This window comes from Brienomyrus brachyistius, chromosome 5, assembly GCF_023856365.1.
Source record: "Brienomyrus brachyistius isolate T26 chromosome 5, BBRACH_0.4, whole genome shotgun sequence".
Classification (NCBI taxonomy): domain Eukaryota; kingdom Metazoa; phylum Chordata; class Actinopteri; order Osteoglossiformes; family Mormyridae; genus Brienomyrus; species Brienomyrus brachyistius.
In genome coordinates this window covers 732,777-792,085 of record NC_064537.1, presented here as the reverse complement: position 1 = coordinate 792,085, position 59,309 = coordinate 732,777, and the positions used below count along the sequence as shown (strand labels likewise).

Genomic DNA, 59,309 nt, shown 5'->3' with positions numbered 1-59,309 from the left:
ACCCCCCAGGCTGACACGTGGTCCAGTCCCACGCTCCAGAAATGGCCTTGCATCTGCTGCAGCCAGGCGTTACGTGGGTGTCTCCTCGGCCTGGTCCAGCCACTCGGGACCTCAGCAATGAGGATCCTGTGAGCCAGATCACCCTTATGGAAACGCGCCATATTACCATAGTCCCATAACTGACGCTCCCTCATAATGCAGGTAATGTACCTCATTTCGACTCCTCACAGTCAAACCAGTGTTACCCAAGGATTCTCCAAAGAGACGCAGTATTGAAGAAGTGCAGCCTTAATCTTAGCTCACTGGATAGTGTCCAAGTCTCACAGCCATACAGCAAGACAGGGAGCACCAGGACTCTAAAGACTTGGAACTTCATCCTCTTGCAAAGATATCAGGAGTGCCACAGACCTCTTTCCAGCGACCTCATGACCCCCTATGCTCTTCCAATCCATCAGCTGACTTCATAGGAAGAGTCACCAGAGACATGAATGTTGTTGTCGAGGTAAGTAAATCTCTTGATCATGTTGACATTCTCCCCGTAGACAGAACCACTACTGATGGCCGTGCCTAAGAAGTCATTAAATTTCTGCATCTTGGTCTTTAGCCAGGACACCTGCAATCCCAGACACTCAGACTCCTCGCTCAGTCTCTCAAGAGCATCAATCAAAGTCTCCATTGACTCTGCTAACATCACAGCATCGTCGGCAAGGTCAAGATCAGTACTGTAAATATTTCTTCACTAACAGATACCCCGCAACTGCTGGGCCCCACGACCTTGCCCAAAACCCAGTTCATACAAGTGTTGAGCAAAGTAGGAGCAAGAACACACTCCTGGCGAACCCTAGAATCAACTGGGACTAATGCAAAGGTTCTCTCCTCATTCTGCACAACACTCACAGTAACAGTGTACAGACTGGCTATGATGTCCAGCAATTTCGGGGGATCCCATGAAGTTTCAGGACGTCCCAAAGGGCAGCTCAATAAACCGAGTCAAATACTTTATGAGAATCAACAAAGGCTGCAAAGAACCTCTGCCGATATTCGCAAGTGATCACGGTTACTGTAAAGGATGACCCTAGCAAGTATCTTACCCAGTACTGAGAGCAATGTTATCCCCCTAATTGCCACAATCTAGGCGATCACCCTTCCCTTCCCTTACTGAAAGAGACTACAAGACTCATTTTCCAGTCAGTTAGGATGATGCCTGACTCCCAAATATAAGCAAAGATTGCCTGCAATTCCAGGAGGACAGCTGATAGAATATTGTGTGCAGGTTTGGTCACCATGAGGAATACCACAAATACCACAGATCCCTGCAGCCTTCCCTACCCCCAGCTGATTCACCACCCATGCAATCTCAGCGAGACTGGGTGGTTCACAGCTTACACAGCTTGAGGGGGATCAGCCTCAAGAAATATGGACCCAGAGATGTCCAAAGTCCTAGCTGGAGGGTCAGCTTTAAGCAACTGTTCAAATTAGCCAGGCCAGCTACATGACATTCCACATGCCTACCCAGATGGGTCGTCCCAAACTGGGACCCAAGTTCTGCCATGCAGCAGGCAATGCCTCAGCACCACATCAGCCCTGATCCCCAACAGGCCAGACCATATTAACTCTCCCACCGTTTTGACTCGTAGGTTTTCCCTAAGCCCCTTCACAATGTGTGCAACCTACCTGTGGGTAGCTGCAGTAGATCTCTTCCCCTGGAGAGCAGAAGGGTGTTGTGCCCGTTTATACCGAGCGGTTGGGAGTTATTTACGGAGGCTGGAGTGCCAATCCCGAAGCACCACTTGCAGGGCCAGATGCTACAGTCATTGAGTTGTTAACCAGAGTCATTAGCCATGGCTGTTGTGAATACCCACCATCACCTTAAATATAAGGAAAACATATTAGTGAACTGTAGCATATTGACAAAACAGCACATGTAGTGATTATTGTAAATACTTGGAACACTAGTTGAAATGGAGCTGGTGAACAAAAATGTGTTAATAATATAATAATAATATAATGTGGCTTGTCATCTTCCCTGCTTTCCAGTTATTTCCCAAATCTTATGATTGGGACAATGTGACTTGACTCTTATTTGACTATCCCTGCCAGCCCCTGGAGGATGGGCTCCCCCTTTGAGTCTGGTCCCTCCCAAGGTTTCTTCCTTCTTGGGAGTATTTCCTTGCCACTGTCGCCTTTGACTTGCTCACTGGGGGCTTTGGGTGCAGATGCTGTAAAGCGCTTTGAGACAATGTAATGTTGTGATAATGCGCTATACAAAAATAAATTTGTTTGTTTGTTTGTTTGTAATAATTTGTTGTGAAATAAATCAAATCAATGCTTACTAAGTAAACATGCATCTCCAAAAGAGCTGTGGCTTAATCTGTGGTACATAGTACTTGTTGGGACCGTGGGCGGGTCGAGCGAGCGGGGAGTGGGGAAATCAGGATTGGGCAGATAGAAATCCAAAACGCAGGGTTTATTCAGGACCAGAAACAGGAAGGACAAACAACACAGGCACAGGGACAAGAAACAGGATAACCGCTGACAGACCATAGGGAATGCAGACAGACAGAGGGACACCAGAAAAGGAGACAGGGGGAACACCAAAAGGTGGAATGAAAGGGCCAGGGGGGAACACAGGAGACAGAGGGTCGAGGAGCAGACACAGGAGAGATGAAGCAAGGGGACTGAAAGGGACAGGATGGGGGGCCATGGGGAGCCCGAAGGGAACCCCAGCGGGCGAAAGTCAGCAGCTGCAGGGCAGCAGGCGACCGCAAGACCGAAATAGAAGGGGACAGGCAGAGGAGGCGAGGAGGAAGTCAGAGGGAGCACCAGGGGAAGCAAGGAGGGAGCTGAAGGGGACCTTGGGGCAGGCGAGGAGGTAGGCAAATTCGCGGCAGGTGATGGTGCAGTCACAGCCAGCGAAGGCGCAACCGACCAATGAGACGAAGAAGGGGGACCTGCAGGCTGTCGTCGAAGCAGGGATTGCCGTAGGTGACTGACGAGGCAACGGAGGCGTGGCCGAAGACAGCCAACGAGCCATCGGAGGAAGACCCGCAGGTGACAGCCGAGCTAGAGCTGGAGGACCCACGGGCGACCCAGGGGGCAGGGCGGGCGGGACACAACCCCTGCATAGGTGTCCTCTCCCCTTCCTGCACACTGACAGGTGGGGACCTGGCCGGGATCCACCACGCTGGGGCGAAGGTGGAGGGATCAGTCCCCTAGAGGGGTCCAGTGAGGCCGTCAGGGAGATGCCCTTGAGGTCCCATTCCAGGTCCTCCTCTCCCTCCAGCAAAGAAGGCAGAGCCTTGAGGGGGGGCAGAGCTGGACCGGGCGGAGCAGCAGGCGGTTCTGTAGCAGGAGCCTCAGGGACAGGCAGAGCAGGAGGTGGCGGCGCAGCTGGAGCCTCCGGGACGGGCAGAGCAGGAGGCAGCCCCGTAGCCGGGACCTCGGGTGGAGCAGGAGGCGGAGGTGGTGCCGGGACCTCCAGTGGAGCAGGAGATGGAGGTGGTGCCAGAGCAGGAATGGGCGGAGCCGGGACGGGCGGATCAGGCACCTCAGGAACGGGCGGAGCCAGGACAGGAGGAGCAGGCGCCTCAGGAACGGGCAGAGCAGCAGGCGGAACTGGCAGGCCCAGCAGCACAGGAACGGGCAGGTCAGGTACGGACAGAACAGGCAGATCAGGCAACATAGGAACAGGCAGTTTATGAACTGAGGGGGGCGGAGCCTCGACCGCCGGTGCAGGAACCACGGGTGGTGGAGCAGGGATCATCAATTCAGCCGGCCTTTCTCTCAGCCGCTGGAGGTTTTCACGCACTTCGTGTGCTTGCTGCGAATCATCGGGCAGAGACAACTCTTCCAGAATGGGCATGGGCAGCTGGATCCTCCTGGATCTCGGGCTGGCATAGCCAGTAGAGCACTTCATTGGTGAGGTCGAAATCAGGATCAGGCAGATGGAAATCCAAAACGCAGAGTTTATTCAGGCAAAAACACAGATATACGGTAAACTACATCAATGACCGGACTGTGGAAACAGATTTGAACGCAGACAAAATACACAGGACTGAAGACAGGAAACTTAGAACAGCTGGTGAACATAGGGATTCCACATGAGGTTAATAAGGGGGCATGGCGCACAAACGAGGATCATACGAGCAGGTCCTGACAGTACTATTACAGAAGAATAAGCTGCACTGAAAGAAAAAAAAACAAAGCTGTTGTTCATTCAAGGGTGAAGGTTTGGTTTCAACATTAGTAGTAACCACATCAGTTCATAAACGCTCCGCTCCCCTAAACATGCATGGTACTCCTACAATATTATTAAGGACATGTACCTACTGTCCTCTCCCAAATCTATTGTTTATATTGTATATATGTATCTTCCAGGCCACAGTTGTAAATAAGAAACATGTTCTTAATCTGTCTTGCCTGGTTAAATAAAGGTAAATGAAAAAAAAAAAAAAAACATCCCTGTGTTCCTACAGTGTGTTTCTTCTCCTTCTTTTCATAGTTGAATATTATTAGTGTGTTCTTATGTTTATTGCTAAACCCATTTTTTCAGGTTAAACGAATAAATAATCTACACTGAAGCAACTTCAAATATTCTGCGATATCGGCCACTTGAAAGATTTTTGCCTGGTTCAGCATTTCCAACATTTTATTGTTTTTAATGTACATCCAACGTAAATGACTGGGCACAGCCGGCGCCAGCAGCAAACCAGTGACGGAGTGTTTTCTTTACACTCTCCCATCTAATTATACATCTACCCCTGAGTATCCTTCCTTTGACCATATTGGGCTGGATATGTGACTGACTTCCTGTATTTGACTAGATTCCCGGAAGGGCCTTTTATCTTATCTCTTTCTTTCTTCTGTGTAAATAATACATATCAGAAGTGATTTAGTCCATTTATACAAATACATTCCTGCAACTCAAAGTTGCTTACATTTAGTTACTTAGATTAACCTTTTGTGTAAAGCAAGTATCAGCTCAGTGTTACTAAATAAGAGCCTTGTCCAGGCGCCCAATGCTCACATCTCTCTGCCGACCACAGGTTTTAAATTGCCGACCTTCTGATGTCAGGCACAGAGTTGTAACCCACTGTAATTCAAAAATAAAGATGGGCTTCACTCCCAGTCTTTTTCAACTTTCAGAATGTTGGACCAAATTTAAGACATTAAAATAAAAAACAAGAATTGGCTGCACTTTACATGATTGGGTTTATGTTTATTACATTCAATATGTCTCCGTGCAGAACCAATTAGGCGTAGTGTCTTCCTCGGTGTGTAATTTACAATGTCTGCATTCAAACCTTAAATATCCACACTTAAAAACCAAAACATATATTTACAAATGTAAAACTATATTTACATTTAGATTCCCTTCAGTTATGGCCTGGTCAGACTTCCAAAATTTAGCGGATTTTTTGGGAGCTAAGCTGTTTTTCAAAATGTTCCCAAATTGTGTATGCTTTCCATTGACATGTTTGAGCTGGCTGGGATAAGTCCTCTGTTTCTCAATACCCAGAATTCAATTCCAGCTGGAAGCCTCCTTTCTGCACACCTTGCGCAAGGCTGGCTTTTACCCACAAAATGCTTGGGTCCAAGATTACTATGGAAATGATTAATCGACGGGATCCCAATGGCAGACCGCAGGAGTTACACAGAGATAAAGCTCAAAAATGGAATGAACCCACAGGTGAAAAAAGCCACCTAAATTAAGTAGAACCTCAAACTTAGCGACCGGTTCACACTCGACATAGTTTAACACTGTAGCTGTGATTTCTGGGATTCTAGCTCTTCCTCACAGTCGTTTCACCAGGCATTTATGAAGCAATTAACTAAGCTGTCTGTTACTAGGGTAGATGTACTGGTGTCTGGTAATGTCATAATTGTGTTTTGTGTTCTGGTTGACGGTTGGGGAGGGACACTATATTTTTGAGGTTGGTTGACCCGTTTGATTCATTACATTTAGTGTTCTGCCAATTTTACATCATCTGCACTGAATCACACACTTAATCAGTGTTCGTGCATGGAATTCTGTTCAGTCATGGCCTCGCCATTCATGGATGAGCGACCAATTGCAATCAGATCACAAATTATAATAAGGGAATTTCAAATTGAGAGGGTTTTGCAGGATTGGTAAAATCCTTTATTGTTGCTGCATCAGCCGAGAAGGATTATTATATCTTAAATATTTATTAGCTCTGCATTGTAAAAGTCCAACTAGGGGGATTCGGGCTCTCACAGCCACACCGACAATGTGCATTGCCTTGAAATATTTTGCACTTTCTTGTATACTGTATGCGATGCGGAAAATATACCAACGAGCACAGTTTGCCAGAAAAGTCTGTTTGGGATGAAATATTTGTCTGCCATGATGCACTGACCTTCTGCGGGTCCAGAAGACTGGTTTGGGAAGAGAGACCCAAAGGAATAAACATTGCTGAGCATCTCATATGTGATGTTGGCCTCTGAGGCCCTGCTGCAGCTGCGCCACCAAGCCCCTGTCCCAGCAGCCTATCTAAGGTCTCCAGGAAGACTGGATACTTTGAATTGTTGTTTGATGCATAAGCACAGATAATAGTCAGAAGCCCACTCACCACCTACTCAAAGTCCATCCATCCATCCATCATCTACCGCTTAATCCGGGGTCGGGTCGCGGGGGCAGCAGTCTCAGCAGATAGGCCCAGACTTCCCTCTCCCCGGCCACTTCATCCAGCTCCTCTGGGGGGATCCCGAGGCGTTCCCAGGCCAGCCGAGAGACATAATCTCTCCAGTGTGTCCTGGGTCTTTCCTGGGATCTCCTCCCAGTGGGACATGCCCAGAACACCTCACAAGGGAGGAACGTAAATCGGCTGGTAAATCGACTTTGGGGTCAGCTTTCTCTTCACCAAGACAGACCGGTGCAGCGCCCGCATCACTGCTGATGCCGCACCGATCCGCCTGTCGATCTCCCGCTCCATTGTTCCCCCACTTGTGAACAAGACCCTGAGATACTTAAACTCCTCCACTCGGGGGAGGACCCCAACCCGGAGAGAGCATTCTACCCTTTTCCGGCTGAGAACCATAGTCTCGGATTTGGAGGTGCAGATCCTCTTCCCAGCCGCTTCACACTCGGCTGCGAACTGTCCCAGTGAGAGTCGAAGGTCACGATCCGATGAGGCCAACAGAACCACATCATCTGCAAAAAGCAGAGACCTAATCCTGAGGTCACCGAACCGGACACCCTCAACGCCCTGGCTGCGCCTAGAAATTCTGTCCATAAAAACTATGAACAGAATTGATGACAAATGGCAACCCTGACGGAGTCCAACCCTCACCAGAAATGAGTCCGACTTATTGCCGCCCATGCGGACCACGCTCTGGCACCAGTCATACAGGGACCGAACCGGCCTTAAAAGGAAGCCTGGTACCCCATACTCCCGGAGCACCCCCCAGAGGACTCCCTGAGGGACACGGTCGAATGCCTTCTCCAAGTCCACAAAACACATGTAGACTGGTCGGGCAAACTGCCATGAGCTCTCCAAAACCCTGCTGAGAGTATAGAGCTGGTCCACTGTTCCACGGCCAGGGCAAAAACCACACTGCTCCTCCTGAATCCGAGGTTCGACAATTCGGCGGACCCTCCTCTCCAGGACCCCCGAATAGACTTTACTAGGGAAGCTGAGAAGTGTGATCCCCCTATAGTTGGAATACACCCTCCGGTCCCCCTTCTTAAAGAGGTGGACCTCCATCCCGTTCTGCCAGTCCAGAGGCACTGCCCCCGATGTCCACGCGATGCCGCAGATTCATGTCAACCAGGACAACCCCGCAGCATCCAGAGCCTTGAGGAACTCTGGGCGAATCTCATCCACCCCCGGGGCCGGCCACCAAGGAGCTTTTTAACCACCTCAGCGACCTTCGCCCCAGAGATAGGTGAGTCCATCCCCAAGTCCCCACACTCTGCTTCCATATTGGAAGGCGTGTCGGTGGGATTGAGGAGGTCTTCGAAATATTCCCTCCACTGACCCAGAACGTCCCGAGTTGAGGTCAGCAGCGCACCATCCCCACCATAAACAGTGTTGAAGTTACACCCTGAGCCGCCAGATGGTGGACCAGAACCTCCTCGAAGCCGTCCGGAAGTCATTTTCCATGGCCTCGCCAAACTCCTCCCACACCTGAGTTTTTGCCTCAGCAACCGCCATAGCCGCATTCCACTTGACCTGTTGGTAGCCGTCAGCTGCGTCTGGAGTCGCACAGGCTAAAAAGGCCCGGTAGGACTCCTTCTTCAGCTTGACGGCATTCCTCACCACCGGTGTCCACCAGCGGGTTCGGGGATTGCCGTCGCGACAGGCACCGACCACCTTACAGCCACAGCTCCAGTCAGCCGCCTCCACAATGGAGGCGCGGAACATGGCCCATTCGGACTCAATGTCCCCCGCCTCCCCCGGGATATGGGAGAAGTTATGCCGGAGGTAGGAGTTGAAACTCCTCCTGACAGGGGATTCTGCCAGACGTTCCCAGCAGACCCTCACTATATGCTTGGGCCTGCCAGGCCTGTCCAGCTTCCTACCCCACCAGCAGAGCCAACCCACCACCAGGTAGTGATCAGTTGACAGCTCCGCCCTTCTCTTCACCCGAGTGTCCAAGACATGCGGCTGCAAGTCCGACGACACGACTACAAAGTCGATCATCGAACTGCGGCCTAGGGTGTCCTGGTGCTAAGTGCACATATGGACACCCTTATGTTTGAACATGGTGTTCATTATGGACGATCTATGACGAGCACAGAAGTCCAATAACAAAGCACCCCTCTGGTTCAGATCGGGGGGGCCGTTCCTCCCAATCATGCCCCTCCAGGTCTCACTGTTATTGCCCACGTGAGCATTGAAGTCCCCCAGCAGAACAAGAGAGTCCCCAGGAGGAGTGCTTTCCAACACCCCTTCCAAGGACTCCAAAAAGGGTGGGGATTCTGAACTGCCGTTTGGTGCATAAGCGCAAACAACAGTCAGGACCCGTCCCCCTACCCGAAGGCGAAGGGAGGCTACCCTCTCGTCCACTGCGGTAAACCCCAATGTACAGGCACCCAGCCAGGGGACAATAAGTATGCCCACCCCTGCTCGGCGCCTCTCCCCGCGGGCAACTCCAGAGTGGAAAAGGGTCCAACCCCCCTCAAGGAGACTGGTTCCAGAGCCCAAGCCGTGTGTCGAGGTGAGACCGACTATATCTAGCCAGATCTTCACAACCTCGCACACCAGCTCAGGCTCCTTCCCCATCAGAGAGGTGACATTCCATGTTCCTAGAGCTAGCTTCTGCAGCCAAGGATCAGACCGCCAAGGTCCACGCCTTTGGCCGCCGCCCAGCTTGCATCGCACCCGACCCCTATGGCCCCTCCCATGGATGTTGAGCCTATTGGAGGGGGGACCCATGTGCCTTGTTCGGGCTGCGCCCAACCAGGCCCCATGAGTGTAGGCCTGGCCACCAGGCGCTCGCCCTCGATCCCCACCACCTGGCTTGGCTCCAGGGGGGGGGGGGCCCGGTGACCCACATCCGGGCAAGGGAAATCGTTGGTCCAAAATCTTTTTCTTTATTGGAGTCTTCTGAGCCGCACTTCGTCTGGTTCCTCACCCAGGACCTGTTTGCCTTGGGTGACCCTACCAGGGGCATAAAGCCCCAGACAACATAGCTCCTGAGATCACTGAAACCCCCCCACCACGATAAGGTGTCGGTCTACTCAAAGTCAAAGGGAGGTAATCCTTTCTTTTACTGGGGTGAACTCGAATATACGAGCAGCAAAACAGGGGGCTATGAGTAGATTCACACCTGCCCGGGATCTCTCACAAAGGGGAACTCCAGGGTGGAATTGAGTCCAACCCCTCTCCAGGAGTTTGGTTCTAGAGCCCGGTCCGTGGGTTGTACCTCCTGTACCAGATCTGGCTCCTTCCCCACCAGAGAGGTTACATTCCATTTCCCTAAAGTCAAATTTGGCAGCCGACAATTGGTTCGTTGAGGTCCTTGCCTTTGACTGCCACCTAATTTACCTTGCACCCAATCCTAACAGTTCCCCCCTGCAGGTCAGGGGCTCACAGGAGGGTGGGCCTATATAACTCTTTTCGGGCTCCGTAATTTAGGAAACTTACCAATACCGCTCCTTGGTCAGTCTAGTCATACACAGTCACTTTTTCAGTGCAGGATTGCATTGCTCTATCCAAGAAAAAAGTGAATTTCATTCACAAAACCATAAAAAAAATAATTTTGTTAATAGAGATTTTTTATGTATAAAAAGTGCTATCTAAATAATAATTATTATCCATCCATCCATTTTCTAAACCGCTTATATTACTGGGTCACAGGGGGGTCCGGAGCCTATCCGGAAGCAATGGGCACGAGGCAGGGAACAACCCAGGATGGGGGGGCCAACCCATCGCAGGGCACACTCACACACCATTCACTCACACATGCATTCATCTATCCATCCATTTTCCAAACCGCTTATCCTACTGGGTTGCGGGGGGTCTGGAGTCTATCTCGGAAGCAATGGGCACGAGGCAGGGAACAACCCAGGATGGGGGGCCAGCCCATCGCAGGGCACACTCACACACCAGTCACTCACACACGCATTCCTACGGGCAATTTAGCAAGTCCAATTGGCCTCAGCTTGTTTTTGGACTGTGGGGGGAAACCGGAGTACCCGGAGGAAACCCCACGATGACATGGGGAGAACATGCAAACTCCTCAGGAGACTTGAACCTGGGACCCAGAGGCGTGAGGCATAATAATTAATATTATTATTATTGTTGTTGTTGATTAAAATCAGATTATAGAACTTAATCTTTCATGCCAAAAACTATGACACTGACACTTTAACAAATAAAAATAAAATGAGAATGTCAGGAAAAGGAGAATTTGAAACAGATCCAATCAAAAGTAGAGTCTTTAGTTAGTGTTGATTAGGACTGGTATAATTCAAATGGTTTTCATACTGATCCAAGTGCTGAGACCTTAGGCAACTTCGATACCAGTTCCTGAATGAAACTTTTTTCAATACCACTTTCCAAAATTAATTTTAACAAAAAGAAAATTACATTGCATATTACAACACAAATCTTCAGTTTATTTTTCAGTTCCTTGGTTTTTTTTACACACTCAGCACAGTATCATAACATAAAAATATTTAAGTTCTGGGACTTACAAATTGTGAATGCATATGGTGGTCCCTTGGGCTACCAGATTTCCAAATTTTTTAAACTAGATACACTTTTCAATAGTCCAGTGGAACCCACCCTTTCTGTTTCAGGGCCATATAGTTACTTTAAATGGTGACACCAGTGAAAAAAAACAATCAGTACCACAAAAAAAAAGCACACAGCTGAATTGAGCAGAAATACCAAATCTAATGAATGAATGTGTTAATCCGTGTATGAATTTCAGCTCGTTCACCCTCCATAGACAGATGTTAATTCACTAATGCTGATGAGATTTTCTCCATAGGTATCAAAATTTGGTACTGAATGACAAGGAATTTTTTTAAACTTGATAGAATGTAAGTGACTCATTCAGTGCCATAATAGTATTGAAGCCCAAGTGCTGATCGCACCTGTGCACGATCGGATAATGTCACGGACCTGGGTGGTTCTGGCGCAAGAACAAGGCATGGTGCAGGCTGACAGGTGGACGACCCACTGGCAACTCACAGTACAACAACAGTTTATTAACAGAACTGAAAATGCAGAAAAACACTACAAAAAAAAAATCAGACAACAAGGGCCATAAACAAAGACTAATTACAAAGGGGTCAGGATACAAATAACACAATCGCTGGCATACAGAAATTCATACAATGAATCACTGGGGAATGGAATTAAGGAAGGGACTTAAATAGAGAAAAACTAAACCGGGTAATGACACAGCAGGAGTGAAACATGAAACAATTAACCAATCAGGGAATACACATAAGGACTGATGCAAGGAAACAGGCAACAGGTGAAACTAATTATTAAGACTAGGAAACTGGGAGATCACAGAGAAACTAAAACTCACAGAAACAGAATCTAAAACTGCAGAAATAAGAAAGACAGGTAAAACACAAGCAAGGCACAAAGCAAGAATCCAAAACAGAAAACAAACCACAGAATCACAGGAACTAGGAAAACTGATACCAATGGAACAAAATCCAAAAACAGAGGCAGTAGGATTTGAACACACAACAGAGGGGTTAATAGGTAGCCACATGCTCAACTCATTGAGCCATACATCTGATAGGGAGCAGGGGAAAACACAAAGGCTGACAACAGGGAGGACAGGATGGCCAGCGACACCTGCTGGCCAAACGAGGAGGGAACATGAAAGAGTAGGACAAACTGGTGCTGACACCCCTTTGCTCAGTGAGTTTTATCAGCAAGATTTTAAAATACTGGAATATCTTTGCCTTTGAAATTACTATATAAAAAAAAATCGGATACTATAGTATAAGGTCTGGACAGTGTGATGGTATGAAAAATTAGACACTGCCCTTGGCCTAATCAGTACCAGTCAGCTTTAGGCAGGAAAAGAACTTACTGACATATGGATAAACATGAAAGAAAACAAGATTCAGTGAAAACCATGCGGAGCATCAATAGTGGGTGATGACACCGCAACCCTGAAGCGCCATGAAATTAATAGTTGCTTTGTCTTTAAATGAGTTTGAAGACTTCACTGAACTTTTCAGTAAACTAGGTATATAAATAACTACAGTTGGTTTTCACTATTTTGTTACCTCTATGATTTCTGAATATTATTTATTCTCCTACTCTGTGTATTTTATTTCAAACAATATCAGGCCTCGTTAATTTAGGAAACCTTCCCATAATGCTCCTTAAAAAATGCCTATAGGGTCTGTTTCAGGATCTGTTACAGGAAGTTTGTCATGTACCATATCAAAGCAGGTTTTTCACTTATGGTCAAGATTAAATGATTTAACAATCATTCTAATGTGATCAAACATTAAGCATGTAAACAGAAAATTTCATACATTTATTGATTAAACATGAAGCACAAAACTATGCAAGAAAGGGCAGATTATGAGAGTAGTAACTGTATGTATGACCCAATTAGATGGCGGCCGGATGTGAGAGATTTTTACGAACTACCAGACAGTCAGTCAGAACTGTAAAACTTGTTTTCCTGGATAAAAACAAGTTTTTATTATGTGAAGAATGCCTGCTTTACAAAGGATCGGTACCCAGCTGTCTGCTTTTTGTGCTTTGTGCAGAGCTGGATCCAGCAGATCATTTCTGATACATGATTCCCTGCAGAGGAATAGCCAACCAGAGGCCCTTCCCAATGCTTAATGGTTTATCGCTAACAATATACATAACCAATGACACTGGAAAATCTGCAGGAAAATGCCTACTGTCCGGTGACAGTGTCTGGTTGTGGTGTCAGGCCTTGGTTATGGGCTCAGGCCACTGGCACAATGTCAGGCCTCAAACCTCTTCTTCAGCTCTGACACCTTGACCAGAGGCAGGCCTTCGCTCTCCCCCAGAGTCCCTGTCTCATTCCTGGTTGGTGCTTCCATATCATCGGCAGCCTCAAGGGTGGCTGCCATCTCTGGTCTCCCATTGGGAGAAGCATTGCGGGTGTTTCTCCACACATCAACTGGCTTTTTCATGGCCTTTACCTGGAACAGAGCCACTGCTTCCTGTACCTTGGGTATTGGGGACACTGGATCCTCCCCCTGTGGGCTCGAAGGGACTGGCTCCTCTCCCCGTACATTTAAAAGCACTGGCTCCCCCTGTGCCCTTGAAGTGACTGGCTCCTCTTCCCGTGGGCTTGAAGGCACTGGCTCCTCCCCCTGTATATTTGGAGTGATTGGTTCCTCCCCCTGTGCTCTTGAAGAGGCTGGCTCCCTCTGTTGGCTTGGAGGCACTGGCTCCTCCCCCTGTATATTTGGAGTGATTGGTTCCTCCCCCTGTGCTCTTGAAGAGGCTGGCTCCCTCTGTGGGCTTGGAGGGACTGGCTGCTCCAGCGTCCTTGCAGAGATTTTGCTGGCCTCCACCTCCACTCCCTGCACTAAGGGACAGCCTTCCATTCGATGAGTCTCTGGCTTTGAAAGTGAGTCCTGTCCCTCCTCACACCCCCTGCAGGGTTCACACCACTCGGTGCTGGTGCCTGTTTCCCAGGCGACCCCCGTACTCCCCGCAGGAGAATCCTGCCATTCTGTCCCCTCAGAAAGCTCATCTTCCTTCCCCATCTTCCCGGGACTGTTATCCAGCCCCTCCTCTAAGTCCCCATTCTGCCCCTCCTCCAATTCACCTTCCTCCCCCTCCTCTAAGTCCCCGTCCTGCCCCCAGCTCAGCAAACTCTCGCTCCTGCCTGTGGAGGGGCTCAGACTCTCCTGGCTTGGGGTCATCATCTTGCGCTGCAACAAATACGAGCACAGTAAAGTTCAGAAGCGTGACCAACATTAGACTGTACGTTTGCGTGTGAGAGTTTCATCGCAGGCAATGCATTCTGAGCCTCCACGCTTTAGATACTCTACCCGCGCAATGAAGTCAGTTGTGTCGGGGCCAAAGAGGTCTAGGCTGCGGGTGGCATAGATCACGCCTCGATCATGGGAGCTCCTTAGGCTAAGGGTGTCAAAGATCTCCCCCAGGAGGTCCATCTCCTCTGGGTCTGGCACCAGCTCGCTGTCCAGATCGTCTGGCTGGGCGCCATCTGTCACGCTCTGCTGAGCATCTGGTGTTCTGAATGATGCCCAAACACACACACACACACACACACACACACACACACACATGCACTCAGACTCCGCAAGTCCTCACATTAAACGAAGCCTTACAGCCTCAATTTGCCTAACCCTTTCCTTAACCCCTAACCTTCAAATCTTTTCTCCCCCTCCAGCTCCACCTCTTCATCTCCTGCCCCATGTCATCTTCATGAAAATTTTTCTGCACGTTTCTCCTCCTCCTCCAGTCCCTCCCATTATCTTTAGTATTCGCCCACATTTTTGTGCCTTTTGCCAGCTCAGTCACTCCCGTAACCTTCAGTATCTGCCCTCATCTCTATACTTTTCTCATCCCTGAGTCCCTCCGCCTGCCCCAGTCCCATTCTGCCTTCCTGTTCATTCCCCAGCGCACTCACCCATTCTCCAGGGCAGAATTCCAGCTGCAGCCCCAGGTGCCACCTGGCTCCAGCTGGTTTTGCTCCTCCGTAGGGCTCACGTTCCTGCGGTTTGGGCGACGTGGGCGAGACTGGCGTGCCACAGCATCGCACAGCACAGCGTGGCACAGCACAGCATCGCACAGCACAGCGTGGCACAGTGCAGGCCAGACGAGGTGCAAGATGGAGTAACCACATAACACGTAAAAAGCAATGATACACAGGTAACAAGAGGTTGATTAGCAGCGATGAGCACAGCACAGTCAGACAGCGCAGTGACGCAGTACAGTTAGGCAGCACAGTCAAACAACACAGTGATGCAACAGTCAGACAATTATGCAGTAAAGTGATGCAGCACATACAGACAGCATTGTAATGCAGCACAGACAGTAGATTGACATAGATGCACAGGAATTATTTTGGATTCGGTTTACAATGAAAATGGAGCAAGTTATGAGGTGGGCGTGGCCACGATACGATCAGAGGGAGGAGCCTACCTTCCCAAAGTGCTGTGTGATTGGCAGCCGGTTCTGCAGGCAGTCAGACTGGGCCCTGCGGTGCAGCTGTGACCCCAGGGGTTCGGAGCGAAGGGACCCCACCCTGTAGAGCATAGCCGCCTCACTGTCCTCCTGGTGTGCGAGAAGACACACACAGTGACACAATGGAACAAATTCTTCACATAGTAGCGTCCCTCACCAAAAGTAACTGCTTTGCTAACCACAGACCTTTTGCAATTTAGGCAGCTGGGATCCTATAACTCTTCATAACATCATTGCTATTTGTTTACTTATATTTCCAATCTATTTACTTAGCCAAAGAGGCAAACTCCCCTGGGACACACACACACACACACACACACACACACACACACACACACACACACACACACACACACACATGTAGGGTATACCTATCCTTATGCATGCACACACACACACACACACACATACACTCTCTCTCTTACCTTACTGGCAGTGATATTCCTCAGACAGAACTTGGCCTGAGCTGTGGCCTGCAAGGACAGAGTATGGTTCAGGTATAGTGATCACAGGCTTTCTGACAGCTCTCTGGGTATCAGCTCAGTACTCACAGACTTGCACATGTTGGCTTTGGACTTAACAGTGTGGAGGATAGCCCCGCCTCCTATCTAAGGACACAGAAATGACAGTATCGTGGCTGAAATCACTGGCCACCAATCAGCAACCACGTCAGATAACCAGTCAAAATACATAGTGATGTCCTATTCAGAGAAAACGACATGCATTCATGAAAAAAACGTGAAAGAGAGGCCTGTAATATATGAAAGCAATGCTGCATTTTACTCATATAATACTCGCATTAGTTAGATGCACTTGGATGATTAACACAGCGAATGAGTAATAAGTACCTTGAGGTTGCCCACCCATTGCTGGTATGGCCTAGTACCTGCTGGAAGGGGAAGAGAGCCAGCTTCAGTATGAGAGTGACGCTTAGAGGCACACGGGCGACCGTGCGGCCTGTGCCCTCCCAAGGCAGCTCCTACCCGCAGAGGCAGCGCACTGAAGGATCTCATCCTCGAAGAAGTCCGCCGGCTCCCTCCCATGGTTCAGCATGTCCAGGCGCGCATCGATGAACTGAGCGGAACACCAACACGTGACGATAAGAATCGAAAATGTGAGAAGGGCCTATGGTGCCCCCTAGTGCCACCACAAGGGTGTTAGTGCTTTATCAGAAAGTCACTTTGGGCCCCATGGGTGACTATTCATGGCCAATGGGGGGGCGGGCCCACAAATGCGTGGTTTGAATGGTGGTAATGCCGTCGCTGTGTGCCACACGGACGCTGATATCGCCTGCTCTGCCAGCTCTGTCACCAGGGGGCGCTGTGTGCCACACGCACGCTGATATCGTCTGCTCTGCCAGCTCTGTCACCAGGGGGCGCTGTGTGCCACACGGACGCTGATATCGCCTGCTCTGCCAGCTCTGTCACCAGGGGGCGCTGTGTGCCACACGCACGCTGATATCGCCTGCTCTGCCAGCTATGTGACCAGGGGCCGCTGTGTGCCACACGCACGCTGATATCGCCTGCTCTGCCAGCTCTGTCACCAGGGGGCACTGTGTGCCACACGCACGCTGATATCGTCTGCTCTGCCAGCTCTGTCACCAGGGGGCGCTGTGTGCCACACGGACGCTGATATCGCCTGCTCTGCCAGCTCTGTCACCAGGGGGCGCTGTGTGCCACACGCACGCTGATATCGCCTGCTCTGCCAGCTATGTGACCAGGGGCCGCTGTGTGCCACACGGACGCTGATATCGCCAGCTCTGTCACCAGGGGCCGCTGTGTGCCACACGCATGCTGATATCGCCTGCTCTGCCAGCTCTGTCACCAGGGGGCTCTGTGTGCCACACGCACGCTGATATCGCCTGCTCTGCCAGCTCTGTCACCAGGGGGCGCTGTGTGCCACACGCACGCTGATATCGTCTGCTCTGCCAGCTCTGTCACCAGGGGGTGCTGTGTGCCACACGCACGCTGATATCGCCTGCTCTGCCAGCTCTGTCACCAGGGGGCGCTGTGTGCCACACGCACGCTGATATCGTCTGCTCTGCCAGCTCTGTCACCAGGGGGCGCTGTGTGCCACACGGACGCTGATATCGCCTGCTCTGCCAGGTCTGTCACCAGGGGGCGCTGTGTGCCACACGCACGCTGATATCGCCTGCTCTGCCGGCTCTGTCACCAGGGGGCGCTGTGTGCCACACGCACGCTGATATCGCCTGCTCTGCCAACTCTGTCACCAGGGGGCGCTGTGTGCCACACGGACGCTAATATCGCCTGCTCTGCCAGGTCTGTTACCAGGGGGCGCTGTGTGCCTCAGCAGGTTCCATGCCTGTGTATAGGGCTGTCGCAATATCATATTTTCACGAAACGATTATCATGGACAAAAGAATTCATGATAACAATAGAATGACAATATCCAGGGCTTTGGATAATGGGCATACTGGTGTACTTACGCACTATATGATAAGCCGTTTAGGAATACGCCTAAAAGGTTAGTCATCTGTATAAATTCATAAATATATCAGACTTTAAATTGCAAAAAGTAGCACCACACCACCAATACCCTTTTAGCTTGTTTAACCACAATATCTCCTCTCCTAATACATGCTATGGCTGCTGATCGGTTGCTTTCTGCGCTGTGACTTCAGGGCTTTATGATGCACCAAAACAGTAGCATGTGGTGCCCTGCTAACTAAATTCAATAAACATAAGGATGCACCTAATTTATACAGATTACTTACTTTTGGGTGTCATAATAATCATCTCTTTAATATTTTAGGCACACTACTAATCTGCTGACCAAATTGTGGGTGTAAGTAAACGTCGGTACAGCAGTCCTAGATGTTGCAATTATATGAATATTGCCAATTCATTGGGCCATGATAAGCATGTAGTGAAAGTCAGATATCCTAACAGCCCTGCTGGTGATCAGGAGGCACCAGTTTGGACCTTGGTAGAATAGTCACAGCAAGGCCTTAACCCCCCAGAATTCTCCCGGGATGCCAGAGACGTGGCTTGACACTGCACAGACCCCAAACTTCACTCTCACTTTTGTGTTTGTCAAAACAGTGCATGATGGGATATGCGGAAATAAGAATTTCAATGCACCTGTATTTGTACAAATGGCAAATAAAGCATTATATCATTTCATTTTTTAATCCCTCATTCTTGTTAGCGAACTCCACAACCACTAGGAGGCAGTGTCCCAGAGGCAGACCATCCAGCCACTTCCACTAGTCTCTGCTTTGGTACCTGCTTGAAGAACTGCAGGTGGACTGCACTCTCCAGGAAGTGCCTCATGGATTTGGATTTATGGTTCAGAAAAGACTTCGTGCAGAAAGCGATGGGTCCACTCCCCTTTGGGAATGAAAAAAAACGAGATTAAGGGATGCTTCCTCTCACATAACATCACTGAGTGTTTATGTTTTTAAAAGACTGTACACAAACAGAACATTAACATCCCCCCAGAGTCTGGCTCACCGTCGGTCTGGTCAGGGCCTCTCTGTAACCCCCAAAGAGCTCAGCCTGCGCCCTCAGGAAGGCCCTGGCCACGCCCGTCCCCGTGGCTGCAGACTGCTTCTTCAAACTCACCTTCAAAGCAGACACCTGAGAAGCACTGGCAGGTAAGAGGTTCAGGTCTGAAGGGCACCCCCCACACCCCCTCCCGCCCCCAAGCCTCAGCCCATTCAGAGAATCACCACGTATGAGGGAATCCTCCTCAGGTCGTCAAAGGGAGACTCCATGGTGTTTGTGTCTATGTTCAGGATCACCACATCTTCCAAGGCACAGCTTCGCACCTTCTGAGGGACACGCAGTGTTCAGTTCTCAGTCAAATGAGTGTCACGGGTGCCCGAGGGCTTGGCACCCACTGTCAACACTGCTACACTGGGCACTTTCTTCCCGAGGGCGCGGCACCCGCTGTCAACACTGCTACACTGGAAACTTTCTTCCCGAGGGCGTGGCACCCGCTGTCAACACTGCTACACTTGGCACTTTCTTCCCGAGGGCGTGGCACCCGCTGTCAACACTGCTACACTTGGCACTTTCTTCCCGAGGGCGTGGCACCCGCTGTCAACACTGCTACACTTGGCACTTTCTTCCCGAGGGCGCGGCACCCGCTGTCAACACTGCTACACTTGGCACTTTCTTCCCGAGGGCGTGGCGCCCGCTGTCAACACTGCTACACTTGACACTTTCTTCCCGAGGGTGCGTTGCCCGCTGTAAACACTGCTACACTTGGCACTTTCTTCCCGAGGGCGCGGCACCCGCTGTCAACACTGCTACACTTGGCACTTTCTTCCCAAGGGCTCGGCACCCGCTGTCAACACTGCTACACTTGGCACTTTCTTCCCAAGGGCGCGGCACGCGCTGTCAACACTGCTACACTTGACACTTTCTTCCCGAGGGCGTGACGCGTGCTGTCAACGCTGCTACACTTGGCACTTTCTTCCCGAGGGCGCGGCACCCGCTGGGAACACTGCTACACTTGGCACTTTCTTCCCGAGGGCGCGGCACCCGCTGTCAACACTGCTACACTTGACACTTTCTTCCCGAGGGCACGGCGCCCGCTGTCAACGCTGCTACACTTGACACTTTCTTCCCGAGGGCGCGGCGCCCGCTGTCAACGCTGCTACACTTGCCACTTTCTTCCCGAGGGCGGGGCACCCGCTGTCAACACTGTTACAATTGGCACTTTCTTCCCGAGGGCGCGGTGCCCGCAGTCAACACTGCTACACTTGGCACTTTCTTCCTGAGGGCGCGGCGCCCGCTGTCAACACTGCTACACTTGCCACTTTCTTCCCGAGGGCGGGGCACCCGCTGTCAACACTGCTACACTTGGCACTTTCTTCCCGAGGGCGGGGCACCCGCTGTCAACACTGCTACACTTGGCACTTTCTTCCCGAGGGCGCGGCGCCCGCTGTCAACACTGCTACACTTGGCACTTTCTTCCTGAGGGCGGGGCGCCCGCTATCAACACTGCTACACTGGAAACTTTCTTCCCGAGGGCGTGGCACCCGCTGTCAACACTGCTACACTTGGCACTTTCTTCCCGAGGGCGCGGCGCCCGCTGTCAACGCTGCTACACTTGGCACTTTCTTCCCGAGGGCGCGGCACCCGCTGTCAACACTGCTACACTGGAAACTTTCTTCCCGAGGGCGTGGCACCCGCTGTCAACACTGCTACACTTGGCACTTTCTTCCCGAGGGCGCGGCGCCCGCAGTCAACACTGCTACACTTGGCACTTTCTTCCTGAGGGCGCGGCGCCCGCTGTCAACACTGCTACACTTGCCACTTTCTTCCCGAGGGCGGGGCACCCGCTGTCAACACTGCTACACTTGGCACTTTCTTCCCGAGGGCGGGGCACCCGCTGTCAACACTGCTACACTTGGCACTTTCTTCCCGAGGGCGCGGCGCCCGCTGTCAACACTGCTACACTTGGCACTTTCTTCCTGAGGGCGGGGCGCCCGCTATCAACACTGCTACACTGGAAACTTTCTTCCCGAGGGCGTGGCACCCGCTGTCAACACTGCTACACTTGGCACTTTCTTCCCGAGGGCGCGGCGCCCGCTGTCAACGCTGCTACACTTGGCACTTTCTTCCCGAGGGCGCGGCACCCGCTGTCAACACTGCTACACTGGAAACTTTCTTCCCGAGGGCGTGGCACCCGCTGTCAACACTGCTACACTTGGCACTTTCTTACCGAGGGCGCGGCGCCCGCTGTCAACACTGCTACACTTGGCACTTTCTTCCTGAGGGCGGGGCGCCCGCTGTCAACACTGCTACATTTTCTTCACATACTCGCCACTCACCTTACTCACCTTATTTTACATTTCGTTCTCACGGTATATTCAAAACATATTCCACTTGGTTTTTAAACCTTAATTTATATATTTTGAAGCATTACTATAAAAATCCCAGTTTTGTGTTATTTATCGTGCGTTGTTTATTAATTGTTTGTTTTATTTTTTCTGTATCTATCCCTTGACATGTGTCTGTGTTGTTTTACTGTTGCTGCCATCAGGACTTTCTTTGTGCGTCTACAATTCTGCAACGACAATGATGGATTCTAATTCTGATTTTGATTCTGAATGGCACTGGATTGGTACCTCTGAGAGACTTGAATGGACTCCAATCAGGTAGGGCATGGGAGCACTTGGGCATGAAAAGGCAGAGGAGAGAAGAAGAAAAAAAAGACAAAAGAAAACTCCATCACTCATGTGGTTTCTTCACCTCCAGTTCTGTCATTATTTATGTTTTAATTTTTTGTTTTAATTTTTTGTTTTATCAGCCAATCATAATCGGCGTGGCTCACGTATCCTTAAGAAAAAACCATCATCCTTAAGAAAAGACCTGCAAACAATCACAGAGACCCACCAGCAATAGTCGAGTAGATGTGGAGGAAGAACAGGAATGAAAATGTGCTGCCAGTACATGGGGAAGAGCACAGAGCTGCAGGCGTGGACGCAAGCCGTCAGCTGCAGAGGGGCAGAGAGCCAATCATCACTTCTAAAACACTATCACAGCCAATCACATAAGAGGACTGTCAATCTGCAGTCCCGGAGAAGCTAATTACAGCCAGTATGTGTGCAGGGCCTACAGCCAATCATCACTTCTGAAATGCCGTCACATGACACTTAGTGAGAGCCAATAGTGGCTCAAGAGGATGGGGCGAGGGACTCACTGTGCTCAGCTTGCTGGAGTACAGGAGGATACGCCTCTCAAACAGCATGCTGGCATAAAGCTGCAACAGGTTACTGACATCCACTGAAACCACCAACTCTGTCAGGTTCCTCTGGAAAAGAGTCACACACACGCATGAGTGCAGAAACCACACAAACGAGCACAGACCAGGCACATGAGCAAAGACCATACATATATGAACAAAGACAACACAAACGAGCACAGACCAGGCACATGAGCAAAGACCACACATATATGAACAAAGACAACACAAACAAGTACAGACCAGGCACATGAGCAAAGACCATACATATATGAACAAAGACAACACAAACAAGTACAGACCAGGCACATGAGCAAAGACCACACATATATGAACAAAGACAACACAAACAAGTATAGACCGGGCACATGAGCAAAGACCACACATATATGAACAAAGACAACACAAAAAGTACAGATCAGGCACATGAGCAAAGACCACACATACATGAACAAAGACAACACAAACAAGTACAGACCAGGCACATGAACAAAGACCACACATATATGAACAAAGACAACACAAACAAGTACAGACCAGGCACATGAGCAAAGACCACAAATACATGAACAAAGACAACACAAACAAGTACGGACCGGGCACATGAGCAAAGACCACACATACATGAACAAAGACAGCACAAACAAGTACAGATCAGGCACATGAGCAAAGACCACACATACATGAACAAAGACAGCACAAACAAGTACAGATCAGGCACATGAGCAAAGACCACACATATATGAACAAAGACAACACAAAAAGTACAGATCAGGCACATAAGCAAAGACCACATATACATGAACAAAGACAACACAAACAAGTACGGACCGGGCACATGAGCAAAGACCACACATACATGAACAAAGACAACACAAAAAGTACAGATCAGGCACATGCACAAGGGCAGACTACACACATATGAGCACAGACCAAACACACAAGCACAGACCACACACATGAGTACAGACCACACACAGGCACAGACAGACAACATATACTCACAAGCACAAAACTCAGACAATACGCACATCACCAAAGACCACACACACAAGTACAGATCATGCAGAAGCAGAGAGGACACCTACGAGCAAAAATATCACACACTCAAGCAAACACCACATACATGCACAAGTACAGACCACACACATGCTAGAGCACAGACCACACATATGCTAGAGCACAGACCACACACGCACATGCACAACTCACACACATGAGCACAGACCACACACATATATGCACAAGGGAGTTTTACTTACAGAAAAATGTTCAGAATGAAAAATGGTGAGTCTAAGCAACTAGAGGAGGCAGGACCAACCAATCAGATGTTTTCGGTCCCGCCTCCTCTAGTTGCTTCGACCCACCTCCTGTACAATCTGATTGGTTATCTCTCTGAACCAATCATTTTTTGTTCTGCCCTCAGAAGATTTTTGTGTAAGTAGAACTCCCATCAGTGCACAAACCACACACACAGGCCAAAACAAACTAATCGGGGCAGTCAGCGGTGTGATCATATGTCAATAATCCATCTTGCTGGAAGTAGCAGGTACACAGCAAGGGGGTGTTAGAGCTGCTGCCGGCGTCGGTGGAGAAGCTTACACTTTCAGGGATGGAGGGCAGACACTTGGGGTCTGGAGCGATGAAGTACGGTACCTGTTGGGACATCACAGAGAGCAGGCCATAGTCAGCAGGTTACCACAGCAACGGCATGCCAGTACACCGACTGACCATGGGCTTGCATGGCCATGGCTGTGGTTAGACCTGAAAAGCCAGCTGCAGGATGATACTGTGGCTCAGAGGTCCAACAGAACAGAGGGCAACATGGATCATCACACATGCTTATGCATCCATGGCCAAGGAACAGCTGTATGAACCCCCATAGGTACAGTAAGGGTGGGAAACAGAGCGTTAGTGCCATGTAGTGCTCAGCATGAGTCTGCCATGGGTTTCCGGTTAAGAGTTAAGGTGGATCCATGCCTTTATGGTTTCCCCCTTCTTCCGAAAAGAGAGTCTCTCTGTGTATTAGTGTTCTAGGGATTAGGCAGCTGAAGCACAAGCTACAGTGATGTCCCAAAACTCACCCCTGACTCCCCTGATGGGGCAGGGCAACAGCCTCCCAAAAGGTGCTGTACCCCTGTGATGACCTGCAGCTGCCCACCCTCAAGGAGGAAGAGACACGCTGACATTTATAACACAACTTCATCTCACAGTGCAGCTCACACAGAGTCAGCAAAAACGAAAAGGAAAACTGAAATGAAGCAAGTTACGAAATTAAAATGATAAACCACAAGTAATGAAAACTACAAACACTGCTTCCGTATCTCACTGAAATGAAAAAATAATTGCTAAAAAATGTCTATAATAACACAGAGTGTGACCTTGAGGCCAAGAAAAGCACAGATACATATAACATAACTGGCAGCACAGGTCAGTGAGCTAACGTGACATTGCTGACAGCACAGGTCAGTGAGATAACGTGATACTGATAACAGCACAGGTCAGTAAGATAACGTGATGCTGTTGACAGCACAGGTCAGTAAGATAACGTGATGCTGTTGACAGCAGAGGTCAGTGAGATAACATGATGCTAATGACAGCACAGGTCAGAGAGATAACGTGATACAGCTGACAGCAGAGGTCAGTGAGATAACGTGATACTGCTGACAGCAGAGGTCAATGAGATAACGTGATACTGCTGATAGCACAGGTCAGTGAGATAACGTGATACTGATGACAGCACAGGTCAGTGAGATAACGTGATACTGATGACAGCACAGGTCAGTGAGATAACGTGATACTGATGACAGCAGAGGTCAGTGAGATAACGTGATGCTGTTGACAGCAGAGGTCAGTAAGATAACGTGATACTGCTGGCAGCACAGGTCAGTGAGATAACGTGATACTGCTAACAGCAAGTCACAGCAGATACAGCAAAGATGCAGGCAAAACGCAACAGATCATCATGTGACAACACAGCGCTGAAAAGTGGAAATTAGAGGGAGAACATTTTAAAACAAATTTGAGGAAACACTACACAGCGTGTAGTTAGAGTATGAAATAGCCTTCCTGCTAGTGTAGCGCAAGCTAAAACCCTGGGTTCCTTTAAATCAAAGCTAGATAAGATTTCGATAACTCTGAGCTATTAGTTAAGTTCTCCTCAAACGAGCTTTATGGGCTGAATGGCCTCCTTCCGTTTGTATAGTTCTTATGTTCTAATTTACCAAACAGAACAGTTAAAATTTACAGCAAGTCAACCAAGCATAGCTGTAGCTGGACTGCATTGATGCAACACAATGGAATAGATACATCATTGCTAATTTGGCATCACCAACATGAAGACCTGATTTTGTGCACTAGAGCCGGTTTATCACAGCTCTGTGTCTAACAAAATGTCTGCATATGTCACCCACTATCAAGCAGATTAATTCCCAATCAGTATTTTCCGGCAGGCAAAGGGTAACATGAAAAAAAATGGTTGTTATTCTGTCATTCGTATCAGTACAAAGGACAATTCACATACTCTTATTTGGAGGTTTATCCTTTAATATTAACCTGAAGCAGGGTGCCACTGGCTACTGTTGACTTACCAGCTGTAGGGTGGCAAAGCTGTCAGCCTGTGGGACGGGATGTTGGTGGAGGGCGGACAGCAATTCTCGCATTTCATTGGTCTGTCAGAGAGCAGCGAGTCGTGACGTGAACAGGGCATGGTGCTGTTAGAATGATCTGTTTCACAGGAAGCACCCAGGGAACATTCCTAATCCAGGGAATGATTATTAAAAATGACTGTGGCTTTACCTGTCCTTTAGTCAAATAGTCAGCCAGATTATTCAGGAGTTTGTAGAAGACCTCAAACCAGGGTAGGTAACTGCAACAAAAAGAAATGCGAGGCTTGAGAGCAGGTAGGGCATTTTCTAACAGACATTCTCCAAGAAGAAGTCCTGGCCGGAGTAATACTCTTCAGTACAGCTCACTGTGCAAATCAAGTGGCAAAGCAGAGTTACAGGAATAATTCAGAACCTCATCCTGAATTCTGGCAGCTGCGTCATTGTCGCTGTGTGCACATGTAGTCTTCTCAAATCCCCTACACTCTACCCTTTCAACTACCCTTTAAGCGTGTGAAAGGACATTGCAATCTTTTATAACCCTAAGCCTACATTTACCCAGTTAAGGTCCTACAGTGGCTAACAGGTGTCTGTATGTATGAAGGACCATGATATGCTCTTTGCTGCTTTGCTGTTCTCCTTATCCTGGCTCTACAGCCTTGCATCTGGCTGTGAGTCGCTAAGTTTGAAAAGGGGTCTGATGGCACTCAAATCAACAAGGCTGATGGTGCCTAAAAGCTGGTGTCTTGTATGTACAGGTCCTGAACAGGAGGAGCCCATGTTAGCAGCCAGGCATAAGCATCAGATATGTTAATGTGAGAGATTTGTATCACGTGATGGACATATATCAAAAATATAAAAATATATGTTGAGCTGGAGGTTTTTTCTATGAAAGCCATTTTTGGAGGGTCAACCTGTGATACCTCTCCTTCGAAGATTTTCTGTGAAAGCCATTTTTGGAGGGTCAACCTGTGACACCTCTCCTTCGAAGATTTTCTGTGAAAGCCATTTTTGGAGGGTAAACCTGTGACACCTCTCCTTGGAAGGGTTTCTGTGAAAGCCATTTTTGGAGGGTCAACCTGTGACACCTCTCCTTCGAAGATTTTCTGTGAAAGCCATTTTTGGAGGGTCAACCTGTGATACCCCTCCTTCGAAGATTTTCTGTGAAAGCCATTTTTGGAGGGTCAACCTGTGATACCTCTCCTTCGAAGATTTTCTGTGAAAGCCATTTTTGGAGGGTCAACCTGTGACACCTCTCCTTCGAAGATTTTCTGTGAAAGCCATTTTTGGAGGGTAAACCTGTGACACCTCTCCTTGGAAGGGTTTCTGTGAAAGCCATTTTTGGAGGGTCAACCTGTGACACCTCTCCTTCGAAGATTTTCTGTGAAAGCCATTTTTGGAGGGTCAACCTGTGATACCCCTCCTTCGAAGATTTTCTGTGAAAGCCATTTTTGGAGGGTCAACCTGTGACACCACTCCTTGGAAGGTTTTCTGTGAAAGCCATTTTTGGAGGGTAAACCTGTGATACCCCTCCTTGGAAGGTTTTCTGTGAAAGCCATTTTTACGCCTGTGATAGATCTCATTGAGGCGTTTACCCATTATAGCTCTCAATGGAGGGTGCACTTGTGAAAGCCCAACCAGTTGGTTTGCTGCTAGAGCACTAACAGTAACTAAGATAGTAGCAAGCTTATGCAGACTGAGAGAAAAATGAGTTTCACTACATTTCACAATTCTGTCTAAGAATCCTTCTACAGTATTGTGGAAACCTCACCTGTACACCTCCACATATCCAGCAGGTGGCAGTGGATCTACAGAAACAACTGTTCATTTTTCAGTCAGTTTCATTGTACTTTACCTCAAGACGCAGAGACAGCTCTTAGACCCAGAAGTCTGACGGCAAAATCCGAAACGCTGACATCCTTCTAGATCGGTGAGTACAAAGGTGAAGTGTTGTACTACCATACTTGGTTTCACCCTGCATGTAACAGAAAGAATAATTGAGTTTTGTACCCATAAAGACAATAGGTACTATTACTCTTACTATTACACAAGGAAACAGGGAGAGTCCACCTGTCCCAATAGGTAACAATGCACTATGTCCAGTAACAAAGTCCCGTTGTAGTTATCGTCCATTAACTGGAGGCTCAATAGCAAACGACACGTGACTTTACCTTTCTATGTCGTACGGGAAGCAGAACCGTGGGAGACTGCGAATGGATTCCTGAGAGAAGCAAACATACTTGTATTCAGGTAAAATACCAGGCTGTATCTCAGGGGTGATACACACAGCATATCCATCCTAACATCCAGCAAGGTGAGGGCTCTAAAGTAAGGACGCGCCACCTGTGTGACGATTCTCCTCATGCCTGTGCCGGGTGAGGGCTCTAAGGTAAGGACGCGCCACCTGTGTGACGATGCTCCTCATGCCTGTGCCGGGTGAGGGCTCTAAGGTAAGGACGCGCCACCTGTGTGACGATGCTCCTCATGCCTGTGCCGGGTGAGGGCTCTAAAGTAAGGACGCACCACCTCTGTGACGATTCTCCTCATGCCTGTGCTGGGTGAGGGCTCTAAGGTAAGGACGCGCCACCTGTGTGACGATTCTCCTCATGCCTGTGCCGGGTGAGGGCTCTAAGGTAAGGACGCGCCACCTGTGTGACGATTCTCCTCATGCCTGTGTCGGGTGAGGGCTCTAAGGTAAGGACGCGCCACCTGTGTGACGATTCTCCTCATGCCTGTGCCGGGTGAGGGCTCTAAGGTAAGGACGCGCCACCTCTGTGACGATTCTCCTCATGCCTGTGCCGGGTGAGGGCTCTAAGGTAAGGACGCGCCACCTCTGTGACGATTCTCCTCATGCCTGTGCCGGGTGAGGGCTCTAAGGTAAGGACGCGCCACCTGTGTGACGATTCTCCTCATGCCTGTGCCGGGTGAGGGCTCTAAGTTAAGGACGCGCCACCTGTGTGACGATTCTCCTCATGCCTGTGCCGGGTGAGGGCTCTAAGGTAAGGACGCGCCACCTGTGTGACGATTCTCCTCATGCCTGTGCCGGGTGAGGGCTCTAAGGTAAGGACGCGCCACCTGTGTGACGATTCTCCTCATGCCTGTGCCGGGTGAGGGCTCTAAGGTAAGGACGCGCCACCTCTGTGACGATTCTCCTCATGCCTGTGCCGGGTGAGGGCTCTAAGGTAAGGACGCACCACCTCTGTGACGATTCTCCTCATGCCTGTGCCGGGTGAGGGCTCTAAGGTAAGGACGCACCACCTCTGTGACGTTTCTCCTCATGCCTGTGCCGGGTGAGGGCTCTAAGGTAAGGACGCGCCACCTGTGTGACGATTCTCCTCATGCCTGTGCCGGGTGAGGGCTCTAAGGTAAGGACGCGCCACCTGTGTGACGATTCTCCTCATGCCTGTGCCGGGTGAGGGCTCTAAGGTAAGGACGCACCACCTCTGTGACGATTCTCCTCATGCCTGTGCTGGGTGAGGGCTCTAAGGTAAGGACGCGCCACCTGTGTGACGATTCTCCTCATGCCTGTGCCGGGTGAGGGCTCTAAGGTAAGGACGCACCACCTCTGTGACGATTCTCCTCATGCCTGTGCCGGGTGAGGGCTCTAAGGTAAGGACGCGCCACCTCTGTGACGATTCTCCTCATGCCTGTGCCGGGTGAGGGCTCTAAGGTAAGGACGCGCCACCTGTGTGACGATTCTCCTCATGCCTGTGCCGGGTGAGGGCTCTAAGGTAAGGACGCACCACCTCTGTGACGATTCTCCTCATGCCTGTGCCGGGTGAGGGCTCTAAGGTAAGGACGCACCACCTCTGTGACGATTCTCCTCATGCCTGTGCCGGGTGAGGGCTCTAAGGTAAGGACGCGCCACCTCTGTGACGATTCTCCTCATGCCTGTGCCGGGTGAGGGCTCTAAGGTAAGGACGCACCACCTCTGTGACGTTTCTCCTCATGCCTGTGCCGGGTGAGGGCTCTAAGGTAAGGACGCGCCACCTGTGTGACGATTCTCCTCATGCCTGTGCCGGATGAGGGCTCTAAGGTAAGGACGCGCCACCTGTGTGACGATTCTCCTCATGCCTGTGCTGGTTGTGCGCTCTAAGATAATTGTGATGATGCACCTCATCGCTGTAGTCCTCAGGAAACTGGAACAAAACCAGGGGATCTGGGGAAAAAAAGGGAAAAAAACGGACAGGCAAAGAAAGTGAAGAGCAAAGCACATCCTCCATCAAAGAGATCACCGTTTAACCACTGTGCTTATGTCATTTCCTGTGGCTGACTGGGCATGCATCTGTTCCTGAGTGTGGTTGTCTTTTTTTTCATTTGCACTTGAACGTGGACCTGCACCCCAGGAGATGTGACCCCCCCCCCCACTGACAGCAGGCTCTTTCATTTGTTTGTATTCAGCTTCCATTTCTATGTCTTCAAGGTCCTTCAAGGTTTACAATTGCTCTCTTCTTTCATCTACCACCTGTATACCAGGTTCCGCTGATCACATGAAGAAACGTGACTCAACTGAATTTGTGGAAGGTTCAATTTACATGTTAAAAGGTGAAATGTTCAGTCAAGACTCATTGGCTTCTGCCTGACAAATATGTCACTGGCCCAGATATCCAGGCTTTACTAAGAAACACAGAGCTTGCCCTGACAATTACAGTGGTCCTTTTTCTTGACCTTTCTTTCTGGTCAGCCGCTGCCAGGAAACAATGTGTGTGCTGGGTGGGGTCTCAGACTAATGGGCCGTGAGGCTGGCAGGGAGGCAGCTAGATGAAAAGCCTCTGTCTCTCTCGCTGTGGTTTGCTGCTTGATCACAAAACAGGAAGCGCCGTTTCTGAGGTCTGCTGGGTAGCAGCACCGCCGGAACGAGCCGCCTCACTCTCAGCTGCTCGCCGATGTCCACGGCCTGGCTCCCTCTCCCTCGAGAGCAGCTGGATCCCTTCTCCGCTTCGCCGGATTCCATTGGTGTTGGGGAAATGCTGGCGCTACGATTGCCGCTGGCTGCCCGATGTGAGAGGCTCTCCTCGCATCCCTCTGTCACTCCCCCTGTTCCGGCAGCCCTGCTCTCACATCACTCATCCCCAGCCTGACATCCTTCTGCTCCTTCATCTCCACTCGATTTCCAGCTCTCCCTCCTCTGCTCTTCGCTGTCAGCCCCCTACTCATAATTATCCCTCCTGTGCCAGTTAATAAGTTCACTTCAGACGGGCTACTTTTTCTACCTCTAAATACATTAATATGTCTCTTTCCTTATGTCTTACCCATATGCATCCTGCTTTGCTATTAAAAATGCACAACTCACATTTCCTGATTAACACAGTTAGTATCATTTCCTTGGCTGTAACAAAAGACTGATTGCCCTCATAACCTACAGCTTGTTTTGGGAAAAAAAAAAAAACTGTATGTGGGCCCTCAAGGGTGCTTGGTAGTGATGAGTGTGTGTGTGTGTGTGCAGATTAGATTTATATTACAAGGTGGAGACCAAATGTCCATTTTTCAGGTCCCCACAAAGATCTGCGAATGCAATCAAAAATGTAAAAGTTTTCTATTGTGTTTAATTACTTATGGTTAAGATTAGGACTGGGTATGGATTAAGGTCATCATGTTGGGATTAGAGTTTTCCCCATAGAAATTAATGGATAGTCCCTACAGAGATATAATTACAAACCTGTGTGTGTGTGTGTGTGTGTGTGTGTGTCCCAGTACATCAGGCTACTCACCTTTGTCCTTGGCGATGGGACAGGAGACCTCAAAGAACCAGTTGAAGGTTCTCTCTGGATTTTCTCTGAAAAGTTTCAAGATTCAAAGGTTTTATGGTCATTGTATTACATACATTTGATTACTCACCTCCCAAACTGATGTAATCAGACATATTAAGCAAGCAACATATACAAGAGGTCAACGATGCACAAAAGAAGTGAATCATATATAAAAATAAACAACAGATCAAGGTAGTCAAAATGATAATGAAATAAATTATAAACAGGCAGAGGGTGATTCCCCTATTTTATGAGTCTCAGACACATACAAACACAATTCTACTGCTTGCCAGCGAGGCCCATTCTAATGCAGAGGCCAACAGCTCATATCTTTCACTTTATTGATATCGTTACAGCAGACGCTTTAAGCAGGTGTTTTGTCTTGTGGAGTTTGCTTTCAGGTCCATATACTTTCACTAGAAAAGGTTGCTTTTATTTATACAGCTGAATTCCATCCAGTATCACACCTTGGTCAAAAAATAAGAGCGAAAATACAGATGTACAGGAAGCAAGCAAGTCCTGTCATGAGCTTCCATCAGAGGAAATGAGCGGCAGGTTGAGGAGAAGACGTGTTATGCGGAGAGAGGCTCACACTCACTTTAGCCGGGTGCCCATGGCGCAGCCGCGAGTCCAGATGAGTAGGGGGTCCGTAATCAGGGGGGGGTCATAGCCACAGCGAACCGTGGGTCCTCTTAGAGCCAGAGGCTGCACCCCAGGGCACCGAATTCAGAAGAACTGCTACTTGATGGCTCACTTCCTGATCTGCACGTTTGAGTGTCAGTGTCAGTGTGAGAGAGTGAGCGTGACGTGTCTTTCTCTCTCAAAATAGGAAGTGTATCCGGCCGTGTCTGTTACTACACCAGTGTCACGCTTCTGTTTCCATGCAGAGACCCTCTCGTCAGAAGCCAGATATCTGGGAAGTGTTGGGCTGTTTTCCGTCTAAGGAGGCTTCGCTCCTGCATCAGGTGGCCAGAACACATTCTTTTCTCCACATACCTTAACTTGCTGTACCTCCCTGTATTAGTTTAGCAACTACAAGTGCTTAAGGGACACTAAGGAGTTTTAGTTCTGCTTTAATTTACTAACAACTAAGAAGCTTATTTTCCCAAGCCTGCACCAGCTATGCATATATTAATCTGTTTGATATCTATGGAAGGATGGGCAGCTTAAGTAAATCTACTTCTCTGCCATTTGTGGACAAAGTCAGTGACATATCAGATGTTCTCCTCACATTACAAAGACGCAGGTAAACTGAAGCTGTCTTTTCTCTCTCTTCAGGTGGACATTTCACAGCTCGCTGCTACAGCCTTTAAAACCACATGGAGGTGAGCGGCTCAGTGAAAGCCCACGGAAATAAACACCCCACACACAACAATCACCTTGTGTTTCCATGTCTTTATTCAAAGGCCAAATTGCACACATTTTTAATTCAGGTTCACGGTTACTGTTAAAATCCTTCCCTTTTTATGCGGGGCAGCAGTGAAACAAGAGGTGATGTGTTCATGGCGATGGGGTGATGTGTTCATGGCGATGAAAAACAAAAGAAAGAAACAAACACATTCACTAATGCACCGGTTAAAATGGGTGTGTATTTCTGGAGGGAACACTATTCACTATATTTCTGTAAAGGACACAATCCTTTCAGTGGGGGAGAGCAAGCTAGAGGGAGGGTGGCAGGAGAAATGAATGATGAGGGAGGAGGGAAGAGGGAGGAGCAGACTTGGCATTTCAAGCGACCTCCTCTTCGCCTTCTTCCTCAAACTCGCCTTCTTCGGCTGTGGCGTCCTGATACTGCTGGTACTCCGACACCAAGTCGTTCATGTTACTCTCAGCCTCTGTGAACTCCATCTCGTCCATACCCTCACCGGTGTACCAGTGCAAGAAGGCCTTGCGGCGGAACATGGCAGTGAACTGCTCGGAGATGCGCTTGAAGAGCTCCTGGATGGCAGTGCTGTTGCCGATGAAGGTGGCGGCCATCTTGAGGCCACGGGGTGGGATGTCACAAACGGCCGTCTTAACGTTGTTGGGGATCCACTCCACAAAGTAGCTGCTGTTCTTGTTCTGCACGTTCAGCATCTGCTCATCCACCTCCTTCATGGACATGCGGCCTCGGAAGACGGCGGCCACCGTCAGGTAGCGGCCGTGACGTGGGTCGCAGGCGGCCATCATGTTTTTGGCATCGAACATCTGCTGGGTGAGCTCTGGGACGGACAGGGCGCGGTACTGCTGGCTCCCCCTGCTGGTGAGGGGGGCAAACCCAGGCATGAAGAAGTGAAGACGGGGGAAGGGAACCATGTTGACGGCCAGCTTGCGGAGATCAGCGTTGAGCTGGCCGGGGAAGCGCAGGCAGGTGGTGACGCCGCTCATGGTGGCCGACACCAGGTGGTTGAGGTCGCCGTAGGTGGGCGTGGTCAGCTTCAGCGTGCGGAAGCAGATGTCATAAAGAGCTTCGTTGTCGATGCAATAGGTCTCATCTGTGTTCTCCACCAGCTGGTGCACGGAGAGCGTGGCGTTGTAGGGCTCCACCACGGTGTCGGACACCTTGGGGGAGGGCACCACGCTGAAGGTGTTCATGATGCGGTCGGGGTACTCCTCGCGGATCTTGCTGATGAGCAGGGTGCCCATGCCCGAGCCGGTGCCCCCGCCCAGTGAGTGTGTCAGCTGGAAGCCCTGCAGGCAGTCGCAGCTCTCCGCCTCTTTCCTCACCACGTCCAGCACCGAGTCCACCAGCTCCGCCCCCTCTGTGTAGTGGCCCTTGGCCCAGTTGTTCCCAGCTCCACTCTGGCCTGTATCAGCAAGTACAAGCAACAGAGCAGCAGACAAGATGAATCGATCACAGAGACTGACAACCACTCCAATGAGTAATCAGCATGAAGCTACTGGCAAGAATTAAGGCAAGTGTGAGGTATGACACACAGACACACACACAACATGCTGCCATCCCTGCAGCTATGATCAGACACACCTACGCCACATACAGCAAAGATGACCCTAGCTAAGCACAGCGAGCGCAGAGAACAACAAACCGAACACAAAGTTGTCAGGTCTGAAGATCTGGCCAAAGGGTCCGGAACGGACAGAGTCCATGGTCCCTGGCTCCAGGTCCACTAGAATCGCCCGGGGAACATACTTTCCTCCTTGAAAACAGAGATTGACACATTATCAGCTGTTAATAGCCATACATGACACGCAGTCTTTGTAGTCCTGTGTGGACTCTCATCATTCCCAGGAGAGTGCAGCTTACCTGTAAAGATGGCTGCACCTGCACATCCCAAATCACGGACATGGCTAACAGCGCTCTCATGTCTGCCATGCAGCAGCCTACGGCCATTTCTGCCTTTTCACTACTGTCACGTTTAAGGGTGGCCCTAGCACCTTACCTGTGGCCTCATTATAGTACACACTGATCCTGTCCAGCTGCAGGTCGCTGTCCCCGTGGTAAGTTCCAGTGGGGTCGATTCCGTGTTCATCACTGATCACCTCCCAAAACTGCAGGGCGAACGGGGGAGGGGGCAACGAGCCAGCGACTTAAATGCAATCCTTCATAATAGCCATTTTACTGCCGCTGTCTGTGCGTTACTTTCTATAAAAAATCTATTGCATTGCAAATTAACCAGAGCTGCACGTATTCGTTTATATTTTGTCTGCATCATTCTTGAGCGATGACCTGCAGAGCGTTAAATGCCAGCCGCTCCCCGCTGCCACCCGACTATCCCCCGCGGCAAGATCGTCGATCATATTACGAAAATAATGCATATTTTTATCTTCTTTGTAACCTTAAAAATGAACCATCTTTATGTATCTGTGCTGAAAGCATCGCCGCGAAATATGCAAATTTATAAAACGAACAATTTAAACAAAAAGTAACTAAAAAATAAAATAAATGCATGCGTATAAAACATTAGGATAATATAGACACAATGCAGACAGCTAGATAGACGGACAAACAGACAGATGCACGGGCGGGTACTAGTCTCGCGTTGTTCCATTGTTTCCACCGTAGGTGGATTTCCACCATTTTCTACAAGAGGATTCTGGAAAATTCTGCGGCTAAATGAACGTTTGTTCTTACTAATACTCAGAATAACGGTGTAAAAAACACATCGATTTCATGCATGCATACTAATGGGCACTGAAATAACGCGTCTGCACATTTAAGGCAAAGTGATTTAAAAACCCGTAGGTAGCCAAACCGAACCCCATCTCATTTCATCCCTTCCCTTCTCTTCCCAGTACACATCCCATCCCTTCCCAGTGCACATCCCCGCTTCACCTTGGCGCCGATCTGGTTGCCGCACTGTCCGGCCTGCAGGTGCACGATCTCGCGCATGGCGACACTTGCGGGTTCGAGGGCGGCTCGCGACGGAGGACTGCAGGGGCGTGCGGCTTCTCGCTTGGGCTCGAGCTCCTCACCCTTTTCGCTGTGCGTGAGACTGCTCGCGCTGCCGCCGCCCAGGCTCCCCTGTGCTGCAGGATGACGTAATCGCCATGGCAACGGAGGACCGTCGAGCAGGTCAGTGGAGGCGGAGCAGATGCTGCTGGATGCTGTCGGTACCCAGAATCCACCGGTAAGGAGGGGTGCCGGTTTGGGTGGTGTCCTGCGATTTTGAAAAGCATCCTTATTAACTTCCCCATGTATCCCCCGTCACTTTCAGTTATATTACAGAATAACCAATTCTGGGGGAAACAAAAATAAACTGAGGCAGAGGAACCACCTTTATTTCAGCTTGCCTACATTGCCCTTGTGAATTTAATCTTTTCTAGGTCTGGGTTTCCAGTGCCAACGATGCCTTTTTGGAAGGTTACGGGATTTAAAGTAATTTTAAATTGATTCTTGCATGAAAGCTTCGCAAAATGTTTTACGTCATAACAAACAACTCCGACATCCATGATTCATTGCATGTTTACAAAAGACCTTTGATGTCTGAAGAATCTTCTTCCCATTCATTTCGGGTGTATAGAGAGGGTTGAACGTCTGTGATCTGCAGTTCCCCGTACATTTTCGCGCAGCAGTATTTCCGCGATTTGAAATGAATCGATTAATGAGCATACGTACATTTTATCATTTGCGTTCAGATCACTGAAATGTCATGCCATGTGTATCAACATATTACAGAAGTATTCATATACTTTGGTATTATCCAACATAGAGCGTTATCGTGCACTATGCATTTGTGCGATGTTTCATTTTACTGCTTGGGAAAAGGTTCCCAGATTTCCTGCGTGACCGCTTGGTCTGTGTCCGCATTTCCACAGTGGTAATGCGCCCCTGAAAGTGCTAAAGTTTTGTAGGGCTCAAAGAGGCACGCAAAAAAAGTGAAACTAGTAAAGTGAATATCTAATATATTGTTTCAGCTGCCGGTAATGTTAATTCATTTTTCATTTTGGTTCGAGGACATAATGTCCTCCGATTTTATCTTTTCCTTTCACTCATTTCCAGACGGAAATCGGCTCTTCACCCGACGTTTCCTTATAGTGTATCCTTGCGTACGTTTACAAGACATCGCCCAAACAATATTTGCAGAAATGTAAACGGGCCTGCAGCCAAATATGGATGATAACTGCATTAATTTTATTGGGAAAGGTTGGCCCTTGACACCGATGCAATGAATGTGGACACCAGTGTCACTTAATCGTAATCATCGCATCTACGTGGGCGGAAGCTGTAGCTTTAAAAATAAGAGGCAAAGCTCCGCTGGAAGGGTGAGCGAGTCTAGTTATGCGTCATAAGCGTCATCGCATTTAGGTGGAGTTTTCTTTTATTCAAGCTGCAATACGTTAGATTACACTTGTTGGTATTGATGATGTAGCATTTAAATTGCTCTCGAAGCAGACAGACTTGGGCAGTGGTCACCAACCCTGCTCCTGGAGACCTGCCACCCTGCAGAGCTTAGCAGCCTTAATTTAACCCGCCTGATTTAGCAGAAGCTTTTGTCTGGGGTGCCTGGCCAGACAATGTTCCTGCAGCATTTTTGTTTAAGGGCCCTACCTACGCAGTTTACAGATTTGGTGACAGAAGTGCAAAGGGTGTGTATCAGAGGTAACTTGGTACATTTTTTGGTTCCAGCTTCTCCAAATATAGATCTTGAGGTGTACTGTAGCATTGCTGTCTGACTCATCCTGAAAAAGCTGGTTCATTTTTCTCATAAAAGGACGGCTGTGTCTACAGGACCAATGCCTGCCACATACGATGTTTCAGCATCTTCCATCTGAACACCAGGCCCTTAACGTTGTCATGTTTCACCGCTGTTAGTGCTCTGTGCAAAGCAGTTGTGGTGTTCAGGGGTGTTGTTCAGATCAGGATCCGGTTTCCTGAAACCTTAATGCTTAACGCTTTTCTACATAAAAGATCGAACTTACAAACGACGTAGCATTAAGAGGCTTCAAGAATCTCACCCCAGGGGCTCAGAGACCTAATCTGTTCGAGCTTCATCATATCCTCGCCGTCTGCTGAAAACCACATACATCCACTTTTTAACGATATTATTTTTTAAATTATAAATGGAATATAACCACTCTCCTCCATTTACTGATGCCGTTCGACATCCAAATGATCAACATAACTAGTATTTACGTTTGTATACTGCCGAACCCTCCGGATCACAAGTGACTCCACCCACCCTGCAGGTAAACTGTTCAGACTGCCAAACTCTCTGGATCACCAGTCAGGATCATCATCCATAGCTGCAAAAGGATTTTGGGCAGGTGAGAGTTAATATTCCTAATATTTCTGTTAGCTTTAAAGAGGGGTCTTTCCATGCATTCCAAGCCCTTATCCTGCTCAGGGTCACCTATATCTTGCTTCACGCAACATAAAGTGCATGGCTGGGGTCTACCCTGGAGGTGATGGCAGTCCAGTCAGCTTTCCTGCATGTCCTTGGACTGCAGGAAGTAACCAGTGTACCCAGAGGAAACCTGCATGACACGGAGAGAACATGCAACCTCTCCTCATGTGGGGAACAGCTCTCAGGCTGCCTGCTGAGTCCCCTATGCCCCCACACTGCTGCCTCCAGTGTCCTTACTGGTGTCTTTGTGTCTTTCAGATGAACCTGCCTGCTGAGCCCCCGCACTGCCAGCTGAGCCCCTACACTGCTGCCTCCAGTGTCCTTGCTGGGTGTCTTTGTGCATTTCAGATGAACTTGCCTGCAGTGCTCCTGCACTGCCAGCTGAGCCCCTACACTGCTGCCTCCAGTGTCCTTATTGGTGTCTTTGTGTCTTTCAGATTAACCTGCCCGCTGAGCCCCTGCACTGCCAGCTGACCCCCTACACTGCTGCCTCCAGTGTCCTTACTGGTGTCTTTGTGTCTTTCAGATGAACCTGCCCTCTGAGACCCCGCACTGCCAGCTGAGCCCCTACATGGCTGTTTACAGTGTCCTTACTGGTGACTTTGTGTCTTTCAGATGAACCTGCTTGCTGAGCCCCCGCACTGCCAGCTGAGCCCCTACACCGCTGCCTCCAGTGTCCTTGCTGGGTGTCTTTGTGCATTTCAGATGAACTTGCCTGCAGTGCTCCTGCACTGCCAGCTGAGCCCCTACACTGCTGCCTCCAGTGTCCTTATTGGTGTCTTTGTGTCCTTCAGATTAACCTGCCCGCTGAGCCCCCGCACTGCCAGCTGAGCCCCTACACTGCTGCCTCCAGTGTCCTTATTGGTGTCTTTGTGTCTTTCAGATTTACCTGCCCGCTGAGCCCCCGCATTGCTTGCTGAGCCCCTACATTGCTGTTTACAGTGTCCTTGCTGGGTGTCTTTGTGCATTTCAGATGAACCTGCCCACTGTGCTGCTGCCCGATGTTGACCTGCGGTTCCTCTCCCTATTTCAACATGAACACCACAGCATGGCGTGTCGTAAGCGAAGTGTTGGCACGTCTGCCCACTGCTTCTAATTCTTTCCCATCTGCTGTTGATCTTAGCTACAATTGCTCAGTTGTTACATGACCCAGTGGTATGTAGCGGCATCCAGGGAGCTGTGGATTAAGCTCAAGGGCCCCCAGACGTGTTGAGGCTGAGCTTGAGCCAGCGACCTTCCGATCATGGGTATGGAGACCCAGCCCACTGAGCACATACTGCCCCCCAACATGTTCTTGATACAGTTGTACTCGATTACCTTGGGGAATACGTTCCTTATTCCGTTTCCGCAGTGCAGGGTTGCACTGAGCCTGCGGTTTCTCCCGCCCTGGGCTTCCTAGGCAAGCGGGTCACGTTACAAGTAGTTTCTCTAGTGCGTACACAAACATAAGAACCCTGCACATGCCAGTGAGGCTGGGAATCGAACCTGGAGCCTGGCAGGTGGCTGGCTGCACTGGGCCACCAAAGTATAAAGACTATGTTGGGGTTAAACCCAGATGGCTTGGAATGGGCAGACACCCACTCCTACTCACTTAATGGGAAAAATTGAAATGCTAACTGCATTTTAAAAATGCATGAAAAAGAAACTATCCCACGATGCTATAGCCAGCTGCACAAGCTTTGAGAAGATGGATATGAAATGACTGCTTTTTGGGATTCCCTCTTAGCTAGTCTGGAGATCAGACCAATGGCATTGACTGCAGTCCCTCAGACGGGGTTCCCCATTTGGCAGCCTGTGAGAGGCACACGCAGCCCACGCCAAAGCTCTCATCTGCGTCAGGTAGACTTACTATCAGGCAAACTCGGGGGGCCTGCAAAAAGCAATCAGCCACCACCCACATCCCCGCTCGGCAAAACAGAGCAATATCAGGGGGCGGAGGCCCTTGGCTTTGTGTTAATGATAGAATTTGGCCCTGTGGGAAAAATTGGGGATCCCTGCCCAAATCAGATGAGACTGATTTTCATACCATTCATATACAGAACATGTACAGTAGCAGGACTTCATGTCATTCCCATCCCGGATCTGTGAACTGCACTTTGCTGATGTACCTGAACACATTCCCATATGTGCTCAGTTGCTGACCTGGGTTTTTTTTACACGTACTGCACGCCCCGCATTCTGTGCTTGTCTCCATCCAAAGCAGTGACCAGGTGTGTCATCTGCCCTTAAAGCTTTCCCTCCCCGGTGGGCCCGTTACCACAGCAAGAGGAGAAGGTCGGCACACCCAGGAGAGGAGCGCAGGTAACCCCCCCCCCCCAGGAAGCTCGTCCATGTGCCCTGCATCCCTACGGCTGTAATGGTGAGTACCGCCACTGTTTTGCATCGTCGAACGGTGATTAGCCAGCAGCTTTGATGGAATATGGCCTTAGACTGTCCCTCTCCTTCACCAGAGCTGACGAAGGGCTGACATTGTCTTTTTACTCTTTGTTGTCGTCTTTCCTCGGTATTTTCCATGAGTCTGTCCTGCGTATCTGCTAGCACTGCTCTGCATTTCTTTCTATCTGCTTCAGCAATATACCATGTGGTGCCAGTTGTTGTGACCTCCTAGCAGGAAATCTTCCCAGGCAGTTAATCTGTTTCGTTTGTGCTGTTTTACAGAATGCAGTGCGTTGTGTAAAATCATCCTGGCTCTACATAGCTATTTCACAGTGGGCATTAGCATTAGCATTCGAGACCTGTTGCCCTAACTGCACAGTTTTCCGGTCTTATCAGTAGGACTTTGCATATCTTTGTGCCTGAGCATGTTTGCTTACACAAATGGGCATGAATAATGTCTTTATGTGCAGGTTCTGCTACAAAATGAATGCAGACTACTGATAAAATATTTTCTTTGCAACTTTGAAAAACCCAAAATAGCTATTGCAACGAGATTTTCTGTATAGTAAAGTTTTGTTTCTTGCATAGTCGGGTACTGATAAAAGTGTGTATGCAGTTTCTCACCTTCTCTGGAAAACGTCCTTCAAAGTGACCATGCAATGCCCTTCCTGTCCTGCTGGGGGTGGTATGTGTCCAGAAACATGAAGCATTCAGGCAGAAAACTGCAGCCAGGATCTAAGCGGCACTATGGCAATGAATTCAATTAGCTCTTGTATGAACATATAATAATAATAATAATAATTATTATTATTATTATTATTATTATTAGTAGTAGTAGTAGTAGTAGTAGCAGTATTCTTGATAATAACCATACTAATAAAAATAACAATTTTATATAGATCTCAAAGACGCTTACATAGAATAAGGTATAAGAAACAAATAAGAAAATGACAAAACATATTATGGATGAGGAAGCTTATACACTTGAGCAAACAGAAAGGTTTTTAACTTGTGTTTGAAATATAAGGCCGAGATAGACAGACGAATAGCAGCAGGGAAGGAGTTTTACAGTCGGGGAGCTAAACGGGAAAATGCGTTGTCTTATAGGGTTCCAGTGAAGACTCCGAAGTATGCATGCTGTGTGAGTAGGAATGAGTGTGGATGAAGAGGCGGGCGGCAGAGTTCTGGACTATCTGGATTTTATTTACCAGTAATATCAGTGAGTAGTGAGTTGAAGTAATAAAATTGGCTGGAGATGAAGGCATGAATGTGGGAATCAGCATGTAAGCGGGAGGCTGCTTATAGCCGCAGGTATGCCATAAGCCGCAGGTATACCCTAGTCCACAGGTATGCCATGAGCCACAGGTACGTCATTGGCCACAGGTATGCAATGGACTGTAGGTACGCCATGGGCCGCAGGTACGCCATGGGCCGCAGGTACGCCATGGGCCGCAGGTACGCCATAAGCCGCAGGTACGCCATGGGCTGCAGGTACGCCATAAGCCGCAGGTACGCCATGGGCCGCAGGTACGCCATGGGCTGCAGGTACGCCATAAGCCGCAGGTACGCCATGGGCCGCAGGTACGTCATTGGCCACAGGTATGCAATGGACTGCAGGTACACCATAAGCCGCAGGTACGCCATGGGCCGCAGTTGCGCCATGGGCTGCAGGTATGCCATAAGCCGCAGGTACGCCATGGGCTGCAGGTACGCCATGGGCCGCAGGTACGCCATAAGCCACAGGTACGCCATGGGCTGCAGGTACGCCATAAGCCGCAGGTACGCCATGGGCCGCAGGTACGCCATGGGCTGCAGGTACGCCATAAGCCGCAGGTACGCCATGGGCCGCAGGTACGTCATTGGCCACAGGTATGCAATGGACTGCAGGTACGCCATGGGCCATAGGTATGCAATGGACTGCAGATACGTCATTGGCCACAGGTATGCAATGGACTGCAGGTACGCCCTGAAACGCAGTTACGCCAATGGCCGCAGGTATGCCATAAGCCGCAGGTACGCCATGGGCCGCAGGTATGCCATAAGCCGCAGGTACGCCATAGGCCGCAGGTATGCCACATGTATGCCATAAGCCGCAGGTACGCCATGGGCCGCAGGTACGCCATGGGTCGCAGGTACGCCATAGGCCGCAGGTATGTCATTGGCCACAGGTATGCAATGGACTGCAGGTACGCCATGTGCCTCAGGTATACCCTGGGCCGCAGGTACACCATGGGCCACAGCTATACTATGGGCCACATCACCACCTTATAGCTCATCGAGGCACAGGCAGCACGGGAAGAAGCTGATAATATCTCAATTGCCCAAGCACCTAAATAAATAATTCACACACAAACTAATGCCAAAGACTGATTGTCGATACATTTCTGTTTGTATGCAGAGAAACGCATAATGGTCAACAGAAGTCTCTACTCGTGCTCACTCCTGAATGGCTCCTCCTACGGCCCCGCCCACTTGTCAGGCAGCCCCACCTCCAACTCATCTCAGGGTGACGCGTGCTGCCCCAAGCCAGCGGTTGGCCTGCTCTTCTGGATGACTCTGGACATCATGACCATGACAATGGGTGTGCCATCCAACCTGCGGGTGCTGTGGGTGCTGCTGCGGCAGCAGGCTGACGTTTCCACCTCCGATGTCTTTGTGGGCAGCCTGGCAGCGCTTGACTGCTCCTATTGCATGCTGCTTCCTGCCCACCTGCTGAATCGCATGCTGATAGGGCACGCGGCGTTCAGTTGTGCCCTGCGGTTCTCCCTGGGCCTCAATGAGGTGGGTGGGCCCTTATTCCTGTGTTGCCTGTGCCTGGACCGCTATACGGCGGTGCTGCAACCCATAGTGTACCTGCGGCTGCGCTCCGCCTCCCGCTCTCGCGCCGCTGCAGCCTCCCTCCTCTGGCTCTTCGTGCTGGTATACTCGGCGCTGGTGGCTGCCTCAGTCTTATGGCACAGCTACAGGATCTCTGTTGGCCTCTTTGTGGCTGCCTTCATGGTGACAACCTTCTGCAACGTGTCGATCTTGCGGGCATTGCAGCGGGCAGGCCCGGCTGGAGGTGACAGGCACCCGGTGAAGCAGCGCGCCCTGCGCACCGTGAGGGGTGTCCTGGTGCTGCTGCTCACCTGCTTTCTGCCCGCTGCTGCCATCTTTCCCTATAGCTCTGCCCTGCCCAAGATGCTCTTTCGTTGCTACATCTACCCCATGTGCTACTCCTTCATCAGCCTGCGGGCAGCATTGCAGCCACTTCTCTACCTACTTCAGACTAAGAAGCTGCAGTGCCAGGGAGAGAGCACTCAGGGGTGTAACAGCAGGAAGCTGCAGTGCCAGGGAGGGAGCACTCAGGGGTGTAACTGCAAGAATCTGCAGTGCCAAGGAGAGAGCGTTCAGGGGTGTAACAGCAAGAAGCTGGAGTGCCAGGGAGAGAGCGCTCAGGGGTATAACAGCAAGAATCTGCAGTGCCAGGGAGAGAGCGCTCAGTGGTATAACAGCAAGCAGCTGCAGTGCCAGGGAGAGAGCGTTCAGGGGTGTAACGGCAAGAAGCTGCAGTGCCAGGGAGAGAGCGCTCAGGGGTGTAACAGCAAGAAGCTGCAGTGCCAGGGAGAGAGCGCTCAGGGGTGTAACAGCAAGAAGCTGCAGTGCCAGGGAGAGAGCGCTCAGGGGTGTAACAGCAAGAAGCTGCAGTGCCAGGGAGAGAGCGTTCAGGGGTGTAACAGCAAGAATCTGCAGTGCCAGGGAGAGAGTGTTCAGGGGTGTAACAGCAAGAATCTGCAGTGCCAGGGAGATAGCACTCAGGGGTGTAACAGTGACACTCCGCTGACCTGACCTGACCATGACTCCATCCCTCCAGAACTTGCACATTCAGTAGCATAATGAAGAGAGGGGTGGGGGGGGATTCAATAATTTCTTTTGTGCCTGATTACAGCCAGACCCCCCTCCTCCCTCACCCACCCATTCTCACACACACACACGCATACCCAATACCATCTTGTAGTAATCCCATTCCCTGTCCCCTCTGCCCCCTTCCCCACTGTCATATCCAAATAAAATTCCTTCATCTCATCCCTCTGTTTTGTGCCTCTGTTCACTGTCCTGCCCAAGGAAGGGTCACAGTACCTCATCCAACGGTACAACAGGAACTGCTGATGTGGTTGTGTTGGTGTTGCCAATGTTCCCAGAAGGGAACTGGATATTATCCAGAGGAGTCACAGTGCACAGCTTGATGGCAACTCCAGTCTGTACCAGGAACTGAGACTTGCAGTCAGGGTGGGTGATTGGAACGGTTCACTTGCTAACCTACCAGCAACTGGAACAGTCTGTTTTATGCCTAAGAAGATTACCATCGAGTTGAGGGTTCTCATAACGCACAAACGTGAATATCGGCAGAGTTTCTTTGCAGCCTTTGTCAGTCTTCATAAAGCATTCGACGCAGTTGGTCAAGCTGCCTTGTGGGACATCCTGAAACTTCCTGATCCCCCTAAAGTTGCTGGATGTCTTGGCCGGCCTGTACACTGGTACTGTGAGTGTTGTGCAGAGTGGACACAGAACCTCTGCATTCTTCCCAGTGGGTTCTGGGGTTCTCCAGAGGTGTGTTCTTGTTCCTACTCTGTTCAGTGCTTGCATGGATTGGGTATTGGGCAGTGTCATACGGTCCAGTGGCTGTGGGGGATCTGTTGGTGAAGAAAGATTCATTGATCTTGACTTAGCCAACGATGCTGTGATCTTTGTGGAGTCAATAGAGAATTTGATCAGGGCTCTCAAGAGACTGCACAAGGTCTCTCAGTGTCTGGGCTTGCAAGTAGCCTGGATAAAAACCAAGATCCAGGCCTTTTATGACATTTTGGGCACAGCCACCTGTCTGTGGAGAGAATTCTGACCATGTTGAGTGGTTCACTTACCTCAGCAGCAACATTGATGTCTCTGGGGACTCTTCCTATGAAGTCAGTAGACAGATTGGGAGAGCATGGGGGGTCATGAGGTCGCTGGAAAGGGGTGTGTGACGTTCCTTATATCTTGACAAGAGGATGAAGGTCCACGTCTTTGGAGTCCAGGTGCTTCCTGTCTTGCTCTATGGCTGCAAGACATGGACGTTATCCAGTAATCTAATTTGAAAACTGGACTCCTTCGGTACTGTGTATTTTTGGAGAATCCTTGGGTACCGCTAGTTTGCCTTTGTGTTGGACAAGTACTTGCTCAGGGAGTCCCAAATGAGACACAATTCCTGCATTGTGAGGAAGCATCAATTATGGCACTACTGCCATGTGGCGTGATTCCCCGAGGGTGATACAAATTCACAGGATCCTCATTGCTAAAGACCTGAGCAGCTGGCCGAGGAATGCCCACGTAACACTTACATTTACATTTTACATTTACAGGATTTGGCAGACGCCCTTAGCCAGAGCGACTTACATAAGTGCTTTGAGACTCTGCAATGAATTTCCGATGCTAGCTCAATAAGGACCCAAGCTATGAATACTATCTCTGAGAACTCCATTGAGTAGTGCAGAATTAAAAAAATTTTTTTTTTTTAAACACACACCAGAATAAGAGTCGAGTAAGAATACAGAAGTTCTACGTCAGGTATTTCTGAAAAAGAAAAGTTTTGAGTCGTCGCTTGAAGACATTCAAGGATTCAGCTGTTCGGACATCTAGGGGGAGTTCATTCCACCAAATAGGTGCCAGGACAGAGAAGAGCCGAGATGCATGTCTTCCTTGTGCCTTGAGGGGAGGTGGGACCAGTCGAGCAGTGCTGGAGGATCGGAGAGATCGTGGTGCAGAGCAGGGTGTGATGAGGTCCTTTAGGTAGGATGGTGCCAGAGAATTTTTGGCTTTGTATGCGAGCATCAGTGTTTTGAATCTGATGCGTGCAGCTAAAGGAAGCCAGTGGAGGGAGCGCAGCAAAGGAGTGGTGTGGGAGAACTTGGGAAGGTTGAAAACAAGACGAGCAGCTGCATTCTGAATCAGTTGGAGGGGACGGATGGCGCTCAGTGGTAAACCCGCTAGAAGCGAGTTGCAGTAGTCAAGGCGTGAGATGACGAGGGACTGGACGAGTATCTGGGTAGCCTGAGTGGAAAGAAATGGACGTATCCTCCTGATGTTAAAGAGGAGAAACCGACAAGAGCGAGAAAGACTGGCGATATGTGAGGAAAATGACAACCGATCATCTATGGTAACTCCAAGGTTTCTAGCAGAAACCGAAGGATGGATCAGGGAGTAGTCGAAAGAGATCGCAAGGTCCTGGAGGGGGGATGAGTCAGCCGGGATGTAAAGCAGCTCAGTTTTACTAGTGTTGAGTTTTAGCTGGTGAGTGGTCATCCAAGATGAGATGTCTGCCAAGCATGTAGAGATCTTAGTGGAGACATGAGTGTCAGAGGGAGGGAAGGAGAGGATGAGTTGAGTGTCATCGGCATAGCAGTGGTAGGAGAAGCCATGTGAGGATATAACTTCGCCAAGAGATTTAGTGTAGAGGGAGAATAGGAGAGGGCCAAGAACCGAGCCCTGAGGGACACCGGTGGAAAGACAACGTGGAGTAGATGTGGATCCATTCCATGTCACTAGGTATGTTCGGCCGTCTAGGTAGGAAGCCAGCCAGCGCCAGGCCAGGCCACCAATGCCAAGACTCCTAAGGATGGATAGGAGAGTTTTGTGGTTGACAGTGTGAAATGCTGCTGATAGGTCAAGAAGGATGAGGACAGATGACAGTTTGGCTGATCTGGCAGCATGTAACTTCTCAGTGACTGCTAAGAGGGCAGTCTCTGTAGAGTGAGCTGCTTTAAAGCCAGACTGATTAGGATCCTGGAGGTTGTTCTGAGAGAGATAGAGAGAAAGCTGGTTGTAGACTGTACGTTCGAGGACTTTTGAAAGGAAGGAAAGAAGCGATACTGGTCGGTAGCTGCAAGTGTCTGAGGGATTTAGAGTGGGTTTTTTTTAGGATGGGAATGACCCTGGCTATTTTGAATGCTGTTGGTACATGACCGGAGGTTATGGAGCCATTAATGATAGTTGTGATGAAGGGGAGAAGGTCTAGAGAGATTGTCTGAAACAATGCAGAAGGGATTGGATCAAGTGGGCAGGTGGTAGGGTTGGCTTTCATGATCTCATCTGCCGTAAGACCGGAAAACTGGGCCAGTGAGGGGGGAGGGAAATCCTTAGTGTGTAGTGTAGTGGATGAGGGAGAGAATGTCTGACAGATTCTGTCAATCTTCTCGGCAAAGAAGTTGGCAAAATCTTCAGCAGTCAGGAAGGAAGGAGCAGGAGGAGGGGGAGGGTTGAAAACAGACGAAAAGATGTTATGGAGTTTGCGAGGATCTCGTGAGGATAATTCTAGTTTGTCTTTGTAAAAGGCAGTTTTATACTTCCACGTAACATTTCTGGGGGGTGGGACTGGACCGCATGTCAGCCCGGTTGGGTTGTCAACTGGGATCACAAGGTGTTTTGTTTTGTCATGTGGTGGGGGCAGCAGACATTGAGCATGGAGTCAGCAGTGCAGGCATGGCATCCACAGTGCTGCCAGGGAGATCACAGCACTGGCATGGAGTCCAAAGTGCAGGCAGGGGTTTTCAGTGCAGGCAGGGGGGTCCATAATGCAGGCAGGAGGGTCCACAGTGCAGGGAGAGGGGTCCACAGTGCAGGAAGACGGTCCACAATGCAGGCAGGGGGGTCCACAGTGCAGGCAGAGGGGTCCACAGTGCAGGCAGAGGGGTCCACAGTGCAGGAAGACGGTCCACAATGCAGGCAGGGGGGTACACAGTGCAGGCAGAGGGGTCCACAGTACAGGCAGGTGGTCCACAACCCAGGCAGGGAGAAACTGACATGGTTTGAGACTGGACTTTAGTGTGCCAGTAGGGTCCCAGAATGTCATCCTCCTTTCAGCTGGTGGCATTTTATCAAATAAAAAGTGACAACTTAGAGCCAAAGACATCCTGGGCCAATGATAAAACCAGTGATAAAAATCACATTTCATCAAGAGTCAAGTCAAGAATTTTATTTGTCACATGTACACAGGGTGAGGTGCCCCACATGGAGAACATGCATACTCCACTCATGTGGTGCCGGGGAGAAAATCAAACTCTGTTCCCCCCGTGCCGCCCCATGTGGATCTGGATCAGTTGTTTGAAAATGGATGGATGGACAGATAAAAGCAATAACATACAATTAACACATATCCATAAAATTCATCCATCCATCTGCTTTTCCTGATCAGGGTCACAGGGGGCCTGCCTGCAGCCATTTCCAGAAAGCAGTCATGGAATGAATTCCTACACCTTGCGTGTCCATAAATCATAATGTGTTAAGATGTGTCTGTAAGTATTTCATATTTCTTTATTCCTTTATTACTGCCACATTGTTCTCGCTGTGCTTTACTTGCCTGTGGTCCGATATTGGCTGGAATTTGCTGGGAAAGTCCTTGTCAGGCACAGTAGGAGCAAATTAGCTAGTCGGATAGCAAGGCTTTTATTAAACAAAACAGAATCAAACAAAAAATAACAAGATCATGTAGGATCTAAACAGGGAAAAGAAAGACGGGTAAAACATGAACCAGACTGGGGAAGGATGCTGATAACCGACCTGGGGAGCACAGGCCTGAGGAGCACTTAAATACACAAGTTAAGGAGAAGCAAACAACAGGCAGGAGGACGTGACTAACATAAAAGGCAGGAAGGAGAGCAGGGTCAGAGAAGCAGCGGGCGTGGCTAAGAGGATGGACATAAAGAAGATGTCGGTCAAAGAAGCAGAGGGCGTGGCAAAGAGGATGGACAGGAAGATGAGGCGGGTCAATAAAGCAGAGGGCGTGGCTAAAAGGATGCGTGGGACATGACAGTACTGGCTGCAATCGTCATTCATTTAAACCACCATGTTTTTCCAGTGAAATAGATATTGACTTTGGAAAACCATCATAAAAGGTACTAATGTAAAATTTGTACATTAAAGTCAAGCCCAAAGCAGACTGGGCGACAGTGAGGAAAGGGCAGGATGGGGTTATGTTATCTGTTTTTTAAGTCCAGTGAGACACCTGGCTGCAGCATTCTGAACAGGATGAAGGCAGGACAGAAACCATTAGTAGATTCTAGTATACAATAGAGTTGCAATAGTCAAGCCTTGAGGAATATATAGATGACTATTTCAAGGTCACTTGAAGCGAGGAACAGTTTAGTTTTTGAAATGGTTCTGAGTTGGAAGACGCCGGATGTGATGATTGCATTAACCTGTTTGTCAAATTTCCCACATGTGGGATGAGCTGAGGGTGAGGAGAAGTAGGCAAGTTTTACAAAAAGTATCTACTGCTAAGGCAGGAGATGAAGCAAATCAGAGCAGGGTCCCTGACATTGTCCTCATCCTTTAGCCGTTTCATGAGGATAGCATGAGCTACTGTACCAAAAGTAGTGCTGATACTGAGGAGGAATAAGAGAACAAAATTACCAGAGTCAAGAGTGAGGAGCTAATCTTTATGCACCTTCAGGAAAGCAGATTCTGTGCTATGAGCAGCCACGAAGCCTGACTGAAATTTACCCAGGATATCATTTTGTACTAGGTGGGGCAGTAGAATAAACAAAAGTATTTTTTCAAGAATTATTTATAAAAAAAAGTTATTTTGAGATGGGACTACAATTACTGAGCAATAATGAATCTAGGTTGAATACTTTTACGAGAGACTCAATCGCATCGTGACGGTACAATGGTGATCAAGGAGGTTTTCATGATCGAGTGGGTGCTGGGACCAGTTTTGTCAATTACTTCTTTTAAGAAAGAAGTAAGAATAATGTCAAGACTGCAGGTGATAGATACCATGCTAGAAACAATCTTAATAAGGCAAAATAGGATTAAAAGAACGAATCTGGGCGTAAGATAAGGCTAGGTCTTCTGGGGGGGGGATGGTGGATTTGATTTTATGCTCTCTACTCTATTTATGAATTTGTGTGAAGAAAGACCTAAATTGCTATTTAAAGACGGGCGAATGAGATTGTGCAGAGGAGAACTTTTGGATTATGATGGTTTTTCCATTCTAATTTCATCCCAAAGGTGTCTGATGGGCTTGAGGTCAGGGCTTTATGCAGGTCCTCCACAGTGCCTCCACAGCAAACTCACCCAACTATGTCTATATGGACCTTGCTTTATGCCAGAAAAGGGCCTTCCTCAAGCTGGAATTATAAAATTGTTCAAAATGTCTTGAGGAAAGACAGATTCTTGTGTAAATATGCAAAAATCTTGTAGGTTAAACTTTACACATAATTTCTTAAGAAACTACACCGGAGCCCCAAACATGGAGGATGAACAAGTTGTTTTGTTAGTTGCTACATTTGTTAGTTTGTTAGTTACACCCATACAGAATGGGGCACAGCCTTTTATTTGTATGTTGATAATTCATTATTAGATCTGGCCGGCAGATCAGCCTTTCCTTTGCCACTGACTAAAAAAGACAGTGTAGCTTTATTCCACTAGTACTGTAAGTGCTGGTAAGTTTCACCACATGTACCAATGATATTAGACAAAAATATACTGGCTACACAAATAAGTAGACATGAGTAAAAAGGTATTCATTAATGTATTAAATGTAACTGAGACACAAAAATATAATTCCATCTGCTCAATTTTTGCTCCACTGCTTCCCCTGCTTTCCCCGCACGTCCCCATAACTGGTCCGTGTAACTGAGGCGTCCATGTTGTTAGTGTAATAAACATGTTATCAGCAACTAGTCAATGTCAAGCTTAACGTCTCACCACAGACCAGTAAAGTCAACATTGTTGGTCATTCTGTGCAACCCCAAGTACAAGAGCGACAGGGAGAGATGACATCTGCTATGTAGGCAGAAGCATGATGAAGAGTGAGTCGCCCCCTTGCATTTAATAGCAGACCACAAGTACAGCCCCACTTCCTAACCTTAACCTGCATTGAGCAACGGGTGCTGAGGCTGCAGCCATATGAATTGCAGATTATCTACATTCCAGGAAGAGACAATATTGCCAATCCCCCCTCGCAGTTACTGCAGGAGAGGATAACACAGGAACATCACGTACACACTGCAGAGGAATATGTGTGGTTCATCGCTGTGAATGTCACTCTGAGGGTCAGGACCACGAGGGAAGTGGGGGAAGCAACTGCAGCCAACAAAGAACTCACTGAAGTGAGAAGCGTCATCCAGAGTAGCTGATATGACAGGTGGTAAGCCAGTGACATGCTCCCATAGCCAGTGAACTCTGTGTACTTGGGTAATTGGTGATGATGGGGGGTAATTGGTGATGAGGGTCATCATCGTCTCCCTGTCAACCACGGATCCAACTGTGACCTACAATTCATGTCTGACAAGTTTTGTCAGGATAATGGGATCCAGCAAGTGAAAGCAGCCCAAGGTGGGTGCAGGCAAATGGAGAGGGAGAGAGACAGAACGCCTCCTTGATGAGGAGATACACACGGTGCAGTCTGGAGGCCTCGACTGGAAGAAAGTGGGCAGGCCTCACTGACAAATCTAACTGCCACAGAGACTGACTTTATCATAACCTGAACCCTAATAGCTCTAATAGTCCCAAAGAGCAGGCCCACGGTATGAGAAAAAAGTGAGAGTTTCAAGTTTTTTGTTTTTGGGTGTTGTTATAATGTTCTAATGTAATCAGTTTTACCATAGCATGGTAAATATCTTGCTTAAGTTGTAAAATACCTGGTTTGGTATGTTCAAAATCAAATGGATATTTTATTTTATGTGGACTCCTGGTTTGTTCATAAAGTTGAGTAGAAAGAAAAAAATGTAAGACTGAGTGGATATTTGTTTAGATTTATTTGATATGGTTATCAATCTCAACTTGGGGAATTAGTTTGAGGGCAATGTAATGTAAATCCAAGTAAGGGGGTGTCATGTACCCATGTTACCACTAGGGGGCAGACATGCTAAAGAAGGAGAACCAGCGCGGTCTGTAGGTATATAGGGGAGTGCAGAGTGAGTAAAGGTGAGGCTGTTTTTAGCTCAAACCTGGGACTACGTGGGTGAGTTATTCATGGTAATACAGTCAGAACCTAACACTAACTGCTTCAGGGATGCTGGCTGACTCACCCCAAACTTTCACACTGCTAACCCTAACCCTAAGCCTTCCTCCCCCAGTTCTCCTTAGATATGAAAGCACACCTGCCAGCTAGGGCACTGCTAACCGTAACCCTAACCCTGACAGCTAGGGCACTCATAACCCTAACCCTGACAGCCAGGGCACAGCTAACCCTAACCCTGACAGCCAGGGCACTGCTAACCCTAATCCTAACCCTGACAGCCAGGGCACTGCTAACCCTAACCCTGAGAGCCAGGGCACTGCTAACCCCAACCCTAACCCTGACAGCCAGGGCACTGCTAACCCCAACCCTAACCCTTACAGCCAGGGCACTGCTAACCCTAACCCTGACAGCCAGGGCACTGCTAACCCTAACCCTGACAGCCAGGGCACTGCTAACCCTAACCCTGACAGCCAGGGCACTGCTAACCCTAACCCTAACCCTGACAGCCAGGGCACTGCAAACCCTAACCCTGACAGCCAGGGCACTGCTAACCCTAACCCTGACAGCCAGGGCACTGCTAACCCCAACCCTAACCCTGACAGCCAGGGCACTGCTAACCCTAACCCTGACAGCCAGGGCACTGCTAACCCTAACCCTGACAGCCAGGGCACTGCTAACCCTAACCCTGACAGCCAGGGCACTGCTAACCCTAACCCTAACCCTGACAGCCAGGGCACTGCCGCAGCCAACTTTCTCATTCTTTTTACTCGTATGTTTTTTTGTTGCTATGAATTCCCATCTACATCCTGTGTTTTCTGCAATCTTCCATCTCAGGTAAATGTTAATGGTAACATGTCTGTTTGCAGCGCATAACTAATTTCAGCTCATACAAAGGCTTTAAATCTGGTGAGACAGTTCCTCTGAATATTTTGTCTTTCTTCAGCTATCAGCATTCCTCACCCGTGATCTGATAAATACATAAGAATGTAATTACTATTGTAGTAAGATAATTCACATTTTTCTTTTACTTGTAAGACATCCTTTAAAATATGACTGCACAAAAACAATTACTTGTACAATAAATAGAATCCATGCAGTAAAACATGTTAAAAAATAATGGCATGTTTAAAAGGGGAAGAGGTGGACCTGGACAGTGATGCCCCAGGGTTACACAGAGCCGTATTTTATGGTTATCTGAGCAGGAGGTCATGGTGGCAGATCCCTGACTCCCGTGCTCCATTTAGAGATGTTTCCCAAACCCTCTCAGGGCCTCTCAAAGACATGACCTCATGCTGCCCCCTGCTAGTTGACCTTGGCTTTATAACAGGCCCTGGAAATGCTCTGCCCTGCCCCAAGTAATCACTTCCTTAGCATTAGCATTAGCATTAGGAGCTGCATTTGCCAGGTATGCATGCACTCCGATTCACGCTGGTGCCTGTCCAGCCCATTGAGGCGTGTAGGTGTACTGGCGGAGCTTGGGGTAAGTGAACCAGAAGCACATTACTGGAGTACAGGAGTCAAGGCATATAGTAGAACCAAAGTATTTTCATGCACAAATGCCGGCCAGTCAGCCTTTGCAGACTGCATTTCCACTGCAGTCTTTCTTACAGTGTGTGAGGCATGTAACTGGGGATGTGTGAGTGATTATGGGGGGGTTATTATGGTGCACTGTCCTCCATCCTCACCGAGCATCGGCGTGTGGACCAGTCCTGCTGGCAGACACCAGCGAGAGGGGGAGGTACGCCCAGGGGAAGTGAAGGGTGAGGGAGGCAGAATAGGGGGAGAGGGAGAGAGACAGGGCCAACTGCCCTGTAGAGGGGTGTGAGACAGACACATGGATATAACGAATGCCCCCCTGTGGCCATAGCAGTTATTGCAGCCAGAGGTGTCACATGTACAAATTGTACAAAGAGTAACAGAGAACATGGCTCTGCTTGGAAATATACAGAGGAACTTGGGAGGGGTCCCCAGTGAGGCCCCTTACTCTGGCTCGTCACAGCCTCTGGCTGGCTGGCCAGAGCCAGAACATCCCATTAGCACAAATTCAGATACCTACAGCAAGATGAACGATGTCAGTGAGTTACATTAGCAAAGCAACCAGGAAAAATAAGAAATCATTTCCAGACAGAAGAAGAACAGCCTGTGTGCTGGTTTTAAAAATGAAGAGAGAGCAAGTAAGAAGAAGGCAGAGATGAGGACCCACATGGACCATAAGAAGCATAAACAGTCATATAAGTTAACACGTTAGAAAACAGCTGGATTAGCACATTGTATGAAAAGGAGGACACTGGGCACGGGGGGGGGGGGGGGGGGGGGGATATGTTAACCGCAAATCGGAGGGCTTGAAGGAGATCTAGGCAGTGGGAATGGTTAGCATAAGCGGGCAGGTCCAGACAGGGCGGTAAATGGCGACGGGCTGCCAGTCGGACAGGCGTCGCTTCTTGTCCTCCTCTGCTCCCACGGGAGGCTTGGCTCTATCACCATGAACCTTCTTCACAGCTTTGCTCCCCTCCATAAATTTCACATGAGGCCAAGTCGTGCTCAGATGCTCTCTGACATTAAGCCCATGTCTGGCTGGCTCTCTGTAGACCATCCAAAGACATCTGCAGAGCTGTTTCTGATCCAGCCTGTGGCTGTTTCTTTTAACTTAAAAGCAGAGATTGCCTCTGCTAGCCGGACAACACTCCACAGTCCCTGACTGATCTTAGTGCTGCACTTTCTGCTAATTGAATAGCAGGCTAATTACGTTCTTGCTTTGTTTGAAGATGTTGTGTAACTTTTGTTCCACTACTGCTTACACTTAACTCAGAAGCTCAACCTGGCCAGCTTCTTGCTAGCTATATGTGTGTAATGTGCTCTTTGCCTCACTTGTATGTCACTTTAGTGTAAAGTGTCTGCTAAATAAAATAAATTTTACAAGAGGACATCCACACTTGGTCATGCACTAGAAGACATCCACGCCTGGTTCTCCACAAAAGTACATCCACACTTGGTCATGCACAAGAGTGCATCCATGCCTGGTTCTCCACTAGAGTGCATCCACACTTGGTCGTGCACAAGAGGACATCCATGCCTGGTTCTCCACAAGAGGACATCCACACTTGGACGTGCACAAAAGGACATCCACGCTTAGTCATGCACAAGAGGACATCTACGCCTGATCCTCTACAAGACAACATCTTGATACCCACTTACATGTGCCAACTGCCTGCTCCATCCATGATGTTGTGAGAATGGGCGACGTGGAGCAATAAACAGGCCTGCCAGACACCAGCATTTCTCTGAGCTGAGCCTAATGGGGCAATTATTCAAAAACAAGAAAAGAAGAAATCAAATGAGCGTCACAAAACAAAAGCAAAAGAGGAAATGTTTATGATTCAGACACTCCACTCATTTTCATTATGGCTATAAAAATGTTGAGCTTGTGGAACTTCTGTCCTCAGTACAGCCTTATTGTCTGAAGTCTGAGAGATTTAGCCTTCTCTACCTTCCATCCTTTGTGCCCAGCACAAAGGCTGGAACAATGACTATGATCCAGCAGCTGCCAGCTTATGTACCTTATCTACTGATGGGCCAGCATTAGTTTATTAAAAAAAGAACCAAAGAAATCAAAAATTCACGGTTGACATTCCACCCTTAACACACTTGAACGTTATATGATTGCTCCACTGATGGATTTCTGGATGCACAGGCTGTTACTGTCCCTCAGTCTAAAGTCAATTTATGGATGGAACAGCAGCTCGCCTGGAAATCCACACCAACGTCCACACGCACTCACATGAAAAGTTCTCCTCCAAACCAGCTCACTGGGCACTGTCCAAAGGGCTGTAAGGAACAGTTACTGCAAGTTTACAATAAACACACTGCACCTACCTTGTCACTCGGAGAAGCATGCAGACCTCATTAATTTAGTGTCTTTTTTAATTTTATTTGATTTTAATACAAAGCAGAATTAGCTTATAATTCAAGGTTTTATCTATTCTTCCAGTTGCATATTTCACCAGATCTTATGTGGATAATTACTTTTCTCACCTGTGGATCTGAAGGTCCCCCTTCCACTAATTTGATGAACCCTTTCATATTTGGAGCAAAAATTGCAGGTTTACATTTGATATGCACTTTGACTGTGATATGTATATCATTTCCTGTTTTGCTTTTGTTCTGGTCTACATGGTATTAATGAAGTAGTTCAATTTAAACATGCAATAACAGGTTCCTCCATTGTCGATTTGACTGTAGACAGTAATCTGTGTACGCATGCTTAGAAAAAAGAATACCAAAGAGGTGCATGATGTAGGGAGAAGGTTCTACAGAGAACCAAGACCAACTCACAGAACCCAGTAATGAATTATTTATTTGTCAGAGTACATGTCTCTATGTAGAGAGCTGTTCCAGTGCATTGCTTAAGGTTAGGCTTAGGGTTAGGCTTAGGGTTATAGTTAGGCTTAAGGTTATATCTCAGATGCTGCCACTAGTCAGCTGTCATAAAACTGAATAAACCAGAATGTGATTGAGAAAGTTTCCAGAGGAGAAATGATTGTCACGTTTCTGGGGAAGGTTTTAATCAATACAATCATTTTCAGCTCTGGGGAACTCAAATTCATACTATTAGCATTCAGCCAGTGTCCCTCCCTTTAGGAAAAGACATGAAATGAATGGCGGGATGAAAGTCACATTTTAAAAATAACAGCAAAGACATAACATTCCAGCATTTTCTGCCCTTTCAACCGTGACAGCAATCTCTAAGCCTCTAATTCCACAAAGGACAGGCTGGACAAATGTGGATTTCCCTGAAGTTAAAGAAAAAAGGTTTCATTGGCCTCTTTTGAGAAGCAGAAGAGAATGTGTCTGGCAAGCACCACTGTTAGCTTGACCCAAGACAAATTTTCCAGCTTCCAGTCCTGACACTGGGCTGGAAGCAGTTGCTGCACTGTCCTGACTTCAGACTGCTGATTTATTTCATTGCTCAAATATGGCAGTAAAACATTTATTGGACTAAATCACATAAAGGGAGAGTAGGAGCTACTTAATGGCAGTTCAGACATGTTAATCCAGGCAGGTCACATACCTGACACTATCGGTCGGAATCTCACTGATGTGACCGATAGTGTGAGGTATATGAATGGTCTAACTGTGAGATACTCGCTGAAACTACCCAGCCAGCCTTCTAGGGCTGTGGAGCTGGCAGCAGGCTTAAATACATGCGATGAGGTGTATATGCTGATACTCCGCAGCATCATCGGCTCAGCAGAGAAGACCATCGGATGGTACCTGACTCCGTCGTAGGAGGTCTGCTAGAACAGATGCAGGAAGAGCCATGGCTTTCAGCCATGACATGTTTCTCAATATGCCTATATGACCATAGATCTCACATACCCTTTTCACACCATATCCCATTGCCAAAGACCAGTTCCAATATTAAGAACAGAAGTACAGAAGACTGGATGTTGTTCTTACTCTGCCCCAAATATTAAGGATGTATCAATTGCATCCTCGCCAAATGAGAACAATCCCATCATTCATTGCGCCCCAAGTTTGTTTTTGGGAGGCAAGATGGGTCTGGCTAAGAAGTACGATCTTTGTGTTCTTGGTATTGAGAAACACCCCAACAGAGTCCAGCTGTAGAACCGCAAAATGCCACAGCTTCACGATACATAGCTCTGCTGGGGGAATCAATCAGATTGTGTATTTATGTCATATGATTTGGAAACCGGAAATAGTACCTGATTTCAGAGCTCCGCTGAAAAGCCAATCAAATTATGTGTTTATGTCACATGAATTTATCTAATGTGGGTTGAACCATCGATTGGTAATCGATTGTTGTAACAGCGTGAATTCGTACGTGTTTTATGTGCATTTGCACCGATATGACAAGAAATTATCGTGCATTATCACCTTTATATCCAAATCCGTACTTCATTTGTGGTATAGAGGTTAAAATGTATGCAATTTCTTGTCATATCGGCGCAAAAATACGCATGTATTTGCACTGTTACATTAATTGATTGCTGCACGTATCACTTTTAAAGGTGAATGTGTACTTGCGTAGTACTTATGTCAATCCCAGAATATAGAGCAGTATTAAAAAGCAGGAGGAAAACTTTCAGTTTTCAGTTTCAAAACTAGTGTCTTTTCAAAACTATGTAAATGTGATGGCATTATGTCACAAAATTTTTCACTTAATGCAATCTAACGTCATTGTATGGTTAGTTTAGGGTTAACGTTAGGGTCTGTAAAAACAGACACTTGTTTTTAGTCTTTAGTATATTTTCCGTTGGTTCTTGGGTATGTTTTGTATTCTTGAGCATGACACTAGTAACATAGTTTCAAAACATATTGTCTGCATAGATTTCATTTGTGTCAGAACAAAAAATTTATGCTTTATAACTTCTGGCGGTTTCTATTTTGACAGTGAATTATCTGTTTGAGAATGAATTTTCCAG

At 48.6% G+C, this 59,309-nt stretch overlaps 3 protein-coding genes and 2 long non-coding RNA genes across 11 annotated transcripts; 2 read left to right on the top strand and 3 right to left on the bottom strand.

Moving 5' to 3' along the window:
• Nucleotides 1–11,065: 11,065 nt before the first annotated feature.
• On the bottom strand, nucleotides 11,066–32,785 carry dennd1c (DENN domain containing 1C). 5 transcript variants are annotated; one of them, XM_049013054.1, is made up of 22 exons: nucleotides 32,324–32,785; nucleotides 31,687–31,751; nucleotides 30,091–30,134; nucleotides 28,147–28,196; nucleotides 27,831–27,950; nucleotides 26,169–26,238; nucleotides 25,961–26,041; nucleotides 23,973–24,026; nucleotides 22,329–22,439; nucleotides 22,022–22,122; nucleotides 21,754–21,799; nucleotides 19,345–19,443; nucleotides 19,127–19,252; nucleotides 18,899–19,003; nucleotides 16,637–16,727; nucleotides 16,502–16,542; nucleotides 16,205–16,261; nucleotides 16,079–16,126; nucleotides 15,612–15,743; nucleotides 15,097–15,206; nucleotides 14,495–14,699; nucleotides 11,066–14,374 (listed from the first exon to the last, which is right to left on the bottom strand). In XM_049013054.1, the coding sequence occupies exons 1-22, from the start codon at nucleotides 32,338–32,340 to the stop codon at nucleotides 13,433–13,435; spliced, it is 2,715 nt and encodes a 904-aa protein (XP_048869011.1). In that variant the 5' UTR covers nucleotides 32,341–32,785; the 3' UTR covers nucleotides 11,066–13,432. The 5 variants fall into 5 exon arrangements, with proteins under 5 accessions (XP_048869011.1, XP_048869010.1, XP_048869009.1 ...); XM_049013053.1 differs by having other exon boundaries at nucleotides 16,502–16,539; nucleotides 19,345–19,446; nucleotides 32,324–32,784; XM_049013052.1 differs by having other exon boundaries at nucleotides 19,345–19,446; nucleotides 32,324–32,782.
• LOC125741776 (uncharacterized) lies at nucleotides 24,987–25,275 on the top strand. 2 transcript variants are annotated; one of them, XR_007397859.1, is made up of 3 exons: nucleotides 24,987–25,045; nucleotides 25,116–25,185; nucleotides 25,221–25,275. It is a non-coding gene; the product is annotated as an uncharacterized LOC125741776 (long non-coding RNA). The 2 variants fall into 2 exon arrangements; XR_007397858.1 differs by having other exon boundaries at nucleotides 25,081–25,185.
• Nucleotides 28,480–28,954, bottom strand: LOC125741777 (uncharacterized). Its single transcript, XR_007397860.1, has 3 exons — nucleotides 28,929–28,954; nucleotides 28,685–28,745; nucleotides 28,480–28,501 (listed from the first exon to the last, which is right to left on the bottom strand). It is a non-coding gene; the product is annotated as an uncharacterized LOC125741777 (long non-coding RNA).
• Nucleotides 32,786–33,100: 315 nt separating the features above from the next.
• Nucleotides 33,101–36,198, bottom strand: LOC125741763 (tubulin beta-4B chain-like). The gene is made up of 4 exons (XM_049013072.1): nucleotides 35,999–36,198; nucleotides 35,106–35,214; nucleotides 34,752–34,862; nucleotides 33,101–34,511 (listed from the first exon to the last, which is right to left on the bottom strand). Exons 1-4 carry the CDS (start codon nucleotides 36,053–36,055, stop codon nucleotides 33,454–33,456), a joined length of 1,335 nt encoding a protein of 444 aa, XP_048869029.1. The 5' UTR covers nucleotides 36,056–36,198; the 3' UTR covers nucleotides 33,101–33,453.
• Nucleotides 36,199–36,395: 197 nt separating this feature from the next.
• LOC125741758 (G-protein coupled receptor 4-like) lies at nucleotides 36,396–45,031 on the top strand. Of its 2 annotated transcripts, XM_049013065.1 has the most exons (4): nucleotides 36,396–36,541; nucleotides 38,353–38,430; nucleotides 38,769–40,869; nucleotides 43,285–45,031. In XM_049013065.1, exon 4 carries the CDS (start codon nucleotides 43,296–43,298, stop codon nucleotides 44,712–44,714), a length of 1,419 nt encoding a protein of 472 aa, XP_048869022.1. In that variant the 5' UTR covers nucleotides 36,396–36,541; nucleotides 38,353–38,430; nucleotides 38,769–40,869; nucleotides 43,285–43,295; the 3' UTR covers nucleotides 44,715–45,031. The 2 variants fall into 2 exon arrangements, with proteins under 2 accessions (XP_048869022.1, XP_048869021.1); XM_049013064.1 differs by lacking the exons at nucleotides 36,396–36,541; nucleotides 38,353–38,430; nucleotides 38,769–40,869 and adding an exon at nucleotides 41,794–42,105.
• The last annotated feature ends 14,278 nt before the right edge of the window (nucleotides 45,032–59,309 follow it).

Excerpts from the sequence above, each read along its gene's own strand:
- dennd1c (XM_049013052.1), bottom strand. Across the intron at positions 30,135-31,686 it reads TCCCATCGCCAAGGACAAAG|ATCCCCTGGTTTTGTTCCAG; the intron begins GTGAGTAGCCTG and ends TTTTTTCCCCAG. Across the intron at positions 14,375-14,494 it reads CAACTGACTTCATTGCGCGG|CGCAAGATGATGACCCCAAG; the intron begins GTAGAGTATCTA and ends TATTTGTTGCAG.
- LOC125741758 (XM_049013064.1), top strand. The coding sequence starts at position 42,048 with ATGAAGAGGCGGGCGGCAGAGTTCTGGACTATCTGGATTTTATTTACC. Across the intron at positions 42,106-43,284 it reads TTTATTTACCAGTAATATCA|AGAAACGCATAATGGTCAAC; the intron begins GTGAGTAGTGAG and ends GTTTGTATGCAG.
- LOC125741763 (XM_049013072.1), bottom strand. The coding sequence starts at position 36,055 with ATGCGCGAGATCGTGCACCTGCAGGCCGGACAGTGCGGCAACCAGATC. Across the intron at positions 35,215-35,998 it reads GCAACCAGATCGGCGCCAAG|TTTTGGGAGGTGATCAGTGA; the intron begins GTGAAGCGGGGA and ends TTCGCCCTGCAG. Across the intron at positions 34,863-35,105 it reads GTACTATAATGAGGCCACAG|GAGGAAAGTATGTTCCCCGG; the intron begins GTAAGGTGCTAG and ends TCTGTTTTCAAG.